Genomic DNA, 72,089 nt, shown 5'->3' with positions numbered 1-72,089 from the left:
TGCGAGCGGGGGAATCCTATACAAAGAGTTTGTATAAAACATGACCACGAAGTGTTAACATCTCGTTATATAACATCGTGCATGACAAAGACTTCACTTCACTAGGATGATCATAGGTAACATGACTTCAATCCTGAGTGAGTTGTGAACTTCTGCCATTGAGGGCAGTCCTTTGATTTGTATGGGTGCGAGTGGCCAGGTCGCCGATTCAAACCTACCATTTTGGGGATTCATTTGATTTGAGAGCTGGGAACTCAGCTACACAAGATGAAATTCGCTCCTTCCCCAAGGCAGGGGTAAGTAGATAGATAGTTTCTTTAAGAGATGATTCCAGGGCTTGAACGATGTGGCGCCACACATCTTCTCTTGGCCCAAGAGATGTTCACACATAGTTGGACTATGTTGTATTGTTCATTAAAGGAATCAGTGGTACTTAAGAAGTGAGATATAACTAATATGGCAAAACAATAAATTGGCCCAGTTGTACTTACGAGCATCTATGAAGGATCATCGTACTCATGATTGGTTATATCAAATGGACACAAAAATATATCTGTGGTAAAAAGAGTTCCGCTGTTGGTCTTTAGTGGAATCACTGACAGTTAACGGATGGTGGATCTCATGACTAAAGAGTTTAGTCAGCTATTCATGGACCGTTGGAGCTTCGAGCCACAGGTCCATTAGTTCCCCTGGGTAGCTTGGATAAAGTCGAGAATCAATGTTTAGGTTAATTTGAAATGTTCAAATTGACAAGAGGAAGTTTGATTATATATGATATAATTGGACTGGTTAATTATATATGATATAATTGGCTAAATGTATGAGATACATTATTTTAGAGGAAATTAGATATAAATATGATTTATATCAAGTAGAGAAGAAATTACTATAGTAGATATGTGATATCAAACTGTAGGGTAAAAATATAATATGATTATATTTATTAATAATTTAATTGATTAATTATATGATAATTAACCTAAAATCTCTTTCAGACGTGCGTTAGTGGGGAACAGTGTCGATTATTGTAACTGATGAATAAAAATGAAATTTGTTTCATTTTGAATCGTTTGAAAAAAATATTGGAAGCTTGCATTGGTGTGAAAACGTAAATGATCGCTTAAAGTTGAGAGCCTATACGATAGTCGCTCAGCGCTTACCTCGCGTCTAAACGATCGCACACTAAGTTCTAAATGATCGCTTAGCTTTCCTAAACGATCGTATAGTATGCCGTGTTTACAAAACGATCACCTACTGTTTTCTAAACGATCGTTCAGTAAAATCTACATGATCGTGTAGTTTCTTCTAAGTGATAAGCATTTTGCTATGCAATAGCTTCATATTCTCTCCCACTTGCTTGTCGCCTACACGATCTGTTCTTCCTCCTACCTCTACCAAATTCACCAAAGGCCACACTTTGGATTCTCACTCCGAGAATACCTGGGGCTCTTTTCTGGTGGTGTCGTCCATATTGCATTTGTGGGTTTGCAACTGTTCGTGTTGCTGTAGTCGACGCATCTATTAGGCATTGGTTGATCGGGTAGAGTTCTTCCGCTTCGTTGAATTCCAAAGCTCGAAGAGTGTCTTCAACTGGTATGTGAACTCATTCCCTTGTTATTTCTTGTTCAAAGCATGTCGTTAATTACTGTTTGTTTGCATAACTGTGCGTTTGAATGTATATGATGTATTTCGATCACTGTGAAATTGGAGCGATCTGAACACGCTCATGGAACTTTTCATTAAGAGATCCTTCAACACCATCTTCTTTAGTTGAAGGATTCAAAACTTCAACGCTTTCCACGTCTACTTTCCTCCTACCATGTTGAATATCTTCAGAAATGGCAGGAGGTCGTAAGGATTGTTTGGTTGGTTCAACTACTAGTGCTTCAGAAGTACCGATCTTCTCAATAATTGAATCCAAAGCATAAGACCCCATTAAAGATTCATCGCTACATTACTCCGTAAGCTCATCAAGATGATCGTACAAAGGTGACTACAAAGATAAATAAATAAATCATCCACTAAAGAAAAAATAAAGAGAGAGAAGATATATGAACTATTGGTATAATGATGTTAGCAGCTGTTGAAGCCTCCTTAAAAAAAATCATCACTTGATGCCTTTTTCTTCTTCAAGGATTTTTTCCAATGATGATTACTTGTGCTACTATGACTCTCTTCTTCATGAATCACAACATCTTTCTGAGGGGTAGGAGTTGATGCCTCAATTAAACGAATTTGTTTACCACCTAAATAGCTCCTTTTGTTCTTGGGTAGCTTATGTTGCGATAGAGGAGGAATGAAACTACTTACCAAACTAAGTCACATGCTTTGTTAGCCACCAAATTCTATATTGTGGTGTCACATTGTTGCATGGATCTAATGCACAAGTTGGCAAGGATACTTGGGATAATGTTATACGCCTTATGCACACCCTCTAGTGATATAACACATTTTGTGGAGTGATAACAGGTGGTTTTTCCCCTATATCATTAGGAATGTCTTGGTAAAAGTCGAATTGTCGACCAAATTGGTAAGGACTATACGAATCTATAATCTAAACATTCCCACCTCGGGAAAATAAGTAACATGATTTCATACTTGAGAAATAGGAAGACTGTAGAAATGAGGAATCATGGCCATCTGTCATGCATTCATGCTTATTCCGGTTCTGAATATTTACCTGCCACTGAATATTTGAACCTTTGTGGATTAGTTCTCGTGCCTCGTACTCATCAAAATGAATGGAGCCACCTCGCCAAAAAAGTTGGCCATTCAACAAGTGGAAGTAATTAAGGATCTAAGCACTCTAACTACATCAATTTTAGCTAAATAGCATGCATGTTCAAGAAGAAAATAGAAATAGGATTTCTAGTGTATAACCTTTGTAGATTCCTCCAAATTGCTTGAATCCTCTTTGATTTCTTCTTCAATCTTACAATTAGACCACCACTAAAGTCTTCTCTACTACCCTCAAGCCTTAGATTGAGTGGTGGAACTCAAATTGAGAGTAATTTTATATGAGCTTTTAGAGTTTGAAGAATGAAAGAAAAATCTGAAATTTCTTATTTTCTCAATCTCAGAATTCTAGTTGCATGAACCATAAATTGAGTTCAAAACTTCAATTTTTAAAACCTTATAATGCATATCAGATTGCTCAAGAAAATGCCACTTCAAATTTCATTGAATTTGAGTGGCATGAGGTGGATCGAATAGTTGAAAAAGTTGGGTTTTCCCACTTTTAATCAATTTTTCATTTTTAAATTTATAAAATTGAATTAAAATTGATTTTCAAAATTAATTTTAACTAAATAAAATTTATCAATTTCAAATTTATAAAAAAAAAATTTGAATTAAATTAATTTCATAAATTCAAATTTTTAATAAATTAAATTTGGAAAAATAATTAAACCAATTTAATTTAATTTAATATCAAATATTAAATTAATAAAACACTTCATCAAATATTTAAATCATATTTAAATATAATCAACTCTCTAAAACCGTAATGTTTAATTCTTTAATTAAACGTCAATTATATCAAATATAATAATTCAAACTCTACAATCATAAACTCCAACAATTTGAGATTAATTGGGTAAACTCTTTAAATGAATTAGTCACTATTCGTTAACTATCAAGACACACTATTATAGCTCAATAGTTGCACTCTCTTCACTGTAGATATATTTATGTCCATTTGATTTAACCATAATCAGTACGTCAATCCTTCATAGGTCGTTCGTATTTACAGCTAGATCAAGATTATCGTTTTACCCCTGCATTACATCTTGCTCCTTAAGTCTCCACTGAACCTCTATAGAACCTTTGGTTTATGGTCTAACCAATAAACTGAATCCTTCTCTGCCATAAAAGGGTGGGGCACCATTGTTCAAGACCAGGAGCCAATACTTAAAGGAACAACCTATCTCCTAGCCCTAAAACGAGTAGGAGTGAATTCCATCTTGTAAAACTATGTCCCCAACTATCTATCTAGTTTTACCCCTAAAATGGGTGGCTTATTGAGCGATGATATTGAAGACGCTCACCTATGCAGATTAAAGGATAATCCCGAATAAACAGAAGTTCATAGTTAGCTCAGAATTAAGATCTAGTTACTTTAGGTCATCGAATTGAAATAGTTATTTTTAACAGTAAACAGTTGTTATAGAAAAAAGTGACTATTTCATGGTCCTGTCTTATAAAACATCTTTTGCATAGGATGCCTTTACTCGCATGTCTTCACATAAACAATATTTGGATCACATCATTTGTATCGATATACAAAGAGGGTTGCATCCATAGTATCCCCAGGATAAGGTACTCAATCCTATCCATATACTTATGAACTTTTTTGGCTATATACTAAAACTTGATTCTCTTTTATGTCTCTTACATAAAGTGTAAGTATTCATATTATAGCCATAGGTTAGTTTATTGGATTTATAAAAGAATGCAATTCAATAACACCTTTTTTTATATAAAATTCCAATAATAACTTTATTATGAATAAAATATGTTCAATGTTTACAAACTGCAAGATTTTAGGACATTCCCAACAAACTCCTACTTGGACTAAAACTCTAGTGAGTTTTAAATATATATAACAATACAATGTTGAGTATGAGAGAATAAATATAATAAATTAGGGCACATCTATATATACCCATGTGAATTCTCCCACTTGCCCTATATTTATGAAGCTCGTAGTCTTAGTCCCACTAGGTGATCCTCAAACACTTTAACCATGAGAGCCTTAGTAAATTGATCAGCTAGGTTGTCTTCTAAGGCTATCTGCATGACGATCACATTTCCCTTGTGTACTATCTTCCTGATCAGATGGTACTTTCGTTCAATGTGTTTTCCTCGTTTATAGCTTCTTGGTTCTTTTGAGTTAGCAATTGTTCCACTGTTATCACAATACAAAGTGATTGGCAGATGCATATTTGAAACCACTTCCAAATCGGTCAAGAACTTTCTGAGCCACATTGCTTCTTTAGCTACTTCACATGCAACTACGTATTCAGCTTCCATGGTGAAGTCAGCAATATAACTCTGTTTGATGCTCCTCCATACTATATCTCCTCTGTTTAGAGTGAATATTGCTCCTGAAGTAGATTTCTTAGAATCTATGTTGGTCTGAAAATTAAAATCAATATATCCTGTCAGGATCAAATCCTTAGCTCCATACACGAGCATATAGTCTCTCCTTCTCCGAAGATACTTGAGGATGTTCTTAACGACAGTCCAATGATTATGCCTAGAGTTGGACTGGAACCTGCTTACTATTATGATTGTAGAGCATATGTCTAGTTATTACATCTAACTTCTTAAGTACCGCCGATCCCTCTAATGAATAATAAGTCATACACTACAAGAATTTTCATCTTTTCCCACGCAAAAAAAAAAAAAAAACGTCGGGAAAAGTACTAAAAACGTCAGGAAAGGTTATGCCAACGCATTTTTTTGCATCGACATAATCGTCATCATATCTATGTCAGGAGAAGTGCCTCCCGACAAAAACTATTCTCATCGGCGTAAATACCATTTTTGCCAATGCAATATATTGTGTCGGCATATGTGTTTTCCCAACGAAATACACTTTGCCTTGGCAAAAGCATATTTTTAAATAATAAAAATTTTCAGTTCAATAGACAGATTTCTGCCAACGTTTATTTGCGTCGGCATAAGTTGTTTAGAATTTTATATATAATTTGTAACAATTAAATAACCACATTTTTATTTCCTTAATACCTAATTGTGCACAAACAAAAATTAATCTTCAAACAAATCAACTGCGGACAAATATAACAAAAGTAAGCTTATATATTAAAAATAAGACTATTATTCAATACACAAAATATACAATTCTACGGACAAAAATTATGTAAACAATTAAATTTAAGCATTTCTAGCTTCTTACAAATCCCCTACACACATAAAAAAAAAAAAAAAAAAAAAAAAAAAAAAAAAAATTTATTCTTCCTAAGCCACAATACCCTAAGCCCAAATAAATGAGATACTAAACCAAAATAAGTAACCATCTCAAATCTTCTTGCAATCTCCAAGAAATGATTTTTAAGAATTTACACGAACAACCTGAAATAGGAAAAACAAATAAAAATGCACAAAAAGATCTTAACAATCACACAAAGACTTAAACAAAATGTTTAAAATAGTTATGAGGAATGATTCCCTCTCAAGCTACAAATATGTCGTCAGTGTTCATATTTAACACATGGACACCACAAACAACCATTTTACTATCTAAAAAGTGACAAAAATGGTTATAGTTAAGATGTGAACTCCTCCCCCACACTACGAGTGTATCGTAAATCCACTTAAACAAATATATAAATATCCTTTAAACCTAAACAACTATCGGATCCCTACAAATAAGCCAAGAACAAAATTCCTTTAAAGTGCACAATTAGGCTTCAAGATAACCTAAAAAAAAATTAGAACATATATATCTCCCCTCCCCCCATCCCCCAAGCTACGAACGTGTCCTAGTTCCACCTAAACGTCATTTTAACCTACATAGAGAAAGCGTCGAAGTGAACCCCTTCCCCCTAAATCCACCTAAATTTCTTTCAAGACTAAACCTGTTATTCAATAGTCTTAAAAGCATATAACTCAATTCTTGGATCCCTATAAATAATCCAAGAACAAAGTGTAAAGGCCCCTGTGTTTTTGGGCATAATTAATTGTTATCGAGTCTGTAATTCAAAGTTAGTTTGAGTTTGAGTCGTTCATGAAGAAGTTCAAAGCAAAGGTTGTTATTCTTCGAGGAAGAAGACGATCAAGAGTTGATCGGGTCGTGTAGACGATGGGGTAGGCGATCGCTAAGTATCGGATGCCTGGGTGTCATTTAACGCGCACGCACACTAGATGATCGTTTAGCTCAGCAAGCTTCATCGCTTAGCACCTGACTAAACGATTGCGGAGTAAATCGCACGGTAAATCGTTTACCTCTTCGCGTGTTAAGTGATTGTCTAGACGATCAGGCTTCGCAGCCTCGTTGTCGTCTAAGCGATCGTTTAGCATTTTTGCGCTATCGTCTAGTGTGCATTAAGCGATCATTTACCTAGGGGCATTTACTAAACAATGAAGCTTCACCCGGCGATTCAAGTCCCTAACCCCAACAATCTCCCACTTGTCCTAAAGCGAGTTGGGTGTACAAAAACTAGTACAAAACAATAAATTATGGCATAAAAGCCCAATACAAGAAAATCTCCCACTTGCCCTAGTCCAGCCGCGGGCGATCCTGTAGACCCATGCTCTGAAGGTAACCCTCAAACACTGTAGCCGTGAGAGCCTTCGTAAACGGGTCAGCAACATTGTGCTCCAAAGCGATCTTCATGACGATCACGTCTCCTCGATGCACTATCTTGCGGATCAGGTGATACTTTCGCTCTATGTGTTTGTCGCGCCTCTGACTCCGAGGCTCCTTGGAGTTTACCACAACCCCACTATTATCACAATAGAGGGTGATTGGCCTACACATATTTGGAACAACTTCCAGTTCTGTCAAGAACTTCCTGAGCCAGATTGCATCCTTAGTAGTTTTTCAAGCCGCTACGTACTCCACCTTCATAGTGGAGTCGGCGATGCACCCCTGCTTAGTATTTCGCCATACTACAGCTCATCCTTTAAGAGTAAAAACTAATCCTAACATGAACTTGTGAAAGTCCTTATCAGTCTGAAAGTCAGAATCCGTGTATCCAGTAAGGATCAAATCCTTAGATCCATACACAAGCATGTAGTCTCTCGTTCTCCGAAGATACTTAAGGATGTTCTTCATTGCGGTCCAATGACCCTGGCCCGGGTTAGACTGATACCTACTGATTATGCCCATAGCATAGCAGATCTCTAGTCTAGTACAAAGCATCACACATATCAAACTGCCAATGACAGACGTATATGGCACCCATCTCCTTTCCTCAACCTCATGAGGCGTCTTAGGACACATGTCCTTAGACAAAGTGACTCTGTACCTAAAGGATAGTAGGCTCCTCTTGAAGTCTTGCATCGAGTATTTGAGAAACATCATGTCAATGTATGATGCCTGAGACAGGTCCATAAATGTTATCGGCAATCAAGCTCTATAAATAGAAGCCTTAGAGCACAACTTCAAATAGTCCAGGTTTCTGCCTTAGGGCAGATCCTTGTGATCTAGACCAAAGCGTGAGAATATAGTCTTAAGAGTTCTTCATCTCCTTAACCATTTCGAGTGACGATCGGAGCCTCCGCCGGAGCTAGATCTCGAGAGAGACTACTCATGCGCTCATCCATGGCACCATCGGCAGCCTTGACACACATCAGATGGAAGCAAGATATTGCTTCCATCTGGCCCTCCATTTCTCTTCTATCTTTGTATTGTATTACATTGTGGCTTAAGAGATTAATACATTTTGTGATCAATGCATTTCTATATTTTCCTTCGATTCCATCTCCATCTTCATTTACTTAGCATCCTTTACTTTCATTGCATCACTAAGTAAGACTACTAGAGTATCGCATACTTAATCATGCGGCATAGACATATAAAGCATGTGGCAAACCACCGAGAGGTGTGTGTTGCGCGAGTGTTGTGAGAAAATCCTATTTACTTAGTGTGAAGCTGTAGCAACACTTGTCTATAAGTGGACGCAATGCTTGTCTATGAGTAGAATCAGTAGCGACCAACTGCCCGAGAGGGTAAGTAGTTGACCGCATTAAGCAACGTAAGCAAGTGTTCACTAGAGATAGGAATAATCTTACATCAACCATGTTTTATGTGATTACCTTGTCTTATGAGCGCTTCATTCATCATTTAGGCATACTTGGAAGAGTAGTCTAAAATCCAAATCTAGACTCGGGAGAGCAGATTGGATCACATAAGCAAGAATGGGGACTTAGGAATAAGCTCTGTTTGCTACTACACAACGTATGCACCCTTTAAGTAGGATATGGTGGTATACGGTCATCTTGCTTATGTGTGAGAGCACGTGAGTGGGAATAGAGACTTAGAAATAAGGCCCTCGACACTATCGCATTGCATGCGTCTTCGTCAAGTGTGTATAGCATGATTGCATAGCTTATGTTGGCTAGGGTTACCCTTGCGGTCAAGCTTAGTGTCGCAGTGAAGACATCCTTGCCATTTTATCTATTTTTCCATGCATTTTACTACGCGTTAACAGTTGTCGTGTCTCCATCTCTCACAGTCATACTTCCACTGCTTAATCTGTTAGTTAAGAGTAGGAGTAGTGCATAGCCCATGACCCTCAACATTCTTTTATTCTTCGCTGTAAATACATTACTTCATGACATTTAGCTAAAGTCCCTGAGTTCGACCTCGGATCACCCGAGAAACTTGCGATCTCGTTATACTTGGTGAGAGAGTAAGAAAACTTGTGATAGGAATGCATGGCCATTGCATAAGAGATTAACGCATACTTTCCATTCCAACGCATGACCACTGATGCATGAGAACAAACGCATAGCCTAAGACATGCATCGTATATGCTTCCAAATTTTTATCACCAAGCTTTTGGCGCCATTGCCGGGGACTTGGTAGCTAATGGTTTGTTGAGTTTTGTGTTTTCGTAGGCAACCTTTTTACCTTGGGAGTATTGTACCTTGTGCGACCAAGCTGCAAACAATATTTGAAGTGTAGGCGATGCGCCGAAAGCCAGTATTGACCCCACAATAAAAGGGCAATTAGTCGCATGAGCTGAAGGCAGTTATAAGCGCATGCCAGCCAACATGCGACCAATATTTGCCGGAAGTTTCAATGGTCAGGGCGAGCCCCTTAACCTAAGCAGTTGAGAACAATCTTCTACATGGAAGACTCCTTGCGGGGACGTCACTCCAATTTCTTCAGGGACGTCTTCTACTCTATCTTTACCTTGCTATTCTAGTTTAGTTTATTTTTATTGTTATTTAGGATATGTGGCTGCTTTCTTGAATGCGGTGTGTTTGCTCCTTGTAGATGCAAAAATAATTCTCCTCGGTGTGCAGTTACAATGGAAGAATCCTCTCCATCATTCAATGCTTGGCTTCGACCACATGAATTCTAAAGCATGGTCGCAAGTGTTATTCTACTCAAAGGTTCTTTTCTTGTTATCTTGTATGCATTATCATTTTTAAATTCTCTTTTACCCACTTGCCTACCTTTGCTATGAATCTATGATGGTGCGTATAATTCACTACATCCTCTAACTAAAAATCGTAAGGCTTGCCTCACTTTTAATAACTTCTTCAAAAATTTGACAGTCCAAGTTTTATTATGTGTAAACCTCTGCTTAAACATTTGTTACCGCATTCCTGTTGAGTTTATCTTTAGCTTTTCGGCGAGAGCGCTGCCAATCTTTAAGTTTAGGGGTGGCAGCGGTCCTGGAGAAATGCGTTCACTACATTGCGATGCTTTCCTTCAAAAAAATGTTCGGGAATAATAACTCCACTGTCAGCGCAATGAGAAAACTCATGCTGATAAGAGTTAAGTTGTGAAAGGCACTTACCCGTAGTTGGATACTTCGCATGACACACTTGTAGGTAAGCCAAAACAAAAGTGTGGCCAAGATCAACGCATAAGAGCAACTCCTCTGTCTAGTGCAAAATTAAGCCAAAACAAGAGTTGAGTTGAATATGGCACGTAACCAAAGTTGGTTGTCCACATGAAACACGTGGGGGAAAGCCAAAACAAAGAGCGTAACCAGGTTCAACGCCGCATTCTAATAATAAATAGCAAGGCTTTGAATTGTCTCAACGGACGCATTGTTAAAAGCTAAACGCAAAGTTGTAGGGAATGAGCAAAAAGTTTTTTAGCAGAGGCTTGCCGTATTTAAGCTTAAAAAAGATCTCTTTGAAGAAGTAGCCGAAGTTGGGGAGAGCGTTGCTATCAAGGTTAGAGGGATGAGTAAATTATAGGCTGGTCATCGCAAAGGAAAGCCAGAGGGTGAATTATGAATTTCCTAAGTATAAAGCATGCTTGAGGACAAGCATGATTCTAAGTTTGGGGTTGTGATGACAGGCAGAATTGTACGTCATTATAAGTCTTTTATTTAGAATTATGAGGGTTGTTAAGTTGAATATGCGGCGACTATACTAAGAATTCATGAGAAAACAAGCTTGCATCGATCGGTATTAATAATCTCGGCTAACCCACTTTTATGTGTTATTATGCGTTCAATTGTTTATTTTTGTAGCAAACGCAGGAATCGATCGCATGCACGGAAGCCAGGATATCACAAAGACAATCGCATGCGGTGATCGCATACGTCAGTCGTATGGTTGTTGCAGCTATCGAGTGAATGTGGTCATTACAGGGAGATTGCAACTATAGAGTAATGAACATAATAGAAGGGCGATCGCAAGGTTGGTGGAATGCAGGCATGAACGCATACATTGAGATTATCAACAAGATGATGTTGACATTTCACCTACCACGCCGCGAGTGTCAGAGATTCAGAAAAGGACTATCACGCCATGAGTGTAAGATTCAGAGCAAGTCCATAAATGTTGTCGGCGATCAAGCTCTAGAGTATCGCATACTTAATCATGCGGCATAGACATATGAAGCATGTAGCAAACCACCAAGAGGTGTGAGTTGTGCAAGTGTTGTGAGAAAATCCTATTTGCTTAGTGTGAAGCTGTAACACCCTGCACATTTTTTTAGTAATAATGTAATTTCAGTAACTTTATTATTTGGAATTTCAGTAATTGTTATTAGTTGGAGGGAATTTTTGGAATTTTGGACTTCAAGTGTAAGTGCGGGAATTTAATTGTTGGCGTGAAATTATTCAATTTTAAATTTAATTTGAAAATTAATGGCAGGAATTAATTTTCTTTTGAAACGGAAAGGAATTAAATGTAATGAAATTTAATAGTATAAAATGGAAAGGAATTAAATTTAATTATATTTATTTCCTTTTTTGTTTTATTATTATTTTTGTTGTTTTTTTTTTAATAAAAAGCCAAACCCCACCTCCCATCTGTTCGTTTTCTCCTTCCAATGAACAACGACAATGCCCACAATCTCTAACCAATGTTCTCTGACGTTGCAGCATACAACTTCAACGTCCACAATGCTTGCGACTTAGATTTGAGTTACCCACTTCTTAATGGCTCCAAATTTCGAACAACAACCAACAAGAATTAAAATTGTTTTGCATGTTTCTTTGATTCAAGGTTCCATTGGGCAAGGAAGAGGTTGAGCTTCTTGTTTCTAAAGTTTGTGATTAGAAGTAAAGTAGGGACGCACTAGTGAGTGACAAGCGAAATCTGTGATTGAGCCACTGGGACCAGTTTTATGCTTCCACTCAGGATGTTTAGATTTCTTTAATGTCTTTTCCACTTCCAGTCTTCATGTTTGAAACTTACTAATTAGTATTTGTTTCCAAACTTTTACAGTTTTCTAGACTCATTAAATTTCTAATTGTGATTTATGGGTACCCTGTTGTTTGACTTTTATTTAGTTTTAATGAAAATATTTTATTTGACTTTATTTATTTATTATTTATTTCACCATAAAAGAGTGTCGTGTTAAGTTTCATGCATGCATGTATTTCAGTAACGGCCTAACTTAAGTCCTAGGGGATCGGGTCGTTACAGTTGGTATCAGAGCCCATGTTTTGGGTTCTGTAGACTGACTTACTATGTAAGTCTAGATTGTCCCTATGGCCCATGAATGGATTCCTCGCCATCGCCAGGTACGTCTTATCGATTACAAGTTTTATGATAGTTGTGCATTAAAATATTTGTTTAGCTTAAATACACCAGTTATGTTCTAATGCTAGGTCAGTGACTTGTTAAAAGTTATTATAAGAGGATTATCAAGTATGACACTATAAAAGGAGAAAAAAAAATAAAATAGAATAAATTATGAGGTCACTTGGCACTAGTTTATCTCATGGAAATCATGTTAGAAACGAACAAATATCTATACCTCAGTTCAAATATCTTAAAGGCTGATGAAACTATGTAGAGTTATGACAATTCATGAATAAAGGTATTTAATGTTCAAGCCAAGGATTAAAATTGTCTAGATAAGAATTCATTAAGGACTAGTGTTATGTTTTTTGTTGAGTAGTGCAATTGGTGTTGGTACAAATAAATTTCTTCACATGCCACATACTCAAGTATAAGGTTAAAAGTTGTTTTATGGATAAGAAGGAGAAAAAGAAGAGACTATGGATTTATTAAAGGTTCTGAAATATTAAAACCAAACATTTTGAGAGGAATTTTGGAAAGGATTAATAAGATAATCACTTTGTTAATACTTCGACTTGATGGATTAGGTAAGGTATGTGTAGTGATATGAAGGATTCTTTTGGAATATCTAGCTAAGTTGATGTCATTAAAGGAAGCCAAAATCGTTGGACATGAGTTTAGACTTAAAGGGGATAAAGCAAAGTGTTATTTGTTTGGGTTGAAGGATTATTTTAGAGTACCTAGATTAATTAAATCCATAGCCTTATTGTGATGAGGAGATCAAAGTTGGGCAAATTTGAACAAACAAAAGTCTTTCGGAGTTTAAAAGCATCAAAATTAGCAAAGGAGAATTCTACAAGATGGAAATTTTTAGTAAGAGAGATAAGACTTATGGAGGAGTTAAGTAAATATACTTTAGTAAAGAGATTATGTTCCACTTGGAAAGTGGAAAAAAAAAGTATCCAAGAAAGTTTACTTTTTTTGGAAATAGAAAGGAATTTAATGTGTTTAAAACTCCCAGTTAAGTATGGTTTGGAGGTATGATATGAAGGGTTACAGGGAATTTGTTTCTGTGTAAAAGAAAAATATCTCATTATCATGAGGAACTTTAGGAGAATATGAGTTGGATGGAAAGATAGCTTACATAGGTGATCGGTATGGAACTTTTTTTTAGCACAAGAATTTGTTACCAAATAAAAGTTTGAGAATGGATAAGCTAAAATGGAGTTACTAGTAATAGTAGATGTTCAAGAACAATTGGCATGGTATGTTGATGTAACACCCCCAGAGTTTTGTTTCAAGAATGAACTTTCGAGGATGAAAGTTCTTTGAGGAGTGAAGAATGTAACACCCCACACATTTTTTTAGTAATAATATAATTTCAATAACTTTATTATTTGGAATTTCAGTAATTGTTATTAGTTGGATGGCATTTTTGGAATTTTGGACTTCAAGTGTAAATGCGGGAATTTAATTGTTGGTGTGAAATTATTCAATTTGAAATTCAATTTGAAAATTAATGGCAGGAATTAATTTTCTTTTGAAACGGAAAGGAATTTAATAGTAAAACGGAAAGGAATTAAATGTAATGGAATTTAATAGTATAAAACGGAAAGGAATTAAATTAAATTATATTTATTTCCTTTTTTGTTTTATTATTATTGTTGTTTTTTTTTTTTTTTTATAAAAAGCCAAACCCCACCTCCTGTCTGTTCGTTTTCTCCTTCCAATGAACAACGGCAATGCCCACAATCTTCAACCAATGTTCGCTGACGCTACAGCATACAACTTCAACGGTCACAACGCTTGCGACTTAGATTTGAGTTACACACTTCTTAATGGCTCCAAATTTCGAACAACAACCGACAAGGATTAAAGTTGTTTTGCATGTTTCTTTGATTCAAGGTTCCATTGGGCAAGGAAGAGGTTGAGCTTCTTATTTCTAGAGTTTGTGATTAGAAGTAAGAGTAAGGACGCACTAGCGAGTGACAAGCGGAATCCGTGATCGAGCCACTGGGACCAGTTTTATGCTTCCGCTCAAGATGTTTAGATTTCTTTAATGTCTTTTCCACTTCCAGTCTTCATGTTTGAAACTTACTGATTAGTATTCATTTCCAAACTTTTACAGTATTTTAGACTCATTAAATTTCTAATTATGATTTATGGGTACCCTATTGTTTGACTTTTATTTAGTTTTAATGAAAATATTTTATTTGACTTTATTTATTTAGCATTTATTTCACCATAAAATAGTGTCGTGTTAAGTTCCATGCATGAATGTGTTTCAGTAACGGCCTAACTTAAGTCCTAGGGGGTCGGTCGTTACAGAAGCTGTAGCAACGCTTGTCTATAAGCAGACGCAATGCTTGTCTATAAGTAGAATTAGCAGCGACCAACTGCCCGGGAGGGTAAGTAGTTGATCGCATTAAGCAACGTAAGCGAGTGTTCACTAGAGATAGGAATAATCTTACATCAACCATCTTTTATGTGATTATCTTGTCTTATGAGCGCTTCATTCATCATTCAGGCATACTTGGGAGAGTAGTCTAAAATCCAAATCTAGACTCGGGAGAGCAGATTGGATCGCATAAGTAAGAATAGGGACTTAGGAATAAGCTCCGTTTCCTACTACATAGCGTATGCACCCTTTAAGTAGGATATGGTGGTATGCAGACATCTTGCTTATGTGTGAGAACACATGATTAGGAATAGAGACTTAGAAATAAGGCCTCTCGACACTATCGCATATAGATCACACGCGTCTTCGTCAAGTGTGTATAGCATGATCGCATAGCTTGCGTTGGCTGGGGTTACCCTTGCGGTCAAGCTTAGTGTCACAGTGAAGACATCCTCGCCATTTTATCTATTTTTTCATGCATTTTACTATGCGTTAACAGTTGTCATGTCTCCATCTCTCACAATCATACTTCCACTACTTAATTTGTTAGTTAAGAGTAGAAGTAGTGCATAGCCCATGACCCTCAACATTCTTTTATTCTTCACCATAAACACATTTCTTCATGACATTTAGCTACAAGTCCCTGAGTTCGACCTCGAATCACCCGAGAAACTTGCAATCTCGTTATACTTGGTGAGAGAGTAAGAAAACTTGTGATAGGAACGCATGGTCATTGCATACGAGATTAACGCATACTTTCCATTCCAACGCATGACCACCGATGTATGAGAACAAACGCATAGCCTAAGACATGCATCATATATGCTTCCAAATTTTTATCACTATATACCCAGAACAAACTGAGCCTTTTCCAAATCTTTCATTTGGAACTGGGTCGCTAGTCAGTTCTTAACTATAGTTAGTAGACCTACATCATTCCCTATGAGTAGTATATTGTCTACATACAACACTAAGAATACTACTGAAGCGTTGACGATCTTCTTGTAGACACAAGGATTATCAACGTTTTGGTCAAAGCCATACAACTTGATTGCAGTATCAAACCGCATGTTTCAAGATCTAGACGCCTGTTTTAGCCCATAAATGGGCCGATTCAGTTTGCAAACTTTTTTCACTTGACCTTAGGCAATGAATCCCTCAGGTTGCACCATGTAAATAGTCTCCTCAAGATTGTCATTTAGAAAGGTCGTCTTGACGTCCATTTGCTAGATCTCATAATTAATAAGCTGCAATGGACAGAAGGATGCGAATCGACTTTAACATGGCAACAGGTGAGAAAGTCTCCTCATAATCGACTCCCTCTACATGGGTCTAACCCTTTGCCACAAGTCGAGCCTTAAAGGTTTGCACCTTCCCATCAGCACCCGGTTTGCGCTTGTAGATCCATTTACAACCTATAGGTCTTACCCCATTAGGCTGATCTACAAGATCCTATACTGAATTGAAGTACATCGACTCCATTTCGAGATCCATGGCCTTGACCCATTCATCCCGGTCTACGTCCTCCATTGCCTTCTGATAAAACAACAGATCCTCAATGTCACCATCTACTACCATAGCAAGGATTTCTGTGAGACCCATATAGCGAACGGGCGGGTTCGCAATCCTCCCACTGCGTCAAAGTTCCCTCAACTCTTGAGGTGGAATCGACCTACTAGATAAACTTTCAACTCTTGTTGGTGAAGCAGACTCTTCAACAACTCTTGTTGAAGTTTCAGTAGTTTCATTGGAAAGCTTACGCAACACGACTTGGATTGTGCTCCCTCATATGATCCTTCTCTAGGAAAGTAGCGTTCGTGGAAACAAATACCCTATTTTTCAACGGATCATAAAAATAACCCCATCGTGTACCTTTGGAGTAGCCTATAAAGAAGCATAATCTCAACCGTGGTTCCAACTTCTTGGGATTTGCCTCAAGCACATGTGCAGAGCAACCCTAAATGTGGAAGTGACGTAAACTAGCTTTATGCCCATTTCAGGACTTCAAAGTGTTCTCGCAACACTCTGGGAAGGAATACAGTCAAGTATGTATGCCGCAGTCTCCACTGCGAAACCCTAAAACGAGTTTGGTAAGGAAGCGTAACTCATCATCGAATAAACCATGTCCAACAAGGTTCTATTTCTCCTCTCTGCTACACCATTTTGCTGAGGTGTACCCGGCGCTGAGAGTTGGAAAATGATTCCATGTTCTATCAAATAGTTCTAGAATTACGAGTCCAAAAACTCTCCACCTCGATCTAATCGAAATGTATTAATTCGTCTATCCAATGCGTTTTCAACTTCAGCCTTGAACTCTTTGAACTTTTCAAATGATTCAGACTTCCGTTGTATGAGATAAACATACCCATACCTAGAGGATAAAATACTCATAGCCTCCTTGGGCTCGCACATTCATAGGACCACAAAGGTCAGAATGTACTAACTCAAGAGGCTCTTTGGCTCGATAACCTTTTCCAGTAAAAAGTCTTTTAGTCATCTTACCTTCAAGGCAAGATTCGCACACTGGTAAAAAAATTTCTTCTAACTCACTTAGAAGGCCATTCTTCACCAATCTCTCAATCTTATTAAGATTGATGTGCCCTAATCGAAGATGCCAAAGTTGGGCATTTTCTTTTGGAGAAATTCGTTGAAATTTAGATTGAGTTACGGAAGTTTTAAATAACTCAGTGTTATGGAGGGAACTTATGGCTAATGGTTTTAGCACATACAAGTTACTTTCCAGATAAGCTGTACAAATATTAACATCATCTTTATGAATAAACATTTTATCTACATTAAAAGGAAGCGTATATTTACATTGCAACAGGCACTTTACAGAAATAAGGTTACTCTTAAGTTCAGGAACAACATATACATCATTTAAAACTAGAAACCTATTCTGTAAAGATAACTGGATCCCTCTCACTGCCACAGCTGAGACGACGTGCCTGGTGCTTACTCGCATCGTCATCTCACCAGCCTCCAGCTGTCGCCAAGATCTAATCCCCTGAAGAGAAGAACAAATGTGATTAGTGGCGTCTTAATCAATTATCCAGGTAGAATCATCATTCTCCACTAAACATGTTTCAAGTACAAGTAAATCATATTTACCTTTATCTGCCTTGGCCATAGTCTTGGCGGCCTTCCTTTCCTTCATCCAGCAAGGACAAATCCTCTTCCAGTGTCCTTCCTGATTGCAGTGGAAACATTTTCCCTTTTCAACCGGCGGTGGATGCCTTTTTGGGGCGACAGGTGGCGGGTTAGCAAGCGCCTTCCCTTTTTCCTTACCACCCTTCTTCTTTTTCTCCTTTGCAGAGTTAGAAATAGAAGGTGCAGACTTCGTTCCTGAGAGAGCGTCCTTGAGGATGAAGAAACATTTGCCTCAGCCCTCTTCCTTTCCTTATTTTTCAGTAAAGATTGATATGTCTGTAACTCGTTGGGGAGAGTTGTAAGAGTGTATTTCACTTTGTTAAGAATCACATAGCTAACAAAGTGCAGGAAGCTCTCCGGCAAAGAATGCAGGATTATCCTAACCTGACTGCCTTCATCGATAGTAGACTCATTCAACTCAGCCACATTGAAGTAGACCATCATGTTAAGCACATGTTCACGAACAGAGTTGCCTTCCTCCATCTAAGAGTTGAATATATACTCAAGAACCTTGTGCTTGAGCTGTTCAGACGGTTGTCCAAACATCCCCCGCAGGGACTCCATGATCTCACGCGTTGAGACCATGGGCTCATGCTTCTTGGCCAAGACGTCATTAAGACTTGCCAAGATATAGGCTCGGGCCTTCTCATTTGTCAGTGTCCATCACTCGTATGCCTCTCGAACATTTCGAGCAGCATTAGGAGCTAGAATAGAAGGACAGGCCTCCGTAAGAGAAAACATGAGATCCTCGATGATTAGAATAAACGTGATCATGTGTTTCCATGTTGAAAAATTGTTGCCAGTAAGTTTCTCGGCGCTAAGCAAAGTTATTGTGGTTGTAGCCATTTTCAAAAACTTGTTGCTGAAAAACAAACAAACTTTTATAAGATTTTGCTAAACCACATTTTAACCAATTAATTTTAGCAAAACAGTTTCCAAATACCCTAAGTGTTAGACTTCTATTTTGCAATGATGCCCCCAGCAAGGTAGGACAAACGTCACCGGTGGAGTGATCAGATGCCTCTTCTTTGGGATTAGACATTCTCCACCATTAAGAAGAACCAACTCTTGGAACTGAACCTAATAGCCACCATTTATTTGGTCCAGAACTGTTAACCTTTAGCAATTTCGCGTAAGTGTGACCCCTCACTTTCGGTGCCAGAGTCCCGCCCTATTGAGCCCACCGTAGGGAAGAAACAGATTATGACAAGAGACTAAGTAACCTTATCCTCTTTCAGGAGATCAAATAAAGAAACACGCAAAACTGCCATCCTATAGGGGGACATTCCTAGGATGCCTCGAGGCGATGCACAGAAACTTTTTTCAATCCAACGAGGGAGACCGTGGGATATACTATCGCACTTCCCATTCCCACTTACTATGAACACTCTCTCCATCCACCTTGATATTGACCTACCCAAACACCATCCTTTATGGGTACACTCCCAGGGTACCACGAGGCCGAAGGTAAATCTCACGATGTGGACTATATAGGAGAAATGTGAAAGGTTTAAATGAAGCATCATATGCCTCAAGTACCTCCCACTGAATGTTCTACCGAGGGGTTCATTAACCTGGACAATCCGGCTACTGATTTTAATCTAAGTCAACTTTTTAAGTTCACTCATAAACAACTTTTGTCTATGAAATATGAACAAGTTCAAGTAGTCATATTTAAACACTTTAATGGACTGTCCTTAACTTGCATGCATTCATCAAATCTATCTAATTCACCTTTCACGGTAGATTTCCAGGTAGGGGTGTTACGTTTCCATCAACTTAAATACCCCAGCCTAGCCAGAACCCGCCTTAGACAAAAGGTCCCTTTTAGATAGATTTGCTACACTTTAACCTTTTATTAGTCAATTTAATCCTATTAAACTGATTAAAAGATTAAAGCCTATGGGTTGCTAATGATATTAGAACCATGATCTTAGGTCTATGTCATTCAAGTTTTAAATATTTTAAAACCATGAATTAAACCTAAGTGAGCATGCATGTCTTTTTTATTGCTTTTAGTTCTAATTTCTCTTTAACCTTTAAAAAGAAACAACTAAAATTACATTGCACATAACTAGGTGTTTATAATGCTTATAAATTAATTTATATGTCATGCTTCATGCAATGTCCGGTCATTACTATATATAACTTTTATATACGTGTAATAACAAGCAAACATGCTTTCCATACACCCTTATACTATAATAATTATAATATAAAGATGATGCATGTCAATGCTTTTATGCATGCATAAATATAACTCTTTTATATTATATGATGCATGAGTATACTCTTACGTAATTAAATCATGCTTCTCTAAATTATAACATTATGCATGAGTAATGCATAACCTGAGGTGGGATTTTTCTATATGTGTATACCATATGACATATAAATAAACATACATCTCATGTATTGTACCAAAGATTAATGGACCTGGATGAACCTTTACAAAACCGGAATGAAAAAATTCTATCTATTACATTTTTCATCGAGCAAACCGGTTCACAGGCGAATCGGGTCTTGAACCGCCGAGTGAAGCTCCATCGTTTAATAAACACCTCTAGGTAAATGATCACTTAGTGCACACTAGATGATAGCGCGAAAATGCTAAATGATCGCTTAAAGACAACAAGGTTGCAAATCCTGACCGTCTAGACGATCGCTTAACATGCAAAGAGGTAAACGATTTACCGTGCGATTTACTCCGCGATCATTTAGTCAAGTACTAAGCGATGAAGCTTGTTGAGCTAAACAATCGTTAGTACGTGTGCATGTTAAACGACACTCGAGCATCCAATACTCAGTGATCGCTTACCCCATCGTCTACATGACCCGATCAACTCTTGATCGTCTTCTTCCTCGAAGAATAGCAACCCTTGCTCTGAACTTCTTCACGAATGACTCAAAACTCAAACTAAATTTGAATTACAGACTCGATAACAATTAATTATGCCCAAAAACGCAGGGGCCTTTACAATTAACCAAAAATGTAAAAGAATTATTCAAACCGAGGTTTCATCCCAGAAAACTCCATTAATCCACACATCCACAAAGAATTTAACAATTAAACAAAGAGTAGATATGTTGCACCCATAGTGAATGTATATGCAATTCTTTGCATCAATGAAATTAGAATATCAGAAACCTGACTCTGATACCAATTGAAGGAACTCTTAAACAAGAATATCCATGAGCGGAAGCGGCTCTTTTCGATTTCATTGTGATAGAATTACCACACATACATTCTAACATACAGATATGCATTGTAACATTAATTACTGGCATGTTTTAATAAATAAAATACAAAAGACCGAGAGACTTACCAGTTGAAGACAATCTTTAATCGAATTCGGTCCAACGGAAGCGAACTCCTCACGCTTCTTATCGTCCAGCAATTAGTCGCCTAGCAGCACCACGGTCGTCTACACGATCAAAAACACATGAACAAAATGCAACCGGAGACGATACCACCACTCGAAGCCCTCGGTATTCTCAGAGTGAGAATCCAAAGGGTGAACTTTGATGGAATTGGTAGAGGAGAGGAGGAAAAGCGATCATGTAGAACGAACAAGCAAGGGGGAGAAAAGGAAAACGATCATATAGTCAGATGCTTGTCGTCTAGATCGGGGTACACGATAGTGTAGATTTAGCTAAGCGATTGTCTATCAAATGGTAAGCGATCATTTAGTTCCCCTCGGCGCGCTAAACAATCATATAGAAAACGTAAGTGATCGTTTAGAAATCGCGGGCGATCATTTAGTACGGGGGTGTGCGATCCTTTAGGAAGACGGGCACTATCGTATAGGCTCTCAACGCTATACGATCGTATACTTTCACACCGTGAGCAATTTTTTGGATCTCTTTCATGTCACTTGCAAAATGAAAACAATTTTCATTTTATTCTTCAGTTACTAGAACTGAATTCAAACTTTCCACTTTCGCACGAATCCTAAGAAATACTCAACCAATTATCATATAACCACAATTAATTAATTAATTGATATAATCATATTATATTCTTAACCTATAGTTTGATATCATATATCTACAATAGTATTTTCTCCTTTACTTGATATAAATCATATTTATATCCAATTTCCTCCAAAATAATGTATCTCATACATTTAGTCAATTATATCATATATAATTAACCAGTTCAATTATATCATATATAATCGAACTCCCTCTTGTCAATTTGAACATTTCAAACTGACCCAAATACTGATTCTCAACTTTATCCAAGCTATCAAGGGGACCTTATGGACCTATGGCTCGAAGCTCCAACAGTACGTGAATAGCTGACTAAACTCTTTAGCCATGAGATCCACCATCTGTTAACTATCAGGCATTCCACTAAAGACCGACAGTTGAACTCTTCTTACCATAGATATATTTCTGTTTCCATCGGATATAATCAATCATGAGTACGATAACCCTTCACAAATGCTCGTAAGTACAGTTGGGCCAATGTACCGTTTTTTCCCTATAGTTACATCTCACTCCTTAAGTACCACTGATTCCTATAATGAACAGTACAACATAGTCCAACTATGTGTGAACACCTCTCAACCCAAGAGAAGGTGTGTGGCGCCACATCGTTCAAGCCCTGGAATCAATTCTTAAGTGAGCTATCTATCTACTTACCCCTGCTTCGAGGAAGGAATGAATTCCATCTTATGTAGCTGAGTTCCCAGCTCCCAAATCAGACGAATCCCCAAAGTGGTAGGTTTTATTTGACGGCCTAGCCACTCGCACCCATGCAAATCAAAGAACCGCCCTCAATGGCAGGAGTTCCTAACTCACTCAGAATTGAGGTCATGTTACCTATGGTCATCCTAGTGAAGTGAAGTCTCTGTCATGAACGGTGTTATATAATGAGACGTTAACACTTCGTGGTCAGGTCTTATACAAACTCTTTGTATAGGACACTCTCGCTCGTATGTCCCCTACACGAATGATCAGGATCAAACCATCTGTGACAAGTTACAACACTTGCAACTATTCCACAAAGTGAGTCGCATTCGTAGCGTTACCAGGATAAGGTTTCCCTCCTATATCCATATACTACAAACCATTTTGGTTATCCCTTAAGACATGATCCACTTGTATGTCACCACATACATGCTTAAGTTACATAAAGATAATCAGGGATTTGAGTTTATTGGTTTGTGGTAAAGCAAATAAAACATACAACTGAGCAAAAATAAGAAGTGAAGTAAAATATCATATATTATACATCACAAGCGTTCGTACAAACTGTTTACAAACTATAGGACACGAGACTTTAGAGCATTAACCCCAACTCAAAGTTCCTTTAAAGTGCATGTTTAGGCTTCAAGATAATCTAAAAAACAATTAGAACATATACGTACCCCCCTTCCCCCGCTACGAACGTGTCCTAGTTCCATCTAAACGCCATTTGAACCTACAAAGTAGCAATAATTACATAGAAAACGTCAAACTGAATCCCTCCCCCCTAAATCCAAAATTTCTTTCAAGACTACAACCGTCATTTGATAGTCCTAAAAGCATATAACTCAACTCTTGGATCCCTACAAATCATGATGATAAGGATAAGAAGTGAAATATTAGGGTTGTTTAGACCTTTTTGAGGTCATCCCTATGTAAACTAAACCATGATATGATAAAGGTCCTTTCTAGGGTCATCTTATATGTCCCAGTGTGGTGATTGAGGCATATCGGGGGAAAAAAAAAAAAAAAAGCTATTTATCCTTCAATTAGGATGTTGGTTGCCAACCGCTTAAGCCGATAAAAAATATGAGGCAAGTTAGCAAAATATAATAATAATAATAATAAAATGTTAAATTCAATTTTTTGCTTAAAAAGTTATTGTAAAAAAATTATTAATAAAGAAAAGTATAAAACAAAACATCAAAATTAAAAATTAAAAAAACGGGGTTAAATAAAAAAAGAGTAAAAAAGAATAAAAATTATTGAAAGAAAAATATATAAAAAAATACGTTGTAAAAAACAGAAGAAGAAAGTAAAATAATAATACTAACAAAAAAAAAACAAGAAAAAAAATGAAAAAAAAAAATCATAATTTTTTTTTTAAAAAAAAAAATGTCTTATAATTTTTTTTTAAAAAAATGGATAGAAAATAAAAACGAAAAGAAAAAAAGAAAGATTGACAAAAATGACGTATTTGGAGTTTGATTTTGTATTTTTTACCTATTTTTGGAAAAACAAGTTTTTTTTGACTCCTTGATGCTGAAAATGATGTAAGCATGGAAAATATTGACTGTACAATTACTCTTATACCGCTTACTAAATTCGCACTCTCAATTACAACAACCAGTCTACCAAATTAATTCACAAAAAATTCTCCACCTCAAAAATTTATTCACAAAAAATTATTATATCCAAAAATAATTGACAAAAAAAATTTCACATTCCAACACTAAAAATTCTCCACTAAATTTAATTTGTTTACAATCCCACAAAAAGTTCTCTTCACCAAATTATTTCTAGAATGATATTTATATAAAAAAAAAAAAACAAAAATAGTTAGACGATCGTATAGCAATGTGAAGAAATAGTTAAGCGGTCGTTTAGTTCCGGACGTTACACAATGTGAAGAAAAGTTAGACAACCATTTAGCTTTTTTTTATTGCATTATATTAATACATTTTTTTAATATAAAATGTAGGAAAATTCCTCGTGTTTGGATTTGTTTCAGTGGCATTTGGAATGAAAGGGAAAAGAATTACGATGGAGGAGAGTTGCAAGGGTTTGACATTAAGTTGGGCACGACCTATAATGAATTCCTGACCGAAGTTTATAGAATAAGTGGTATAATGTCAGATTAGTATAATCTTATTATAAGATGTATACTTTAATTGAGATCCAAAGCCCCTGCATTTGTAATTCGGAATGATGAGGATCTACACACATTCTTTACATGGGAAGAGGTCTCAGTAATACCTCTTTACGTATCTACGCTTCCAAAGTGTTCAACAAATCAAGGATTTCATCCAAATAATTCATATGTCTGACGAACTGAAGAAAACCCTTCAACATCTAGGCCAGTACTGTGGAAGATGGAGTCGGATAGTCAATTTTCTCCCACATATTTTAACCCATCACTTACTTCGTCACCTAGTAATTTGGCAACTCATAACTTAGAGGATGATGTAGACCAAGGTCAATATTTCAATGATTGGTCTTGGAGGGAGAAGGAAAATGAAGAGGAACCCAAGATTAACACCCACCAAACCCCTCATGCAGAAGAACGAACAATCGAAGACTACGGAGGCTCGTCACATGCAACGGATCGTGACTTGTTACATCCTTCTAGTAGCACAATCACCATGTCAGGTCATTTTTATTCTTCTGAAGATTTGTTATAGTGTTTGTTGTAGCTAAACGATCGTGTAGAGCAATTGTTTAGCTCCTACGCTACGATCGCTTAGCTCTACATCTAAACGATCGCTCAGTTCTATCGCGTAGCACTTCATCACATCGCTTAGCATACGTCGTATAGTGTCATCGTTTAGAAAATCTAACGTATCGTTTAGTTCCTATGCCACGATCGCTTACCTCTACATCTAAACGATCGCTCAGTTCTATTGCGTAACACTTCATCGCATCGCTTAGCGCGCGTCGTAGCTAAACGATCGTATAGTGCCATTGTTTAGAAAATCCAACGTATCGTTTAGTTCCCACCGATCATAGCTAAGCGATCGTTTAGTACTAGGCGATGGTACTAAGCGATCGTTTAGTCCCAATACTTCCACGCGTGCCCCCTCTCTACCCGGTGCCCTCCCCCTACTCGGTCCAAACCTACTCCTACCTGGTTTTGCCCCTTCGTCCTTTCCTCCCTTTCCCGTCCATACCCGGTCGAAATACACATACGGCCCGGCCGGTCTACCACCAAGCACAATCCCTCTTCCCCAAACAACCTCAAACTTGTCCGCCCGGTCACATACCCGGTCACAATGGTATGAAGTCCGGCCGAGTAAGACCAATTTCTGGAAACAAATTGTAGGCTCAAACTTATTCAGAAAAAATTCATACCTTAGTTGAAAAATCTCAATGATCTTTAATGAAAAGGAGAATGACAAGGAAACGTAGAATATGAAAAGTGAAATGGGGTGAGATTGAGGACTTTTGAAATGGGGAAGAGTGAAAATGGAAAAGAAAAATGATGGTTTGGAGGGTTTGAGTGAGTTTTGAAATGTGAAGGATATTAAGGTAATTTTCATTCATTTTCAAAATTGTGAGGCCAAAAAAACATATTTTTTAACAATTGTCTAAAAATCAAAATCAAAACTTGAAAAAGGTTATTTTTTCCAGAAAAAACTTAAGCCCGTCACCCCCCACCCCCACCAAATCTCTCCCTCACATTCTCCATTCTCTATCCCTCTCTCACTCGATGTCTTGGATGATGGAGTACACCAACGTGGCGGCATATTCCCATCGGACGACAACATAGTAGCAGCGTTCGGGGAAAAGAAAAGATGTGGGCAGAACCGGTTATAGTAGCAGTGGTTTTTAAATTTAACAAAAAAAATTTATTTAAACTATTATGAAGCCCAAATCTTCCTCATATATGTGTTATGGGGGCATACTCCAACCCTTAGATAATGGAGAGTTTAATTCTGATCCAAACTATATATTAAATATAATTTAAATTCTATTTAAAATTAAATCTTTTTCCAAAATAAAATTAGCCATGTTCCGAATTTCATGACAAATCCAAGTTATAATAAAATAAAATATATTTTATTTTAAATTCAAGTCAAGATTTGAGTTTCAACAAAATTGAAAATTTAATTGATGCCTCGAATCAAAATACAGGTACATTTCAAGCATCTACCAAAACACAAAATCAAGGTTAAAAGACGAAGTTAAAATTCCACTTCAAATTCGCATCAAATCTAGAAAAAAAATAGCAGAATTTGGGAAACTACTCAATTAAATTTGCAATTAAGATGGTGCATAAATTTTTTAGTTTTTAACATAAAAGTTTACTCCAAAATCAAAAAGTCAATATTTTGGCTAAAGTTCATCTTTTGTTTACTTGACATTAAGTGTGTCAAGCAAATCAAACTGAGCCAAATTCATATTTTGGTCAACAAAATGGAAACTATTGCTCCAATCTTGCAATATTTCCAAAATTCATCCACCACATCATATTCATAAATTTCAAAAATGGGATATTTGTAAAATGAGAAATTTTGACCAATCACAAATTACCACATCATTGCTCAAAATTAATGACGAAATTATAAATTATCAATTTTTGGGTTAACTAAAAGTCAACACGTGTCCCGAAATGAAATTGAAGAAAGAAAGTCGATGTCATTTGTTTTCGTCTTAGTCATTAGATCAAATTAATTAATTTGGTCCCACTAAATATTAGGGGAATTGGAGTGTATGGCATAATTTGAGATTTCATTCTGAAAAATGGCAAAACCGCCAAGGAATAAGAATAATGGCAACTATGTGACATGCACATGGCCACAAATTTCTAAATTCTTGATTTGTCTTTCATTTAAAGGGGTGATTGGAAGTTCAAAAGATTAGAGGCTCCATAGATTAAAGTTTTGAAGAATTGAATATCGAAGCTCCTAAACTTTCAAGTTTTGAAGATCGAAGCTCCTAAGTTCTCAAGCTCTAAAGTCTACATTTCCCAAATTCTCAAGCTCCAAAATTTGAAGCTTCAAAGTTCTCAAGCTTCAAAGTCTTGCTCTCAAGTTCTCATGAAGACTTCGAAACTAAAGTTGTAAGAAGATTTGGAAGAATTAAACTTACTATAACGTTCGAGAGAAAGAATCAAAGGAACATATATTAGAGATTGTACCTTCATATACTACAAATCAATTCAAATACAAAGTTCAAATTCGAAAGATTAAATTTTTGCGAAAATGTCGTCGAACAAGATACACTATAACATAAAGTTAATTTTGCATAAAATTAAAAATCATACTTTATAGTATGTGGGATATAAATATTTGAATAAGATTCAAATATTAATTATTTGAATAAGATTCCTATTAAAACTATAGGTTATAATAATATGAATGAGATTCATATCAAAAGTATAGGTTATAATTAATATGAATGAAACTCATATTAACATGAATATGATTCAAATCAAATTAAATATATAATATTTAATTTATTTATTTAATTATATATTAAATTTTGATTTAATATATAAATTATTTAAATTTCAAATATTGTGAGTTGGTGGAGGGGAGTTTTAACTCCATCCCCAACCAACTCATTCTCACATAAAGGAAAAGGAGAAATTTGTTTTTTTGATTATTATTTTCTAATGCATAGATCACAAACAAACAAAAGAGAAGAGTGTTTATTTGATCTTCTTCCCCAAATCTCTCACATAAATCTTTCCCTACCAAATTAAGGAGCCCACACTTCCTTGATTTTTGTCCTGAGAATAGTTAGAAAACCAAGTAGTGATGTCTCCTGTTCGTGACTTGTTTTGCTCGTGAGAGACATTTTCCAGTTTGAGGGAGATCTTGCATTCATGCTATTCCGTTTCAAGGAGAAGAATTACGAAAAGAAAAGTCTTCGTGGATTAGTTTTTCTCATTCTTTTCTCTCTAGAAGCATGTTGTAATTTATAAATGTTTATTGTGTTCTTCGATAATTTTTTTTGTTTTTCCGAGTTTTTCAGATTGAATTACATTGACACATGCATTTATACGCTTCCGTTGAAATTCCATTCCTTCAATGACATCTATTACTATTTCTATAGAGGCTTGTTTACTCAATGTCCAATAATTCCTACTTTAAAAAGGTTGGAGAAAGTAAAGATTAGAACAGCAAGAGGAGCAGCTAAAGTGTTGGGGACAATTTTCTACATTGGTGGTTCTCTTGTTTTCACCTTTTGGAAAGGACCATATTAACCAAACCCATCTTCAAGGAACCACCCATAGACATATACGATAATCAAGACACTGGAAATAGCAATGGCGAGGACTGGAACAAGGGCTCAGATTTTATTCTCATAAGTGATATTGCTTGTAGTGTATGGCTAATTTTACAGGTAATAATGAAGTAATTCCATTATTATTATTTATGTAATTTGGAAGGAAATGTGTTGATCAAAACTCAATGGACTTTGCAGGCATTTGTCCCTAGAACATACCCAGCACAACTGACTATGACTGTTCTGATTTGCTCGTCTGCAACTGCACAATCTGGCTTTTCTTGCCTTGTTTTTTGCAAGAAGTCCAGATAAATGAAAGCTGCAATGGGATGCAAGGCTTTTAACCATCGTATACAGTGTGAGTTTAGTCCTCCCTAATGATGATTTGTTATGACTTTCAAGTCCCCGGCCCCCCTTTAAAACACTATATCCTCGTATTATCATATCGTAATCGTACAACCATCCGGCTGATGAACAAGAATGGAATCACTTATGGATTCATTGAGAATGATTTTGATCTAGTCCAATGGCTTATTAGAAGTAAAAAGTCGGCCCCTCTAGGAATGGAGGTAAACCTAAGCTAAGCTTGCTATAAATAAAACATGTTTCCAGCCTCTCAATAACTATGTCAACATTATTTAAGAATGGGATAAGTCCAACAACATTATGTTGAAGAAATTGCCACAAAAAGAAGAGAGACAAACACTTTAAGAAATTGTCTAACCCTCTAGCTTTTCTCTTTCTTTCTTCCATTCTTTTCCTTTCTAGTTCTTCCTTTGCTAGACTTCTAAATAGGGATATAATTTCTATTTATAGGTGTGTGAGATTGTTGGAGCTCAAGTAAGATGATTTTTCTAAGCTCTTCTAGGATCATAACTATTCTAGATATTTCTTAAAGTATCTAAAAAAGGACATCTAGAAAAATGTAAAAAGTTGTTTTTAAGAATTGGTTTTGTTTTTAGATTTTGGCTAAGAATTCCATTCTTGTACTTAAGAAAGATACAAACCATGGTAGGAAAATGAGATAATATGTGCTTAATTTTCAAAAATAGAAGACAAAAAAATCAAATATTTACCAAACGGGGCTAAGTGACTTGAAAAATGTTTAAATACTACTTTTGGTCCTAGTACTTTCGATTTTAGTTCATGTCATTCTGCATAAAAAAAAATGTTCATTTTGATCCCTAAACTTTCAATTTTGGTTCATTTCAGTCCTAATACTTTCAAAATTGGCCAATTTTGATTCCTTTAAAATGAAATGATCAATATTGTCACTTCTTAAAAGCTTAGAGACCAAATTTTATATTTTGAAAAAAAGTAGGGACCAAGTAAAAAAAGTACAAAACCAAAGTTGTATTAAAAATTTAATTAGATAAATATTTTTTAAAAGAAAAATGGTGTTTTAAAAGCAATTACAACTTGGTCATTCCAAACATGGCTCTACTTGGGAAAGAAATTCATGGGAAAGAAATTCATGGGAAAGAAATTCCTAGTATAAACCAGAGGTAGATAATATAAAACTCTCGCTATCAAATTCCTTCTTAATTCTATCTCCCCTATTCGGCCACAGGGCATTGTGATTTCGGGCGTGGGGTATATCCAACAAACCTGGTGCATCAGCCACAATGGACCAGCTTTTACTTCAATGTTTAGACCCCTAATGCTCATATTCGTAGCCATATTCTCTGCATTTGTTTTCTCAGAGTGGCTTCATGTAGGAAGGTAACACATTCCCTCCCAACTATGTTTGTATTGAATTGAACACTTGTTGCTAAGCTGCTAACTCTCTGTTTCCTAAAACTGTTTTGTTTTTCAAGCCTAGTAGGAGATTTCTTCATCATATTGGGTCTCAATTTATTGCTGTGGGGAAAGAAGGCAGATCATAGGGTTTCAGCTAAACCGCAGGAGAACAAAAATGTCTTTATTGAAATGCAAAATACATCTAGAAATGAGCATTTGGGGCAAGAAGAGAGTTGTTCAGTCATGAGGCCTACTGTGAAGGAGTTAAATAGTCACCTATGAAGTCCATGGACCAAACAAGGAATGGAGTTAACAACTTTCCCTTAAATCCTACTCCTTGGGCTAAGTATACCCTAAATGATAACCAAGTACAAGGAGTCTGTTACAGAAACAAGAAGGTGAATCTTTGTTTGATATACAAACGAAAGAAATAGAAATAAGATGCTGGTGCTGGTGTTCTCACTGTCATATATGACTACTCAATCACCTTTTTCTCTCCCTCTCGAGATCATTTTAGAGAGCCTTCGATATCAATAACAAATCGGTACTTCACATCATTCTTCGTTACCCTTCCGATAGCTTCATTAGAGTACTGAATTGGAATCACTTCTATGTTTGGATAGATTCCATGAGCAGCACAGAAATCGATCATTTCTTGGGTCACTTTAGTGCCACCAGTCACGCTACCAGAAATGGTTCTCATACCTGCCAGAAAATCGGTCAATTCATTTAGAGTTTGTTTGGAATGACTTTCTAAAGAAAATGTTTTTCAACACTTGTCATTCCAAACCAAATGTTGAAGTAAAAGACAACACTAACTATTCTAAAATGTTTTTGAAGTATCTACTATACGATATAAATATGTAAATTAGATTTTTTTTAAAAATTATGTTGTAGTATGTAAAATAAATATCTCAAAAGAAAAGATCTAAAAGTATATCGGCTTTCTGTTGGTTCAAAGAATTCGAGAATTCCTTTAGATAAGGATGACCCAATAAATATCTTGAAGATCCGTAGAAATCAGGTAGAACCTACTCCAAGGATCCAATGCCTATAAATAGGAAATGTGGCCCCATATGTGAGCAAGCAAACAAAGAAAGAAAGAAAAGTAAAGCTAAAGAGTTAGTGAAGAAAAGTGAGTGAGTGTTAGAGAGTAAAAGAGCTTTATACATTCTGAATAAAAGTTCCTTTCTTGAAAAGAAGATTATCTCTCTTCCTTTTGTGCTAATTTCTTCAACACACCTTTAAGTCTCCAGTTAAGTAAGAAGATGAACACATTGTATTTAATAAAAGTCAGTTGCTTAAAACATACCCAAATTAAGGCTTGCAGGACTAAACTTGACTTGAGAAGGAAACCCTACCAGAACCATAACCCCACCAATCTTCAATGTAGACATGTATGGATCAAATGGATGATCACCAGATGCAGCATCAATAATAAAGTCGAGAGACTTAGACAAGGCCTGTTAAAGAGTGATATGTGAATTAATTAGAATTAAGTTGACAGATAAGAGGATGATTCTGATACATGTAAGACAATATGATGAACAAGAGAAAAACTAATTATATATAACCTCCATTTGCTCATTGTCAGATGAGAGAACAAATTTGTCTGCTCCAAGAACGCTCAAGGCTTCTTCTTTCTTGGATATGCTAGTGCTAAAAACTGTCACATTCAGTCCAAAAGCCTTCCCAAACTTCACAGCTAAGTGGCCGAGACCACCAAGCCCAATCACTCCAAGAGATTTACCAGGTTGATTCATATTATGTCGAATCATGGGAGAATAAACAGTAATTCCAGCACAAAGCAAAGGAGCAGCTGAAGCTAATGGATAATTGTCAGGTATTTTGTAGCAGTATCTGTAAAACAATGACCAGAAAATAAATGTGATTCTGCATAAACTTGCCGAAGGATCAAATGATAAGAAGCTATTTTTGGAAGTATAAGATAGCATGTGTACATTCAGCTTCAAATAATGAAGGTTAGACTTGAATACAACTAATAGGCAATGGAATGAATTGATATCAAATAATAAAAGAGAATAGGTTAGAAGTTAAAACTAGCCTCTCATGAACAACTATGTAGTTGGAGTATCCTCCCTTTGTAATTGTACCGTCAAAATCAGTTGAATTAAAAGTAAGAGTTGATCCACTCGTGCAACTAACTTCTTGACAATCGTCACAGTACTCGCATTGTCTGCAAGAATTTACATAAGTTCCTACCCCAACATGATCTCCAACTTTAAATCGTTGAACATTTAAGCCAACAGATTTCACAATTCCTGCAATCTCATGTCTGTTGAACAATTAGTGCAAGCACTTTAAAAATTTCAAAAAGAGGACTTGTAATTTCATAAGAAAGATTATCGTACCCAGGCACCAAAGGATATTTTGAATCTCCTAATTTATTTCTTGTCCATATTACATCTGCATAACAAATTCCGCAGTGTGTTATTGTAATTGAAACATCATCATCTCCAGGAACCCTAACAAGGTTGAAAGTATGGTTAAGGATGAAATCAAGATATATCCGAAATATCAATAAGAACTATTCATCGGGTTCTTTTAAATTCATGAAATCATAGCTGTAAGTGATTCAAATCATTGTTTAAAAAGAAAAAAAAAGAATAAAAGAAAAGGAGCTGGATTTTGTCGTGGGTTTACACGTCTTACTACAAATTTGTGTGCGATGGCTGTCATGGGGCCAATACAGTCCACCAACAAAGCAGTTGCTCACAAGCGCAATGGAAACACAAAGGAAGCACCAGTTAACATAATCTTCTGGTGCTCAATAAGTTGATTGAAATTTACAAAACGGAAGGGGACCTTCTAACCATCCAGAGTGGATTATAGAGAACGTTTTCACCTAGATATGAGATTTGTCAGACTATAATCCTCAAGAGAATTTGAACATTTGCACCACCTAAATGCAATAAAGAGCACCAAGTTTAAGTAGTATTATTTCCCTTTGTCATTGAAAAGGCGGTTGTTTTGTTCCTTTCAAAGATTCCAGCAGATACTTTGAACACAGAGAACCAATAACCTTCATTTGGACCTTGAAAGGATGTCCTGTTAGTAAGTAGGAAAGGAAGTTGTGAATGATGATGATGGGCATCACTGCATGCCAACCGAAGGCTTCCAAAATGGACAACCAAAAGCGTCTAGCAAAGGGACATGGAATGAAGAGGTGGCTTTGAGATTCAGAGACTTCCATACACATGGTACAGCAGTTAGGAGATAAGAGCTTGATGAGGCAGCTTCCTTATGAGCCTATGTATCATAGTTATTCACCGCATTTTGCAGCTAAGACATCTTAATGGATAACATTGAAACTCCACTGATGAACAAAGGAAACAATGAACTGAAATGACCAGCAGGCAACAACTTAATTGAAATGCTTAATCCAATGTAATGTGGCAGGGCTGAGGCACACAAAGTAGGCTAGGGATTGAACAACGTGGGTGTAGTGTGTGGGCCAGCTAGCAGCATGAAAGGCATTGAATTGTTCCAGATATAAGATTCAAACCTATGACCAATCGATTAACAACTGATCACTTTACTATTGAGTTATTGGATAACAATGGTGTAGATTCATCTCTCTCGATCAAATAAGGTGAAAGGGAAGTGTGAGAAAGGGAATTGAGGCATTGGTACATTGCCACAATGGCGATCCAAACGTCGAGATTTTTTCTCTCTGACAGGAGGTTTATTTCTTTTTGAAATTAGGCATTGTCGCATTCAACTACAAATGAGCAAGAGAAAGCACCCAATGAGTAGCCTAGCGCATCAATGCATGCAATAAACATGGCTTGGATACATGGGGTAAATATAGGAGATAGGATATTCCATGAAAAGGTTAATCCATAGGTATGATGACCTTCCCGACCCAATTGAAATCTCTGTTATGTAGACGTATGAGAGAAATTGAAATAATACCTTAAATTTATATCTAATATTAGAGAGAGAGACTCGTTCAATTATTATTACGAGACAATCGTGTGATGGCCTCATTAAATAATAAAATAAGTGACATTTTGCGACCAAAAGTCTCACATTGGCTCCATGATATATAAGTGAGAATACCTATCTTTAATGGTATGAAATCTTTTGGGTAAAATCAGAAACAAATTCATGAGAATTGTGCCTAAAATGGACATATCATATCATTATGGAGATATATTGGAGATTTTGTTGTTGTTGAGATCCCACTTCACAATATTCTTAAAATATATGTGTTAATTCTTTTATTTCTAATTAATTTTCAAATGAAATTTCATATTTATCCAACACGTTATCGTAGTCGATAAAATCTATATAGGTACTCGGTCAAGAAAAAAACAGAAAGAAAATATCTAATTCAAAAATGAATCCAAAGAAATATCATCAGATGGGACATGTTGAGGATCCCACGTCAAAATGACATCGATAGAGATCACACCATAATCATCCGGGGAAACATTAAGTACCAGTTAGAACTATATAGTTTAACATAATATCAAGAACACTGATGAAGAGCAAACAACTAATTCACATTTTATTCGACGGTGCAAAATCTCAGCAAAGCACAACAACAGGCTTAGCAAAAGGAAGAACACGATCAATAAAAGAAACAAAACTAGAAGGAGTTTCAGTTACTACCTCATTGCAATAAAAGATTAGGAAATGACATACCTACGAGTGAATTTGTAAGGAGATAGAAACCCAGAGGAATCTCTCGCGGCCCAACCGAGACAGTCTTCAGCGGAATTCTGAGAGCTCATCGTTCTCCAAAAACGAAGGAAGTGAAGGATGAATTTGATTTCCACAGAAACGCAATGGCCTGAGAAATGAAAGAAACGGGAAACAGTATTGAAGATGAAAGGAAAGGAAAATGACGATGGAGCGTGGAGCTCATTACCTTCATGAACAATAATATCTCCATTCTGTGGGGTCCTTTTAGGATACGTTAGTTTTTGCAGCGATCTCACTTTTCACGCAGCCATATCCGGACACGTGGTCCAACGACAAAACGCCATGTGTCGAGCTCTTTTTTCGCCCTTTTAGGTTTATGCCTTTTCTGCTCAAATTAAAAGTACATTTTTATTATAATAGTTTGTCGGTACCTTCTAGTCGAAATCGATTTGTGATTTAAATAAATATTTAATTCTTTTTTCATCACCCTCTAAACTGTACAAAGACGAAAGGTTAGATAATATATAACTAAATTTACCTTCATTCATTAATTCAATATATAATTAAATTTCCCTTATAATTTATCTTAATTCTTATGTAATTTTACTCACCATTATCGTTAAGATAGACATCTAATTATGCCATTTGGTAGATCATATCATCTTTTTTATTTATTAAATATATATGGTTGACTTATTCTCATAGGAATAATATCGCAATTTTGTCAAAATTTGAGAAAGTTTTTTAATATATTAGGGCATAGGCATATAAGAATATATATATTCCTTTTTAAAAATATAAAAAGCAAGAAAGTGAAAGGAAAAAAAAAACTAGAAGACAATAAATAAATATATAGTCGATTAATTTGAAGTTCTTGAAGGATAATTAATTGATCTTCTCGAAACTGAAGTCGGTGAAAAAATTAGCTAGGGTAATTGAGGATGCTTTAATTTTTATTTTTCAGAAGAAAAAGACCAATTTTATAGTCATATTGACCAATTTCTTTGTCAATGTATGTCGTTGGCAAAGAGATGAACCCTTGAATATCAATGATATGATGAAATGATGGCATGAGAGAATTCATCTGCAAAATTTTTTAGGATGATGGTTCTATGAATAGCCAGTCCCAAAAGACATCAAACGATTGAAGCATCTTCTTCTGTTTCTAAACGTGGTAAAAAGAAGTCACTTATTGATTTGATTGGAGAAAATTTGGAGATGCTAACAAATTCTATTAATAAAGTAGCTGTTCTACTTGATAGAAAAGGTATGACCCTCCTTATATTTTAAGCTATATTTAAATATAGAAAAATATGCTAAAAAGTCTAAGATATATGCGTGTACGTGTATGTTTTTTCTATATATAATATATAGGGAATGATGTTGCTAGAGAGTCTATGGGTGAGAGCATAATCAACGTATTTACAATGTTTTTAAGGAACTATTAAATTTGGAAATTTCACCTAGCTTCTAGCTTCTTTTTATCATTCCATAATCACAAAAGCTTTTTTTTTTTTTTTTTTTGGATGTCCAAAATCCATGTGCAAACTAAGAACGGTTTAATCAAAAAATGGACAATTAAGAGGAATTTGGTTTGATCTAGTCTCTTTTTTTTTTCCTTTACCTTTTGGGTATATATTTAATTTTAGAGATTTGTCAGTTGTTTTTTTATTTAATATTTGACCATGGTTATGACATTTATAATTTTTATTTAATAAGTTAATTTATTTTTATTAAATAATATGCTTTTCAAATTATATGTGATTAACATTATTATTTGATACTAAAGTAATTTATAATTATTAATATAAGTTCCAACAACATTACAAAGGCAAGAACAAAAGCAAGAACGTAAAATGTCATGCTTTTTTTATTTCACATGGATATCCAAACAAAAAAATTTAATTTAAATGATTTTAAATCAATTTGATTCCAAAAGCACATAATAATTTGAATTCATTTTCTACATTAAAAATCCTAGAATTGGAAATCATTTCTATCCAGATCTTTTATGCTATACGAAGCATTATTATTATTATTATTATTATTATTATTATTATTATTATTATTATTATTATTATTATTATTATTATTATTATTATTATTTTGTTATTTTAAAATTAGATTTATAGAAACTTGGACTTCCGAGGCATATTTAACTGATATGCTGACAACATTGAACCATAAATCTCACATAATTTAACACTCCAACAAAAATAAATAAATAAAAAGCACCGACTTGCAATCCTCAATCTCGGTCCTCTTGAGCTTTTTATGCTTCTGCACCAAAGTAAACTTGTACCCAGAAGACCAAAACTCCATCTAGAAGAGTTGGAAACAAAATCCTTGGATTTTTAGCTTGTTCTTGAAGTCATAAAAATGCTATCCAATTTACACATGTTGCATACCCTTGAAATAACTGTTAAACATTTCAAAGTAGCCGAATGCTCTTAAATTGAAACTAGACACAGTCAGCTATGATATTTAGTTGCTAAAGTAATCTATAGGATCTTAAAGCCTATGTAGGTGGCCACCATGACTTATACATGGCCCTTATTAGGCCAATCCATAGTTGTTTAGTCTAGCCATCCATTCAACGAGGCATCAGGATCCATGCTTTATCGAACATGAAATTAAATACATGTTTTATCAGTCAATATATGGAAACAAGTCAATGTGAAATATTTGAAAAACCTTGCATATGACCAAAATGAGTTGAAATGGGGGCAAAAAAAGAGCCGGAGGGGGACTCACAAATTCATCGTATGTCATGAGCCCGCATCAGTACAAACAAACCAGAGGATAGCCAGCCCACTGCATCCTAAAAAAACAGACGTTAGCAAAGGTCTATTTTGATGCCTTTCTTCTCTTTACTGGTGACTTTGCTCTCTTCTTTCTCTGGACTCCCGATTCTGAAGAACTCTTCAACTGTTCTGCCCGAGGATCATCGGGAGTACAAAGCAGAAATTTCTTGTTGGAACCAACTTGATTGCAGAAAAGGTTGAGCATCTTCCTTCCCCTCATCCATTTCAGCAGTAGCTTCATGTGTGTTTTGCTGTTCAATCCATTCACGCCAGATTCCTGATATGAAAAGCAGTATTAGATAGAAAGGGCAAAATTCGAGCCAGCATATTGGTTTTCATGACTGATGAATGGCAAATTTCTATCGAAATACAATTTCCTTTAACAGGAACTTACCAAGTCCCAGACATGATGGATTAAGTCGTCCTTGGCTTTCTATAAGATATATTCAAATGATCCAATTTCAAAAATGGCACATTAAATTGGAGCTCTTAATACACAACAACTATGTTCACAACTTATAAAAAGTTAAAATACCATTTTGGTCCCTATATTTTGGAGTTTGTTCAATTTTTGTCCATGTACTTTCAAATGTCCTTTTAGTCCATGTACTTTCAACCAGATTCCTCAATCCTCGATACTATCAATGATAGAGATTTCGGTCAAAAGCTGGTTCCTTTTAGTGGTAATCCAGCCAAAGACATCTTTGTTTCTAGACTTCAAAACTTCCTTCAACCCTTGAGTTTAATTATGAAACTGTGACTTGGCCAGCCTCCAAGGTTCTGTTCTTCCACCAATATTCAAACAGAGGAAGAAATTATGGATGTTCGGAGCCACATGTTCTCAAAATGGAAAAGGGTGGGACCCCATTTGGAGCTTCCCATGGAAAAAAGAAAGAGGAAATGATCCGATGTTGGTCTATCAATACGCTCAACCCCAGACCCAGTGTTGTAGAACTTCTCAGGGATCCCTTCAGAAATAAAAAATCTGTTGATAAGGGTCATAAAAGAAGGAGCTGTCTAACCATGTGAAAAGCCCATCTTGAAGGGGAAGCTTGTTAAGGCCCGATGTGCTAATAAAGGAATGGAAGAGTGTAATGCTTTGGGTGACTTTCCCATTAAATTTCTCATGAGACCATCGAGAAATATTAAAATCTCCTCCCAACAGGCAATTTTCGGAGCAAAAAAAGGAATGATCAAATAACTCTTGCCAAACTCCCCTGCTCTACCTATTTTCCAGTGCCCTCCCAACTGTTTCTTACCCCCGATTCAGATCTCATGGAAGTGAAAAGCTGCAAAATAGGAGAACACTTTTTCTATATGTGGAAAGTGTTCAATGGAATATACATAGAAGATGTGGAAAAAAGACAAAAGATTCTATTCTCTTCTCCAATGTTACAATGGCTAAATGAAAGCCTAAAGCAGATGCTGAATGGACCAACGTTTGAATTCTTCCTTCTAAAGGAAAGAGTCGATCAAAATGTCATCCGTCTCTCCAAATTTCCTGACAACAGAGGATGGTTCGTGGAATGCGCGGTTTGGCCGTGGACAGGAGGAAGAAAAAAACATTCACATCCCTTATGGTGATGGAACAACCGGATGGCAAGACTTCAGTACTATGGTAAGTGGCTTCTTAAACCCCTTGCCCTCGTTAGAACCTTCCCAGCTTGCATCCCCTGTTTCAGAAGATAGTAAACAAAGCCCTCAACATAGATGGATTAAAAGAAGATCCACGAAAAAAGGAAATAGTTATAGAAGAAAAAGTTTAGCGGGTGTAGAAAAAAAAAGATAATACATCCCGCAGCCTACCTCAGAATCAAAGATGAAGCATCTCAAGCAAGCCTTTTGGGTTCAGAAAAGCCACGAGGTATTTAAAGAAGATTTTAACCAGCTATGGATCATCTCCAAGCTCTTTGCTTTTAATGAGTGGAAGGAAATAGAAGAAAGTTTGAAGCAAGTCTTCCATATACCAATTATCATCAATCCTCTGTTTGAAGACAAAGCTTTAGTCAAGCTAAACCAAGGGAAGTTAGAAGATCTGATTGAAGCACCTAGACAATGGCAATCAATAGGACCTTATCATCTTCTATTTGAAAGATGGAACAAAGAAAAACACGGCAGACCTACAGTAGTGAAAGGATTTGGGGGTTGGATCTCAATAAACAACCTACCTTTGGGCTATTGGTGCAGAGCCACATTTAAAGCTATTGGAGCATATTTCGGAGGTCTTGAAAGTATAGCAAGTGATACTCTTAATCTCATCAATTGTGCGGAAGCAAGAATTAAAGTAAGAAGGAATAGCTATGGATTCATGCCAGCAACCATAGAAATTAAAGATGAAAAGCGTGGAAACATCTTTCTAAATTTGGGTGATATACATTAAAGATGAAAAGCGTGGAAACATCTTTCTAAATTTTGGTGATATACAGTGTGATGAGCTTGTCAAAAATCTCAAGGGTGATCTTCTTCTTAACCAATTCTCCAATCCAATTGATATATGTCGAATCCATCAAACCATGAAAGACGAAGGGGCAGAAATTGAAGATCTTAGATCAGATTGGTCCTTTCTCCTTTCCTCAGACTAAGCCAAAATTTGCAAGAAATCTGTATGCAGCCTTATTAAGGTATCCCGATCAAAATCAACAGAATTTGAAGCACCATCCTCATTCAATCTGCAAGAAAATAGCAGAAGAATTTGAAGAGTGACAACAAGACCCTCAGGAAGTTTTGTTTAACTCAGAAATCCGCGAAGGAAATTACCAAGAAGAATGCCAAGAGTCACCTCGGCAAAGGGTTAAAAAGACGATTCATCTCCCTTTTCAGAAGAACTCGAGTGTGTCAGCAGAAGTAGAAGAGTTTCCTCTCTTTCTACAGCAAAAGAAACATTTAAATCAGCCGGTTGGTGAACTTGTAGATGAAGAATCTGAACAGCCACATTTATTGAGGAAAAAGAAAGAACCAATGGATTGCCTAACATTTCCCTCCCTCGTTCAGCAGAAAAGTTAAAAAAAAAAAAAACGGCTCTCCCTCAATTATTATGAGCCGTCACACTCTCTCTCTTCCATTTGAAAAATCAGACTCCATCAATTCAGTTACAGCAGGGGAAAATTCATTAAAGATCAACAACATTGAGGCTGATTCTGCAGCCAGCCCCTCTTCAGTCAGCCCTTCACAAATCACACCCCTTCAGCAACAAAGAGAAGTTAATGACATTGAGGCTCCTGCAATCTCTGAAAAAGGCTCACACCTTTTCAAACCGTTCCCCAATCATTTTGTGCGAGGGCATAAACCAGTTACCAATTCGTGGTCCTCCATCTCTAATTCTGATTTAATTGAGGACTATTGCATAAGACTTCAACTCCCAGAAATCAAATCAAAAAGGTCAGTTTTTTGTTCTACTAATTGGCCTCCCTTAAATCATCCATCTTTCAAAGTTTCAGACCCAAATATCTCTCTTTTGCAAGGATCTCCATTCCATGGAATCTCTCATGACTTCGAAAATGCATCAATAACAAGTGTAAGCAGTTGCATAACAAGTGTAAGCAGTGAAGAACTTGAAAAAGACATTCAGGAAGTTGAACAAACTTCAGCAGAAGACTTATTTGGCAGTGGGGATGCTTTAAAGCTTCTTTTCCAAACAGAGGAAGATCAGGGGGTTGAAAGGAAGAGTCCCCAACATCATTTATCAAAGACAGCATACCTCAGGAGCTCAATTCATTAATTGAAGAGTGTGTGAACTTACTCTAGGTTAATCATCTGTCCGGAATTCAATAACCTTAAAAGCAATGATGAAGATCATTTCATGGAACATCAGAGGCTTGGTGACAGAAATAAAAGATTGGCAATCAAAAGACTCCTGAAAAAAATAAACCTTGACATAGTTCTTCTCCAAGAAACAAAAAGAGACAACTTCGATCTACCTTTTATTAAAAGCTTATGGAGCTCTAAAGAAGTTGGCTAGGCTTTTGTGGAAGCTTCGGGTAGGGTAGGAGGTATTCTATCTATGTGGGATGAAGGCAAAATTTCAGTTTCAGAGATTTCAAAAGCATCATACTCTTTGACCTTAAAATGTCAAACAATTTGTAGAAAAAGCTGTTGGATAACAAACGTGTACGGTCCCAATTGCTACAGAGAAAGGGACAGCCTATGATCTGAATTATCTTCCATATTAGACTCTTGTGACGGGCCATGGTGCCTTGGAGGGGACTTTAATTGCATCCGAGGAAGACAAGAAAGATTCCCAATAGGAAGATCTTCAAGAGAAATAAGAAACTTCAATAAGTTTATTCGAGAGTCAAATTTAATTGAAATTCGTATGTCCAATGGAAAATTCTCTTCGTCAAGAGAAGGAGTATTGTCATCAAGATCCCCCATCGACAGATTCTTTGTTTCTCAAAATTGGGATGAGTTCTTTGAAGATTCAAGAGTGTCAAGACAAGCTCGAACCATTTCTGATCACTTTCCTCTTCTTTTTGAAGCTGGTGCTTTTGAGTGAGGTCCCTCTTCTTTTAGATTCTGTAACAGTTGGCTAAAAAATAAGGAATGCTGTCAGATAATTGAAAACTCTTTGTTGATAAAAGGGTAGCAGGATTGGGCTGGTTTTGCCTTGTATTCCAGACTAAGAAGGGTAAAACGGAGTGTTAAAAGATGGCTGGCAGAGCATGAAAAAGTCCAGAAAATCAGAGAAGAATCTCTGCTGAAAGAAATCAATGAAAAAGACCTCCAAGCCGACAGCCTTGAGAACTTTTCAGCAGAAGAAGATGTGAGAATGTCTTTAAAGGGTGACCTATTATCTCTTTACCAAGCAGAAGAAAGAGACCTAATTCAAAAAAGTAAACTGAATTGGCTACTTATGGAGATACTACCATGAGGATGGGCCTTTTTGGAAACAGATTGTTGAAGCAAAATATGGGGAGACTCCTCTCAAGTCTTGGCCCAACACCACCTTTCCAAATTATGTTAGGGGACTATGGAGAGACATTTTGTAGCATATGAATCTTATTAACGATAAAGTCAAAATTAAAGTGGGTCATGGAAAAAATACCTCATTTTGGAGTGACAGATGATTCAGAACCTCCCCCCCTCAAAAAGCTTTCCCAGACTATTCTACCTATCCACACAAAAAAGGTCTTCCATTCATGATCTGTGGGACTCTAGACAGGAATGGTCTCTTTATTATAGGAGAAATTTAAAGGATGATGAGTTTGATGAGTGGCTTGATCTTATCGATTGCCTACACAACATCCATCTATCAACTAACAAAGATAAATGGATCTGGGAACCAGATGCCAAAGGTTCTTTCTCCACAAAGTCCCTTTCCCACATTTTGGGAGTTGATATGGATTCCTCGGAACATCCCTTCCATGCTGCTATAAGGAAGGATTTATACCCAAAAAAGATAAAGTTCTTCCTTTGGGAAGTTAGTCACCTAGGAAGTATGGACACATCACTTTGGGCAAAGTGTCAATGTCGGACACAGATACATCTGGACAAGCTCCCGACATGTGTCAGATGCGAAAATCCGTGTCCCCTTCTATTTATTATTTTTTTAATGTTGGATACGTGAGGACACACCATCGACATGCATAGACAAAAAAAAAAAAAATTTAAAAAAAAACTTGGATGGTGATAGAGAGAGGTGGTTGGCATGCAACTTGGGGGAAGGGCGAGCAGAATCAAGGAGGGTGAGGAGGATGGGGGCTATGTGTGGTTAGAAAGAATAGTGCAAAAAGGAAAAAGAGATATTACTTAGGGTTAGGGTTTTTGCTTGGGCTTTGGGCTTGGGTTTTGGGCCTTATTACATCCCATTCATGTGATGTGGCCATAGGTTCCCAACCCCCGCCCCCCCGGGTAATTTTTTCTCTTTTAAATGACCTTTCCTTTCCTTTATTAATTTTATAAAAAAAAAAATGTTATTTTTTAATAACTAACAAAAAAAACTAGTATTAATTATTTATAGTACTTAATAAAAGATAGTATTTTAAATACTTGATAAAAATATTATTTTTAATAATATATATATAATTATTAAAAAAAATTAAAATAGTGTATCCCCAACGTGTTGTGTCCTACATTTTTAGAAATTGGCATGTCACCGTGTCGTGTCGTGTCACGTGCCTTATGTCTATGTCTGTGATTCCTAGTTAGTCACAATGCCATAAACACTAGTGATAGATTGCAAAATCGTCTCCCCTACATGGCCATCTCACACACCCCTCCCCCCCCCGGCCTCTTGGCAAGGTGACGGTGTATGAAGAGATGATTGGATGAGTCAGGACCAAACTTACATATTAAGCCCTCCCTAAAGATACTAGAGGTACCCTCACTTACACTTTCATTAGTCTTCCTTTCACAAAACAAAAGAAAATTATGTGGATGCACATGATGTGTACTTGGAAGGAGAGAAACAAGTGAATCTTCACAGATAAGGGAAACTCTTTTGATAGCTTTTTTGATCTTGTTATCTTTTATGCTATGTCTCGGTGTAGATGCTCATCTTTCTTTAATCCATACACCTTGTCCTCTCTTTTGATCAATTGGAGAATTCTTATGTAACTCCATTGGCTTGGGCTCTAGCCCTTTTTGTAAATTTCATACATCAATGAAATATATTTCCTATCCAAAAAAAAAAACAAAAGGATGACCCACCACCAAAGAAATCAAGATGTCAAAAATGGTACCAGGCCAAGTAAAAGACCATCCAAAAGCCTGAAAAAAAATGTCCCGAAAACTGGCAACAAATGGACAATGGAAAAACAAATGGCTTGGAGATTCAGCATGGCAACAACACGTGACACCAAGAAGGAGAAAGAAACATATAAGGCATGAGCATTGTAGACGGTCAACAGTATTGATGGCACCAAACTAAGCTCCCAAAAAAATTAATATTTTTAGGATAACTAGCTTTCCAAATCACAAAATAAAAGTCAAGACAATGATGGATCCACGGTGCCCACAAATTGGCCATGAGAGATTTAACAGTAAAACCCAAAGTAGGATCAAGCAACTACAACCAAGAATCAAGAGAGGAACGCATGCTGACAGATGCCAGATGGTGAGATAATGAGGCCCATTCAGAAATCTCTAGCTCAGTTATCTTTGTATCGTTAGATAAGTCGATTTGTTTTAGGGAAGACAGGTGTGGGGTTTTTCCTGGTGAAGGAGAGAGGGAGAGGGCTAGAGATACAATTGTCTTCTAAGTCAAAAGTGTGAAGGAGATCTAGAGAATTTTGTGACGAGGACAAGAAAGGTATTGTAGGCTTGTTTGTTTGGAGAAGTTGATAGTGTTGTGGGGTAGAGTAAAAGGGACATTGGCGAGTCTTCGCTTTGAGGTAAAAGAACGTCAATGTGCTTTGGGTTAATTGAGGGAGTGATAAGATGGCTTATTTTTTTATGTTTTGGTGTGCTTCTGTCCATTGTTCAGGGGTAATAAAAGGGGGCAAAAGGGCAGGGAAGTTGGAAGGTTGAAAAGCATATACAGAGGGAAAGGAAGGACAAAGGGGAACAAAGTTTTAAGTGACAGGATGGAGGCAGGGAAAGAAAAAAGGCACCTATCAGCTGCCGGGCTGTGGTCAGGAGGTATGAAGGGTATGATCCCAAGATCCCGTCAGATGGATTGTCTCCAGCATTGAGGAAGTTATTGGAAAATAGTTAGCATCTACCTAGTTGAGAAGACCAAGGAGGTTTATGGAAAAGTACCAACAGGAGTGATACCATCCAAGAAAGTAAAGGAAGGTGGAGTGAGTAGAGGGGTGCCAATAGAACAACGAGGAAACCTAAGACCATATTAATGACATATGAGAGATGGAGAATGCTGGAGATACCTATTTTACATAAACCCAATCAAGGAAGGTTGGTCACAACAGGCTACTCATTCTAACGTCACTGCTCCTCCTGAGCATCTCTAAGAACCAACATAAAACGCCATTCAATATAAAATTACATGTTGTGGTAAGTGTTCAAAGGTATAACGCTTGTTTGGTTGCAGAAGAGTTTCATCAAAATTGCTCAAAAACCTTTACTTTTTCTGACTAATGATTAGTATTTCTTTGAAAAACGATTGCCAAATAAGCTAGATATCAGTAATTCATTTCTTAATGGTGTTCTCAATAAAGTAATTTCTATGTTCCAGCCGAATGACTGTGAAACCAGTCTTCAATGCCTTAAGTGAACTAACATTCATAAATGGCAGTCGCTTTTCCTAAAAAGCATATCCACATTCAGATTAGGCTAGTCGCTTGAATGAAAAAAAATAAAAATAAAAAATACATGTGGTCTCTTGATCAAGTTTTGAGACTAAATATCAGGCTTAAGAGCCAATGTCGCTGCTGAGCTAACCTAAACTAGATCAATCAACTCTCGTTTGAATGTCTTGACTATGAGAAATCCAAACAACTTAGCATGGCGATATTAATTGTATAGTATTAGCTGGTTTCCCTCTCTCTCCAGACAAAGTCGGAGGCACGGTGTAAATATCAATTCAGTTACAATAACACCATCCAAAATCGAAATGAAAGAAAGTAAACGACGACACGTAACAGAAACTGAAAGTTTGGGGAAAACCTACCTGAGCTTTAATCCAAGCATTGGAAACGGTGAGAGGGCCGTGCTGCTTGACAACACCATAGAGATCTTGAGCAACCAAAGACGCTTCCTGAGGGGTCAACTTGGGATTGATCTTCCTAAGATTCTCTGCTCGCTTCCTCGAGAAATACCTCGCAAATGTACTGAACACAAGGCCAGCAGAACCTCCACCTCCATCTGCATTTCCAATTCTTTGAATACTGCGAAGCCACATATCTGATTTACCGCGATATTTCGGCACAATGCTCTGCCACTGTTCGTCTTTGACTACTACTGCGCACCGTCGCACAGGTTTGCCGCTGCCGCCAAGACTATGAGATACGGAGAGAGTCGACTACGAGCGAGAAGAATTACCCACACAGGGTTTTTCGTTGTCTTCAGTTGTGCTGTGACGGAAAATCGGTTCATAGCCGACCTGAACGAACCGGTTCGGTTGGTTTGAATTGATCATCGTGATAGTAAAACGCATAAAACGGTTTTTTTTAAAAAAAAAAAAATTACAAGTTTGTTTTTTATCGTTTTTTTTTTAAAAAAAAAAAAAAAAAAAAAAAAAAGACCTTCATGTTGGTCTACATTTATCCCTTGGATTTCTTAAACTTTAGGCGTTTTGATAGTTATTTCGATTTTTTTTTTTTTAAATTAAGTTTAGTCATTATTTTTATCTTCCAATTTTTTCCTTTGTCATCTATTTTTTACCAACGATTTAAAAAATCAAGTCAAATTTTGATAACAAAAAAAATATAGTTTTCAAAAAATTGTTTTTGGAATTTGGAATTTGGTTAAGAATTCAACCATTGTACATAACAAAGATGTAAATTATGGTAAGAAATGTGGATGATATAAACTTAATTTTCAAAAATAAATATAAAAAACAAAATGGCTACCAAATGAAACCTTAATGTTTTTGTCTTGTGGTCTTTAAAATTTCAATCTGGCATCAAATACGTCATTGACTTATTCGATGTTCAAATTTATAAACTTATTAAACATTAAACTAAAAGTTTAGAGGATGTTTGAGCCCTCAACTTCAAGTTTGTGAGTTATTATAGCTCACTCCATATTTGGGTTCAAATTATAATAATTGGTATTTCCAATTATTATAACCTATAATTAATTATGGTATTACTATTTCAAGGGATAAGTTCTTAAATAATAGAGTTTTTGAAAAAGAAAAGACATGATTATGGTAGTTCAAAAATTATTTTAAAAAATAAACTTAATATAAAAAGAAATTTCATATAAGTTAGAAACACAAACCATTGACAAAAAAATTTGAAACTCCCGTACATGGTACACAAATTTCAATTATCCAAATTAGCATCCACGTGTTACTAGTAAAGAAAAAATGTGTACCCCTAAATCGTGTACCCAATATACAAGTTTTTTTAGTTAATAGAAAATTTGTTTTGAACTATTTTGTGGATTTTTTTTTTTCAAAAAAAGTCAAATTTGTGGAAAATTTATGAATTTATTAGGTTGACTTTTTCTTTCTAATTGACCAAATTCATTTAAGGTAATTAATATTTTTTTAAAAAACCACAATTGTGGAAAATTTTTTAATATAGACTTTAAGATTTAATTGAAAATATCATTTTTTCCAAATTATTCCTCATTCTTTTTTAGTACTATTCCTCTCTTTTATTATTATTTTTTTCTTTCTAATTGACCATTTAAGGTAATTAACTTAGATAATTATTATGGGTTAAATCCATCTTTAGTTAAAATTTTGATTCAATTTTTAATAAAAATTTACTAGACCATTGTTATGATATTTTTATTTAACATTAGAAAATATAATATTTTTAATAAATTAAATAGGAAATAAAAATGTGAAATAAAAATCTATTTTTGAATTATCAATCCAAAAAAATCTTTTAAAATCAAGTGGGAATATGTGCACAAATCGTGAACTATTTACATGATTTTCTTGGTGCACACATGGCACCCATGTGCCCTTAGTTAGCATCTAATTAGCAAATTTATTGTCTTTACCCTATTACTGAATTCATGTATCTTGTCCACGATTTAGCAACACTATTTTTTGGAATAATTTTCTTTTAGCTCTATTTTTATAATTAATTATTTAAATCGCATTATTTACAAAAAAAAAAATCATATTTCAAATCTCTCATTGTTATACACCTCAAATACACCAATTCAGTGTCTCAAATACCTCATTAGAGTCCCGTCAGATATAAATTTTAATTTTATATAAAATATACCAATTGAATATGTGATGGACCTATTAGACATAAAATTTAAAGCTTATAAACCTACTAGACATTTTTAAAGTTTAAGGACCTCTCAAACATAAAATGTAAATGTCAGAATCTATTAGACACCTGAGAGATGGATTATTCAAAAAAAATACTCAAAATATGTAGTAAAATAAAGACATATAATTGAAAAAATATATATTTTGAATATAAGGCAACAAAACTTTTTGTTATTTAAAATAATTTTTTTTAAAATGTAATATTATTAAATTTTTATTTTAAAAAAATACTTTTTCCAAAAGTGTTTAAATAATAAGATATTCCTAACAAACCTTTAGACCATGCATGGGGAATAAACCAATCAATCATATCACATCAATAATTGATGTCAAAGTAAGCTTAGCGTAGTTGACAGACACTTTTTTCTTAAAGGTTAAATATTCTAACATTCATGTCCACTCGTTGTACTAAAAAAACACATATCAACAATTAATAACAATTTTTTACTATTAACTTTTGCAAAATGAATCTTATACACGAAGAATGGTAACAAAACTAGGTAAAACCCAAAATCAAAGGAAACTCACAATCCACAAAAAAAAAAAAAAAAAAAAAAAAAAAAATCAATTATATGAAAAATTATTTCATCACAAAAAATTCTTTCCTTGATCTCAACTACAAAAACTATCAAAGATTTCGTACTATTCATACTTTTTTTCTCATTCTCAATAAGAGAATACAAGAAACGGATCCATTTAATTGGAATTAGTATACCCAAACTTAAAAGTGTTTCTAATTTGGACAATCTGAAAACAAAGTAATAGGCTTCTTTTATAGCGCATGTCTCAGAACCCATCAATTACTTACTTGAACATTTCCAATGTAGGACTGTTAGCATAATTACTTTAAAGGGTTGTCAAGTGAAATAGCAAATTTTAAAGTTTTATTTGGAAAAATGGTAAAAATATTTTTAAATTATAAAAATAGCAAAACGAATTTATATAATAGAAAATACTAATTAATAAAAGACAAAACTACCCTCAAATAATAAAATTAAGTACAAGCGATAAGGCAAAGATACATTGCTTCAAAAACAACTTGCATACCACAAATACACTCTACCTAAACATTCTATAATTACAAATACACAATATCTAAACATTCTAAAAGCAAAAATTAAAAATCACAAAATATGATCCTTACCGCTTCCAGATGCCTATAAAACGCATACTTGAGAGAGAAGATGATGATCATGTGGTGGGGGTCATTAGAAACTTATGCATATCCACCAAGATGGACTTTCTTCAAGGTGAGAATGAACAAAGTTGATTGTATCAGTGAAGTTGTTGTTGCCAAGTGAATATTTGAAGGAATTGCAACTTTAGGGCAATGTAACTATTGAAAATATGGTTGCATTTGACAATAAACCAGTTGTAGAGAGTTTCAACGTCTTCATTCCATGTGAACATTTTGCTCATAAGATCTTAAAAGACAACTATTGGAAATGTCCTAAACTCGCAGTTTATAGATGTTGTTAACATATTCTATTTATTAATAAAAAATATTGTTGAGTTTTTTATTTAATAAATTACTATTGATATTGCATCCTTCTATGAAAATCCAATAAACAAATCCATGGCTATAATATGAATACTTTAACTTTATATGGCGACATAAAAATGGATCAAGTTTTAGTATGTAGCCAAAACGGTCTATAAGTATAGAGACGAGATTAGGTACCTCATCCTGGTGACACTATTGGATGTGGCCATTTTGTATACTAATACAAATGATGTGATCCAAAAATCATTCATGTAGAGACATGTGAGTGAAGGCATCGTGTGCAATGAGTTTGCATAAGACCGGACATCGAAATAGTCATTTTTCTTTATAACAACCGTTTACTATTAAAACTGGCTATCTCGAACTCAAATGACCTAGGGTAATTGATTTTAATCTTGAGCTAACTATAAACTCCTATTTATTCGGGATTATTCTTTAATTTGCATAGATGAGAGTAGTCCAATAACACTCCTCAATAAGCCTCCCATCTTGGGGATAAGACCGGATAGATAGCTGGGGACATAGCTTTGTAATATGGAATTCACTCCTACCCGATTTAGACTTAGTAGATGGGTTGTTCTCTTAAGCACTGATGCCATGTCTTGAACAACGGGGCCTACCATCTCATGGTAGAAAGGGTTATGATTTATACGTTGGACTATAAATCGATTGTTCAATGGAGGATCAGTGGGAGCTTAAGGAGCAAGATGTATTTACAGAGATAAAACGGTAACCTTTGACCCAGCTATAAATGCAAATGGCCTGTGAAGGATTGACTTATTGATTATGGTTAAATGAACAGAAATATATATACAGTGAGGAGAGTGTAACTATCAAGCTATAATGGAATGTCTTGGTAGTTATCAAATAATAATTAATTCGGTTTAAAGAGTTTAACCAATTAATTACAAGTCGTTGGAGCTCATGATCTGTAGGTCCATAAGGTCCCTCTACTAGCTCGTAATTTGGATTAATAAATTGAGTAATCTTGATAAGATTTGAAATTAGGGTTTAGAATTTTAAATGTTCAAATTCAATTAGAGTTTCTATTTATTGTATTCAATACAATTGAAATGTTTAATTTTATCGAAACTAAACGAAATTGGAGAAACGATTAATGTTTAAAATATGATTTAAATATTAATTGTATAATATTAACTTCATTAGGATAGAATTGTTTTTTTTATTAATCTAATATTAGATATTAAATTAACAAAATTAATTAAAAGGTTTAATTAATTAGTTTTAATTAAAAATTAATTAATTGAATAATAATAATAATAATATAATATTCTTTATATCCAGCTCAATTTAGTGTTTCCACCACACAATCTTTGCAAGAGAATAGTAGAGAAGATCTTCGTGGTGGTCTACTTGTAGATTAAAGCTCTTTCACGTAGAATTCAGCTGGTATTGAAGAGGTTTTTCAAAGATACGGTGTTCAGCAAACCCTCTCTGTAATAGTTACTTTGAAACATGTTTTAAACTCAAATTAAGTATAATTAAAATGCTTATTGATTCTAATTTTCTCCACTGCACATTAATATACTCTATCACTTTAAACGCTATCAACCCAGAACGTCATTATTGAAAACGATGTTCAAAGTAGAAACAAAAGCAGGAAACATGTGTGCAAGCAAAAAATGTCGGTGACCTGACAAGGGTGGTCATCAAAAGCTAACCAAAACGATGGAATTCAAGAAAGGGTTGCTGAACCAACGATCGCAAACATGAGATTGATAAGGAGAAAAAGAGATTTTGGGGGCGGCTAAGTGAAGAAGATGAAGAAAAAAAGATTTAGGGCTTTTCGTAATCTTATTTTATTAATGATGGTGATGATGATAATGATGATAAAATTAATAATAATTATAAACTGAACAATATACATATAATATGCACATGTTTCAAATATTTAAAGTTTAATTCCCATTTATATGCTTCTTTTTAAGTATAACAAACCATTTTTACGTATTTCTATATGAAAAAATTGAAAACATCGAAAATGTGGGAAAAAAAGGATCAAATTAATTTGATAACAATATGCATAAAATAATGAAAAAGAAATATTTGGATACAGTTAAATTTGTAACAAACATTTAAACAAATTGAAAGATAGTTAAATAAAATCAAATTTGATAATAAAAAAGATAAATTCAAATATAAACGGGAGAGAAAAGTCAAGAAGTTTTTGTTTATGGTGATTAATTCAATAAGTAGTTACATAAAATCTAATTTGATAATAAAATATAAATTCAAATATAATTCGACGGAGAAAATTCATGAAGAGAGCTCGTTTATTTACAATTACAATGTATTCATAATTCCATTTTTATTTAAGCTTCAACACTATATTTATAACTCCATCAATCACAAAACCTACAAAAGGAGTATAACTCGTTGTAGAGGCATAGCAAAAACAGTAAGATTGCAAAAGTGAATACTTATTTGTTTGTCCAAAAGACAAAAGGTGTAATAATATAATAAGATGATATTAAATAAAAGGTGATTAAAAAAATACAAAAAAAATGATAAAATTTAAATGAAATATATAGTTTGTTAGATGATAATATGTATAAAATAATAAGTAAAATCCCAATCATAATAAAAAAAATTAATCTGAAATTAAAATAATAAAAAATAATAAAATAATGTAAATTTAAAGATATATTATAAATTAAAATAAAAATGGTGATAAACAAATTAAATATTGATTAATTATGAATATTTTTGAAAAATGGTTAAATCAAATTAAAACAGATATGAAACCGCTGATTCAAATTTTAAAATGTGAGAAAAATTCGGTGCCTTTATCTCTTGAACACGTTAGGTTGAAGTCTCATAACCAACGATTCCATCTATACTGTATTTCTATTGAGAATTGATATATGGTCTCATAATAGACGATTCCATTTACACTATATTTCTATTGAGAATTTATATATGGTATAGCAATTACACAATACTTGAAAAAACTATTAACCGATCATACCAAGGGCAACTTGAGAATTAAAAAAATATATGTCATGTGCACGGCAGACATTTGTCAAAAATCTTAGTATTTCCATTTTTTGACAAAAATCAAAAAACACCCCCCGATTTTGCTATTTCCTCCAATTTTCCTACTTTAAATCTATATAGAATAGAGTAGCCGTAGGATCATTCATGCCAAATTGCCAAGAATAAATAATATACCACATTCTATTGAGAAATTGATGATAGCTTTAAGATGATTATTATCTTCCTCAATTAAATCTTCAAATGCCCTTAGTGGATTTATCTCTAGATGAGATTCAATAAATTTATGGCATTAAACAGTTTGTGAGTGAATCTTTATCTGAGTATTAGGAACGTTATAAATGATTATGTGCTAGTTTCCCCCATCACCAGATTTTTGACAAATTACTGATTCAATACTTCTATAGTGGTTTGCTTACCAATGACAGGAACTCAATTGACTCAGCAGCTGGAGGCGCTCTTGTTGACAAGACACCCAAAGAGGCCCAAGAATTGATATCACACATTGTTGAGAATAACCATAATTTTGGCACCAGGGCCACTGAATCTGATTTAATTGGTAATTTTGAGGTTAAAGAATTAAAAGCTCAACTTTCTAACTTAACTTCTCTTGTGACGCAGTTGGCCCAAGGAGGAGTTGCTCAAGTCAAGGCTTGTAAAGCCTGCGGAATACCAGGACATGCCTTTGAAGCATGTCCTCAAACACAAGTCAACGTAGTTGGGAGTTACCAGAGGAAGTATGACCCACATGGCTCGGTACACAATCTAGGATGGCATGATCACCCTAATCTAAAATGAAGAGGTCGAGGCCAAGGACAATGGCATGACAATTCTAATCATTCCAATCAATCGTCGTCATCTTCCTCAGGTATGTCTTTAGAAGACATTGTTAAAACTTTGGCTGATAATTCCCTTAAATTTCAACAGAAAATTCAGCAGCTGCAGAAAGACTCCTTCAGCTATCAAAGGACACAAAGGCCTATCAGCAAGAAACCAGAGCGAGCATGGATAATCTTAGAGATTCAAGTCACACAGTTAGTTGTTGTTGTGAGTTGAATAGAAAACAAGGGTTCAAGGAAGTTACCTACACAACCGGACCATGCCAACGTTAGTGCCATCACATTGAGGAGCGGTAAGAATCTTCCATTAGACAACCTATCTCCACTTGGTAAGCCCAACGAAGAAGCTAAGAACAATGAGAGTAAATTTGAAGCATAACCATCTACTCCCAAGGTAAGTACTCTTATTTTACTTTATGTTGAATCTTATATTCCTAAAGCTCCATTTTCTGGCAGGCTAGTAAGATCAAAACAAGAACAGAGAGACGAGGAGTTGATCAAGATGTTAAAAAATGTTCAGATAAATATTCCTCTCTTGAATGTAATCCAACAAATCCACAGGTATGCTAAATTCCTAAAGAAGTTGTGCACCAAAAAGAGGACAGGTAAAGATAGAGAAAAGGTAGCGGTAAGTAAAAATGTATCGGCTCTCCTGAAACATAATATTCCTAAAAAATGCTGAGACCCAGGTATGTTCACTTTTTCCTACATAATCGATAATAGATTCATCCATCATACCATGTTAGAACTAGGAGTCTCTTTTAATGTCATGCTCTATCATGTTTATGAGGATTTAAAATTGAATAATTTGCAAAAAAAAACTATTGCATGCATCCAACTAGTTGATAGATTTTATATCCAACCCTTAGGGATTGTTGAAGATGTACTGTTGCAAGTTATGACTTGATTTTCCCAGTCGATTTCTATATACTAAAAATGGATGAAATTTTTACGCCTTCATCTTCTACAATTCTGTTAGGTAGACCCTTCATGCAAACTGCTAAGAAAAAAATTGATGTAGATAAGGGTGTCTTTTTGTAGAATTTTATGGGGAAGTTGTTTCTTTTAATATATATGATGTCATGAAATTCCCTAAGGAATATTTGTCCTTGTGCTTGATTAAGGAGCATGATGTTATTGATGAGATTGTGTTGCATGATGATGATGATAATTCTAACATGTTGGTTGCTCCCTGCATTGATCTCGATTTGCATGATTCACATGATTTATCTCTTTCTGTTGTTAATGTTAACAAATTAGAAGAACCTCTTTCTGACTTCGATATTCTTGATTTGCTACAAGGGATTGAGCTTAAGGCTCTCCCTAACCATTTGAAATATGTGTACCTGGGAGAAGGGAACACCCTTCCAGGCATAATCTCTAGAGAGTTGACACCTTCCCAAGAGGAATCCCTAGTTGAAACTCTGAAAACTTACAAGAAGGCCATTGGGTGGACTCTAGATGATCTTAAGGGAGTAGTCCTTCTGATCTGCTTGAATAACTAATAAGGCGTAAAAGAAATGAATTTCAATATTCGTTCTAACTTTCGCTCGCAAAGGAACAAGATCTGAACTTGACGTCCCAAGGAGTCTTTGCATGCATAGGATCACTCTAAAGGAAGGAACCAAGCCCAAAGTCCAGCCCCTCAAAAAGCTCAACCCCAAGTTGAAAGATGTCGTTCTCAAAGAAATTATCAAGCTCATTGAAGCTAGAATCATTTACCCAGCTCCTGATAACAAATGGGTAAGTCCTATACATGTTGTCCCCAAAAAGACCAGCATGAAAATTGTGGAGAACAATAAGGGTGAAATGGTGCCAATGCGTGTACAAAATGGTTGGAGAATGTGCATCAATTTTCGAAAGCTCAACGAGGTAACCAAGAAAGATCACTTCCCTAACCTTCCTAGATCAAATGGTGGAACGGCTCGTCGAAAAACCATTTTTCTATTTTCTTGATGGCTTCTCTAGATTCTACCAAATCCCCATTGATCAAGAAAACTAGGAAAAAACCACCTTCACCTACACTATACGTATGCCTTCAGAAGGATGCCATTTGGGCTTTGCAATGTCCCAGGTACGTTCCAAAATTGTATGATGAGTATATTTTCTGACTTTATAGAAAAGTACATAGAAGTGTTTATGGATGATTTTATGGTTTATGGAGAGTCATTTAAGGATTGTTTGCATAATCTTAGCTTAGTATTGAGACGATACATTGAAGCTAACCTTGTTTTGAATTATGAAAAATGTCATTTTATGGCTTCTCATGGGATTGTTTAAGGACATCTAGTTTTTGAAAAAGGAATCGAGGCAGACAAAGCTAAGATAGATGTTATTGCTGAGCTTCTCTATCCTACCTGTGTTAGAGAGATTCGTTTTTTTCTTGGTAGCGTAGGTTTCTACAGGCGTTTTATCAAGGACTTTTCGAAGTTAGCACTGCCATTATCAATATTGCTTCATAAGGATGTTCCATTTGATTTTGACAAGAAGTGTCAAGAGGCCTTTGACACTGTGAAGGAGAAGCTGACCACGACCCCGATTTTGCAACCTCCGAGATGGGATGTACCGTTCGAAATCATGTGCGATGTTAGCAATTTAACAGTGGGATCGGTACTAGGACAAAGGGTTGATAAGAAGAGTCATGTCAAATGTTTTGCATCAAGGACCCTGAATACTAAGGATTTACTACACCACGATCGAGAAAGAATTTTTTGCTATTGTTTTTGCTTTAGATAAATTTCGTTATTATATTCTTGGTTTTCCTATTACTATCTTTACTAATCAACCTGCTCTCAGGTACCTGATCACTAAGAAGCAGTCAAAGCCCCGACTTGTACGTTGGATGCTCATCCTTCAGGAATTCAATTTGACTGTTAAGGACAGGAAGGGAGCGGAAAACTTAGTGGTTGACCATTTGAGCAGGATTGTACAAGAAGAGGACCCTGTGCCTGTATGAAATGATTTTTTAGATGAGTTCTTAATCCAAATTGCCACACCCACTCCATGGTATGTTGACATGGTAAATTTTCTGGGTACTAGTAAGTTCCCTTACGACATGCCTAGTTCTAGGAAGGCCAAATTAAGAAGTGATTCGAAGTATTTTGTTTGGGATCCACCATACCTTTGGAAGATTTTTTCTGACCAAATCATTAGAAGGTGTGTTCCAGATGAGGAGTTTGAGTCTGTGCTTATACTTTGTCATGAGATGGCCTGTGGTGGGCATTTTAGTCCTAGGAGAACTGCTAGGAAAGTTTTAGATAGTGGGTTGATTTGGAATTCTCTGTTCGCCAATTGTTTTGCATTTTATAAGTCTTATGAGAGGTGTCAGAGATCAGGATCCTTGTCTAGGAGAAATGAGATGTCATTAAATTCTATCTCGGTGTGTGAAATTTTTTTATGTGTGGAGTATAGATTTCATGGGCCCCTTTCCTTCTTCATATGGCTTCCTATATATTCTTTTAGCAGTTGATTATGTTTTGAAGTGGGTTGAGGCAATCCCCACTAGGACTAACAATGTTGTTGTGGTTTTAGGTTTCTTAAGAGCTAACATATTTTCTAGATTTAACATACTTCGAGCTATAATTAGTGATTGGGGTACTCATTTTTGCAATCGAACCATCGAGGCACTCATGAAGAAGTATGAAGTTCATTATTAGGTTGTCACTCTGTACTACCCTCAAACAAATAGACAAATTGAAATCTCTAATTGTGCAGTCAAAAGTATCCTGGAAAAGACTGTCAATCCATCCAGAAAAGATTGGAGCATGCACCTTGACAATGCTCTTTGGGCCTACTAGACTGCATTTAAAACTCCTATTGGAACAACACCCTTTAAGCTTGTCTATGGCAAGGCGTGCCATCTACCAGTCAAAATTGAGCATAGAGCATATTGGGTTGTTAAGCAACGTAATATGAACTTAGCCCAAGTTGGTGATGAGACATTATTGGAACTATATGAATTGATGGAACTACGCTTGGAAGCCTATGAGAACTCAAGAATGTACAAGGAAAAGTCAAAATTAATACATGATAAGGGTCTCTTGAGGAAGGAATTTTGAGTTGGACAGAAAGTGTTGCTCTATAATCCAAGGCTATCACTTATGCTCGGTAAACTAAAATCTAAATGGCTTGGTCACTTTGAGGTTATTAACTTGTTTCCTTATGGTGCAGTAGAGATTAGGAGTCTAGAGACGGGGAAGGAGTTCAAAGTGAACGGACACTGCCTTAAAATTTTCGATGAAGAAGAGGTCAACATGGTTTGCTCAAGACTTATGTGGACTCCACCTTCTATCACTTGAGCCCATATCACTAAGCGTCAAACAAAAGATGTTAAACGTTGCGCTACATGGAAGCAATCAAGAGTTTGAATTTCTTTTGCTTTATTCTCTTCTCTTTTCTTTGATATATTTTGGTTTGTTTGTTTTGTTTTCCTTTCTAATTAAAGAGAGGTTGACTTCATTTACTTTTCTTCTTAGGAGAATCACAATTCTGGCTCTTGAAGGAATGATTTCAAACGTTCATGCTTGTGCCCAAAAATCCAAAGGAGTTTTTCTGTTCCCTCTTGCCCCTTTTTCTTTTTGTCCTTCATGTAAGTTAAAACAGGAATATGTTGGGGTTGATGCCCTAAATTCTCGTATCCTCTAGTTTGTAAACAATTTGTACGAATGCTTGTGATGTATAATATATGATATTTACTTCACTTCTTGATTTTGCTCATTTGGATGTTTTATTTGCTTTACCACAAACCGATAAACTAAAATCCCTAGTTGTCTTTATGTAACTTAAGCATGTATGTGGTGACATACAAGTGGATCATGTCTTAAGTGATAACCAAAATGGTCTATAGTATATGGATATAGGAGAGAAACCTTATTATGATAACGCTACGGATACGACCCGCTTTATGGAATAGTTACAAGTGTTGTGACTTGTTACAGATGGTCTGATCCTGATCATTCGTGTAGGGGACATGCGAGCGGGGGCGTCCTATACAAAGAGTTTGTATAAGACCTGACCACGAAGTGTTAACGTCTCGTTATATAACACTGTTTATGACAAAGACTTCCTTTTACTAGGATGACCATAGGTAACATGACCTCAATCCTGAGTGAGTTGGAAACTCCTGCCATTGAGGGTGGTCCTTTGATTTACATGGGTGCGAGTGGCCAAGCCACCGACTCAAACCTACCACTTTGGGGATTCATCTAATTTAGGAGCTGAGAACTCAGCTACACAAGATGGGATTCACTCCTTCCCTGAGGCAGGGGTAAGTAGATAGATAGCTCTCTTAAGGGTTTATCCCAGGGCTTGAACGATGTGGTGCCACACACCTTCTCATGGCCTGAGAGGTGTTCACACATATTTGGACTATGTTGTATTGTTATTAGAGGGATTAGTGGTACATAAGAAGTGAGATGTAACTATAGGGGCAAAATGGTAAATTGACCCAGTTGTACATACGAGCATATGTGAAGGGTTATCGTACTCATGATTGGTTATATCTGATGGACACAGAAATATATCTATGGTAAGAAGAGTTCGGCTATCGGTCTTTAGTGGAATGTCGTGCAGTTAACGTATGGTGGATCTCGTGGCTAAAAAGTTTAGTCAGCTATTCACGTACCGTTGGAGCTTCAAGCCATAGGTCCATAAGGTCCCCTTGGTAGCTTGGATACAAGTTGAGAATAAGTTTTTGGGTCAATTTGAAATATTCAAATTGACAAGAGGGAGTTTGATTATATATGATATAATTGAACTAGTTAATTATATATGATATGATTGACTAAATATATGAGATACATTAATTTAGAGGAAATTGGATATAAATATGATTTATAACAAGTAGAGGAGAAAACACTATGGTTGATATATGATATCAAACTATAGGTTTGAATGTAATAGGATTATATTTATTAATTTATTAATTGGACGGTTATGAGATAATTGCCTACCGTTTTCTCCGAATTGGTGCGATAGTGGGAAGTTAAATTCAGTTCTAGTAACTGAAGAATAAAATGAAAATTGTTTTCATTTTTCAAAAGACACGCATAATTGCTCATGGTGTGATAAGATTTGATCGCCATAGTGTTTGAAAACATATATGATAGGCTACCGTTCACTAAATAATCGCACACCCGTGCCCGCGCTTTCCTAAACGATCGCTTACCATTTACTAAATGATTGTTGAGCGCATGATCGCCTAGCTTTTACTACAAAATCATGTACCACACACTAAACGATCAAGCACCCGACTATACGATAGTCGTTTTATCATCCCACTTGCTTGATCTTTGTACACGACTTCCTTTCCTCCTCACATCTTCCAATTCTGAACAAAGCTTACCCTTTGGATTCTCACTCTGAGTGGTGGTGTTGTCCCCATTTCTTGTTGTCGTGCGAAGCTGTTCGTGTAGACAACCGAGGTGTTGCTAGACTAGCGAGAGCGTGAGGAGTTCGTTCATGGAGAGAGTGAGATTTCAAGTGGAGAAAAGTCCACAACTGGTATGTTCTCTCGATCTCTTATTTTTATCTTTTAAGCATGCCAGTAATTTAGTGTTATCAATGCATATTTGTATGTTTGAATGTATATGTGAAAATTCTGTCACAGTGAATTGGAAAGATCTGCTTCTACTCATAGGTACTCTTGTATAAGAATTCCTTCAGAATATACATTGAGGACAATGCATAGCTTTTAAGTTGGGGGTGGGCGAAGCATGCTTCGGGTGATTTGATATTTTGAGTGAAAATTTGAAAATTTCTGTCATGATGAATGCTTGAATGTTTTTGTTTGCTCTGTTTGCCATTTTCTTTCAGTGACAATTTGATGACACACTCAATGGTTTGCTTGTTCTTAAAAAGGAGTAATTTTCACAATTTTGAACTTTTTATAATTTTTTTTTCATGAGAACCATATAAAATGAACCTAGGTTGAAAATTTTTCTATTTTAAGTCCTTGATTATCCATCTCGGATTTTTGTTGTCACCTCAAACGACCCCATATTGGCTAGAGAGCAACTTTTAGTGCCTGAGAGTAAAACTAGATAGTGAGAAAATAGCAGGCTTATGTATGAGAAAAAAAAAGGGATAGAATTATACTAGTTGTTTTTCTCTTGTGAAAAAAAAGGAAAAAAAAAAAAGGGAAAAATGCATATAAAATTGAGGCATAACCGATGTGCCTACAAAAAAAAAAAAAATAGTGAGTGTGTGTGCATGGATAGAGGTGAAAAGAGCTATCTCCCCTGTGTCCAGTTAGGGTCCACGAGAAAAGAGTGATAGGTTCCTGGCGGTTGAGTGTGAAAGCTAGCCCTCTAGATAAAACCGATTCCTTCTATGTTTTGTGTGCGTGAGTTTTGGGCTCTCCTAGATAGTGTTGCTCTTTGATATGCAATAACAGTATGTCTCAAGCTGATGGTAAAACCAGAATAGAGGGAAGATGAAATGAGAGTAGGATAAATTTTTTTTGGGTACTTTTCAATTTACGAAAAAGTTTCGTGTCTTAGTGTTTCATTCATACATGGCTTTGATTGAAAAATTAACTTTTTATAACAAGTCTCAATTGAGTGATTATTTGATTTTGATATTTGATGCAACCTTTAAGACTGTTGAGAGTAAAGAAAGGATTTGATGAATAGAGTGAATGATAGTTTTATCAATTTCCATGACTGAGTGTTACAATCTTGCTTAGGATGATCAAGTCTTAAGTTTGAGGTGTTTGTAAGCTCTCAAAAAGAGCTATTATTTCTAGCTTAATTATAACTCGTTATCGGATTTTATGTTTTTATTTCCCTATTTTGTAGGTACTGAGCAATCATGAGGTAGAATTGGAAATTCAGGGCTGAACGAGGTTAATTTGAAGTAATTAAGAGTTGATTTAAGCATCTGGGCTTCAAAGGAGTTGAGATTGCCAAATCGCCATCGAGTATGGTTAGCCATTATCATAGAGTACCCTTGAGTGAAGGGTTGTCGAGTACCATAGAGTCAAATTCTACCAAGTAAACAAGCATTGAACACCGAGAAAACAAGCAGTGAGTAACGAGTTTTTGGTAGAGCACTTAGCGTACCAACACTCTTCACAAGCCTTAGTCCAACGCTTATTCAACGTTAGAAGGCAGTAGTATCAAGAACACTGCCCTAAGTGATTGACACTCTGGAATTGAATCATCACTAGCATTGCAATGCATCTTAACGCTGTAAGGTAGAATACTCAACGTTGCAACGCCCCTTCCAAGCGTTGCAATGTTACAACGATTGACTGAAATTTTTTTAACACGCGACGCAAGCAAGCTTAGACGCATCATTGCAATGCTTGCCCAATGCTCTTCAATGCGTGCCACAACGTTGCAACACTATTTCCTAGCTTCGCGACGCTACACGTGTTGGGAATGTCCTATAACTCACAGTTCGTGTTAAACATTCTATTTATCAATAAAATATTATTGAGTAATTTATTCAGTAAAGTTATTGATTTTGCATTCTATTATGAAAATCCAATAAACATATCCATGGCTATAGTGTGAATACTTTAACTTTATGTGGTGACATAAATAGGATCAAGATAATAGTATATAGCCTAAATGGTCTAATAAGTATATGGATGAATTGGATCTCCCATCCAGATAATACTATTGCATGTGGCCCATTTTTGTAGGTAATACAAATGATGTTATCCATAGATCATTCATGTAAAGATATGTGAGTGGGGGCATCCTATGCAATGAGTTTGCATATAGACTGGACCACAAAAGTTGTCACTTTTCTTTATATTGACCGTTTATTGTTAAAACTGACTATTTCATTATTTAGTAACCTAGGTTAACTCGATCTCAATCCTGAGCTAGCTATGAACTTCTGTTTATTGGGGATTATCCTTTGATCTGCATGGGTGAGAGTAGTTCAATAGCTATGCTCAATAAGCCTTCCATTTTGGGGATAAGACCAGACGAATAGCTGGGGACATAGCTCTACAAGATGGAATTCACTCCTGCCCAATTTAGAGTTAGCAGATAGGTTGTTCTCTTAAGTACTGATTCCAGATCTTGAACAATCAGGGCCCCACCTTCTCTTGATAGATAACGGGCTTGATTCATAAGTATTATGAATCAAATTTGGGGCCTTTTATATTAATATTTTTGTTTTCAAAAACTTATTAGAGAAATATTGTTATTTTGAAACTTATTAGAGAAATATTGTTGTTTTGGGAGTTCGAGGCTAGAGGTCGAATGTTGAGAACTCGACTAATGTGTAGGTCGAACGTTAAGAACTTGACGAACAAAGAAAAACTTGAAAACAATACATAGGTCGAAACTTTAACCCTCGACAAGGGAAATCTCGCGAATCTCGCTTAGGTTGTCGAAGGTTGAAGTTTCGACACACATTCACCCTCGAGATTGCAGGTTTATTACTTTTCTTTTTCCCTCATAGAGGAAATAAAGTAATGAGATGGTATACTATATGTATCTGTGTACTCGAGCTGCTTCTAACAACCTATACATTTTGTTATCATTTCGAATTAGACGAAGGCTTGTGGGATTGACGTGAGGGGGTGGGGATGGCTATATTTCTGGGAGCGAAATCCAGGCGAATATAAAGCGCATGGGTACAAGTTATGCCTTGGAATGAAAGATAATCCCGAATTAGCTTTGTCTACGAACAAAATTTTGTATATTAGGTTGTCGAAGGTTACACACATGTTGAAACTTCAAAGCGATTAAGGAGATAAGTGGGATGAAGCAGATTAAGGAGAGAGCGAGATTCCAAGCGAGATAGTAGAAGAGAGCGAGATGTTGAACGAGATTTTAGAGAGAGCAAGATTCAAAGCGAGATTTTAGGAGAGAGCGAGATTCAAAGCCAGAATGTTGGAGAGAGCGAGATTTAGTTTATATTGACTAATCTGACTAACATTGAACTTGGTAAAATGAAATGGTTGAATAATTGAAAAATGAAATTATTCAAGAATACACATTGAATGCTAAGATTACGCATTGAGTTTCTGGTAGTAGATCCATAATAAAAAAAGTGTTTGTGATTGTTCCAGAAGAAATGAAAGCTAGTAATCATTAATGGAAAAATAACAATAACAACAGAGAGAGTGAGATCTTAGGAGAGAGCGACAGTAAGAGAGCAAGATCTTAGGAGAGAGCGAGAGTCTTCACTTTATTTGAACTTTCCATAGAAATATATATAAAAAGAGAGAAAAAAGAGCTAATAATCATACTATAATTGAATAATCATTAGACTATAATTGAATATATTAGATTATTATACTATAATTGAATAATCATTAGACAATAAATTGAATATATTAGATTATTAAACTATAATTGAATAATCATTAGACAACAAATTGAATATATTAGATTATTAAACTATAATTGAATAATTATTAGATAACAAATTGAATATATTAGATTATTATACTATAATTGAATAATTATCATATAACAAATTGAATATATTAGATTATTATACTATAATTGAATAATCATTAGACAATAAATTGAATATATTGAATATATTAGATTATTATACTATAAATTGAATATATTAGATTATTATAATGTAAAACTTTATTGATTACCAAAAAAAAATGAATATACAGTAGATTATTATAAAAAAAATTGAATATACAATAAATTATAATAAAAAAAATTATTTATTATTCAATCCCTAACTATCTGGAGCTTGTCTTAGTAATGAAGGACACTTCCTTCGATTATGTCCTAACTAGTTACAAAATCCACATCGTTGTCGAGTGGCTGGTTCTGTCCAATCCATCTCGTTGTGATCACGTGAACTTTTCGGTCTACCAAGTCTTCTCAACAACGATGGATCAGGATGTAAGATGGGCATATTAGGGTGCGTGATCCAGTAATCTTCATGCGATACAAGTTAAAATTGAGGAGAGTAACATTCAGCATACGTTGACAATTTGTAGTAGTCCTCAATAAAATCTTCGTAGTTCATGTTAAAATGTGAGCAAACGGCTATAAAATGCAAGCATGGAATGCCGAATGCTTGCCACTTGTTACATGAACAGTACCGCTCGGTATGATGGCTTGTTCGAGATCACTAAGTATGAAACACCTGAGAGAAAGTATAACACACGAAGAGGTGTGTTTAATTTCAGATCGACATGCTAGTATAATTGCAGCAATGAACAACCAGCAAATGGTTGGACGGGACCAAAATGTAAGTATAAATTTAATTCATTGAAAAATTATCTTTATCGTGTCGGGTGTCAGTTTTAAATTCAAATGTTCAACAAAGCACTTAAAGATATCAAAGAAATAAATCGGAGCTGTCTAAGTTTTTTTGACAACAATAGTTTAGAGCAATGGACTCAAGCACATGATGGAGGATTCAGATATGGCTGGATGATGACAAATCTATCAGAGTGCATAAATGAAATCCTCAAAGGAGCTCGAATGTTGCCTATAAATGCTTTTACTCAGATAACATTCTTCAAATGCATGAACTATTTCGAGAAAAGAAGAGCATAAATAAGGGATGCATTGAAGCGTCAAAATAAACCTAGGACCTTTGATCCTGATGTTTTGTACGACCAATCCATTCATCGATCATATGTTGTATGGCAAGATCGTATACTGGAGAAATATCTTACAGACATTGAGAGACAGGATTTATTTAGTTGGACTGACATCTAATCACAGCCTTGGTCAAGAGATGGAGGCCCGAGACGTATACATTCCATATGTCTGTTGGAGAGTGCACTATCACTCTACAAGACATAGAAGTGTTATTGGGGTTATCTGTTGACGATGAGCCGGACACCGGAGTGATGTACGATGACTGGTTAGAAGTTTGTCAACTGTACCTCGGTGCGACCCCACCTGCCGACAAGATTAAAGGATCTAGGTTAAGTTTAATATGGTTAGAAACACAATTTCGTGAGCTCACAGATGATGCAGATGAGAAAACCGTCATAAGATATGCGCGAGCATATATATTACAAATGATGGGTGGAAGTCTGTTTTCAGATAAATCAAGTCATTTTGTTCACTTAATGTTCCTGTCATTGTTAGCTAACCTCCATGATGCGGGGCGGTATTCGTGGGGTGGAGCATGCTTGGCATGGTTGTATAGACAACTATGCAAAGCAACAAGACCTGAGATTCGAGAGATAGCTGGGCCTCTCATACTTTTGCAACTATGGGCTTGGGAGCGATTTCCAACAATGGCTTTACAGCTACATCATGTTAATGACGCTCAGTTAGTTGGACGAGCCTACGGTTCTCGGTATGTTGTTTTAATTCAATTTAATTTTTATATCACTTATCTAGTTAATTTAAATTCTAAATTATCAATTTAAAAATTTAGGTGGAGAGACAAATTTTGTGTGACTAGGACAGTCACACATGTAATCAACCAGTATAAATACATGTTTGATCTGCTTTAACCTGAACAGGTATATTACACTAAACCTAATTGATTATTTTATTCACATTTTTATTGTATTTGTCTTTAATATTCTCTAATATAATATTTTGTGTTTCAGGTTATTTGGGAGCCGTACAAAATTATTGTGCATACTTTGCCTAATTTTTGTACGAATGGTCAAAACATATGGCGGACGATGAGTCCTCTCATATGTTTTCACATTAGTGAGTGGCATCTTCCTGACAGGGTGATGAGACAATTCGGTTTTCAGCAGGATGTCCCATCGCCTTGTAATATTGAACCCATACTGCATGATATTGATCTAAGGACTGGAGATTGGTCCGAAAAACTTGCATATTTGGTAGTGCGATGACACTATCGTGCAAGGTTAATTGCAATGGGGGTTTCCCTTGAACAATTTGACACAGATGTCACTCTAGAATATATTCATTGGTATAATAATATCACAAGGCGCTACGTCACTCGTCCGGGAGCAGCTGTAGGTCATCTGGTAAATGAATGAATATTATCTAATTTTTTTTAATTTAAATTTATTTTAAATATTGTCTAATTGTTTTATAATTCATAGAGATCGAACAACAGTAGACTTCGTGAGATTGCGAATGATCCAAACTAGGTTCTTGCTATATGTAGTGCAACCAAAGCTATATGGAGGAAATTCATTATATGTATGATATACCTATTGTTCCTCCACCAGCTCCTAGACGTAGAGGACCTGTTCTGGAAGAGGATGAGTTTGATGAGATTGCACATAATGTGGAAGAGTTGCCCCCTATGACGCAGATGCAGAGTCAAACTAATTATGTTAGTCCGATGATAATAGTGCCAACATTTGGTTCAGAACATTATGATTCAGAGGCTGGTCCTTTGTCTTCATACGTGCATGGACATGGTCGAGGTCGTGGAGAGCATAATGAATATTTATATTATGAAGCGCCTGCAGAGGTACCAAAGCAACATCAAGAAGAACCCGAGCAACCTCAAATTAGAAGTCGATGACGACAACCAGCTCGAAATTGACGACGTCCGCCTTGTAGGACACATTGATTTTTGTAATTATTTTTATATAAATGAGATATTTAATTTACATTTTTTATTTTTATGAGTTATTATTATTTTTAGTTTATTCTTTTTAGAGTTTAAATAAAATAATAAAATATTTTTAGAAATTGTTTTTATAAAATGAAAAATTAAAAAAAAAAGGATTAGAAAGAAGAAGGTGGAATGTGTAATAATTAAACAAGAAAAAAAGGGAAATTTGTACGGTATTCTCGCTCTTTATCAAAATCTCGCTATTTCGCTCCCACTCTCGCTCACGCTAAAATCTCGCTCTCTCTCTCTCTCATAATCTCGCTCTCGAATTTGATTGGGAAGTTCAATGGCAAAAAGAAGGAGATTCATTAGCTCGTTATTTAGTCAGACTTACTGAGATGATAGAATCCGTAAAAATTATTCAACAAGCTTTGGAAGGAATTCCAGGGGGACCTTATGAAAATTTAGAAATACGATCTTTTGATAGAGGAAGGTCTCCGGAATGATAATTAAACAGACTCAATAATAATGTTAGGAAGGGTAAGGTCGAGGGTTCAAAGTTCGATTTACAAGTGAAAGGAAGGTCGAGGGTTCAAAATTCGACCTATGTAGGTCGAATTTTCAACCCTCGACTTATTTTAAAAAAAAAAACAACAACAATATTTTTACAAATAGTTTGAAAACAACAATAGTTTCCTAAATAGTTTCTAAAAGGACAATATCCTTTTAATTTTCCCATCAAAATTATTCATTAGAGGGTCAGTAGGAACTTAAGGGACATAAATATCTACAGTGAGGGGAGTTCAACTATGGGCTTTAGTGGAGTGACCCATTAGTTAACGGATGGGGATTAATTTGGTATACTGAGTTCAACCAATTAATCTTGGATCGTTGGAGCCCATGATCTGTAGGTCCACGAGGTCCCCCTACTAACTCATAAATGGATTAGCTTTAGAGTAGCATGATAAGTTAATTTAAACGTTCAAATTAAAATTAAACGAAATAGAAGAATTTATATTTAAATATATGAAGGTGGATTTGTTCAAAAATTAATTTAATATTTGATATTAAATTAATTAGAATTAATTGAATTATTTAAATGATTATATAAATAATTATTTATTAATTTTATTATAAAATTAATTTTACAAAACTAATAATATTTTCAATTTTAAAATCAAATTGATTTTTGAAATCATTTGGTTTCTTGAGAAATTGAAAAATTTTACAAAAAAATAGAAAAATGAGTTTTTCCATTATCATCTTCAACTAGCTCACACAAAACCTATTTTACATTTGCTTCAATAATTCTAAGCATGAGCTGCATCTCATGCAGCATTCTTCTTTGCATGATAGCCTGCAATAAATAAAGAAGTTGGAGTGGAATTGAGGCATGCATTCAAAAGATTTTTACAGAAAAATTCGGGCTGAAGAAATTGTTCTTCAAATCAGTTGTAGCAGTGAGCTTCTCTCCAAGTTTCCTGTCGTTCAAGCTGTTCTTGAGTCCTACAACTCATTTTAAAGCTCCAAGAGTATAGTGGGGAAGATCTTGAGGTGGTTCACAGCAAATTTCGGAGAAGATTGTAGCTGAGAATCAAGAACTTGAAGAGTTCTACAAAGGTATGACTTCAAACCCGCTTATGTTAGATGAGCATGCTTTAGCTTCTGCCAAATTAATGAATTAGAGTGCTTATTAATCCTTGTTGCTTCCGCTATATGCTAATATACTCTTACATTTGGTATCAGAGCATCATATAAGCATTCAATTCGGTTTAATTTTGGTGTGGTGGGTGTTTTTCATGAGTTATATGAAACTTGTGCACTAATATGGTTTTTTGAGTTTTGGCATTTTATTTCTCTTTAATTTCTTGATTAAAATTATAATTGGCTCTTGATTCATGAGCTTATATGGATTCTCAAGAGTCTATAATTTATTTGGTGTCATTAGAGTTGAAATTAAGATTTAGTTGAAGAAACAAGTGAAGAAGGTCGAGCTGCAGATTCCAGTTTTTTCAGCTTCTACTCAAATATCGTCGTTGAAGTTTAAATGCTAGACGATCGTCTAGCTATGGGCGCTAAACAATGTGAAGAAAAGCTAGACAATCGTGTAACTATGGACGTTGGATTTTGTAGTGTTGTGCGCTAGATGATCGTGTAGTAGTACGTGCTAAACAATGCGTTAAAGTGCTATACGATGGCACTACACGATCGTGTAGCTTTATGCATGCGCTAAACGATCATGAAGAGGCGCTATACGATGGTGGTAGGCGATCGTGTAGCTTTATGCATGCGCTAAACGATCATGAAGAGGCGCTATACGATGGTGGTAGGCGATCGTGTAGCTCTACCTAACACTAGACGATGGCAATACACGGTAGTTGGAAGACACTACACGATCATGTAGCTCTGCCTGACACAAGATGATCGTGCTAAACGATAGACACCAGTGTTACACGATAAGCCTTACCGAGATTTTAAGCATAGACTGAGAGCGATCGGTTCGACCGATTTTCTCGAGGTCCAGTCTATTCAGCCTTAAAAGGTTTTTGGCTAGTCCGGTTCAGACTTTTCTAGTTCAGTTCAAGTTATTTGGGTTCGGTTTGGAGCGGTTCTAGCGGTTCAAAAGTGGTTTTGAAGTTGTTTTGTAATAATTAGGCATTTGTTTGCTTGTTTATACCAAAACTAAAACCATATCAGTTTGTATTTAAATTGTTTATGCATGTGATGTACGTCATAATTATATAATTCATGTATATGCATACAGTATGCTATGTAGATTTAAAATCCCACCATAGGAAGCATGTTACATGCATTGAAAGTATGTTATAAAATGTTATCATATATAGTATGCATGTTAGGGTTTCTTTTATTTAATATAATTATTATATTAGATATTGAATGCCTTTGTTGTATGTTGTGGATGTTTAGCATATCTAAAATTTTGCAAGCTGTTATAACATTGGGTTAGACATTTAAAATCCATAACGAAGAACAGTTGCATGCTTACTTAGGTTAACAACTAGTTTTAATCGTTAAAATAGATTGTTACCTTAAAAATTTGGTTACAAACTCAAATTGGTTCATAAACCTATCTAAGGCTGGGGGTACTTAAGTTGATGGTTTACAAAACACCTCCTACCTGGGGATTATGACTGAAAGATTGAGCATTGTTAACTGATATTATGAGCTTGCGTGAGTGTTGTGAGGTTTAAAAATGGTTTAAACACTTAGACATCGTAGGCTTACATCCAAATATAATTGTTATACTTGGATAAAAATCATATAGACTTAGGTTATTTAAATTTAGTCGTTTTATATCTAAGTAAATACCCAAACACATCGAACACTTCAGTGGGAGATTAACAATATATTCGATATATAGTTATTAGCTCTCACGTCCTTAAGAGTTCACAATGTGAGATCCATGTTCGGCTTCGTGTCACTTTTATCGTGACTGCTCCATTCAGAAAGTGTTTGCATGGGTCAATAGCAAGGTGAATGAGGGAAGTAGTTCATAGTAAGTGGGTGAAGAAAATGTGTCAACATTGTCCTACGATCTCCTTCATTAGTTTGAACCGTGAGATTCCTATGTTGCGCCTGCTGTCGTTTTTAGGCGGCATTAGCTAGTCGTTAACCACGACGATCCCCTCAGAGGGTTCTAACATAGGATTCGGAACAACCCAGGCTTCACTAAAATGATTAGGGTCTCATAGTTTCGTCTTGGGCATTGTCTTCTATTTCGGGGGCATATTCACACCATTCTATAAGATCTAAAAATGGTGGGTCACACTTACAAGAATTACTAATTGTTAGTAAAGACTTGACCGAAAACGATAACCAAAAGAACTGTAGGAGTAAAAAGTTATTCTGATTTAGTATTTAGTCAAGAATTGTCTTGCTTTAATGAAGAAATTCTTGACTGCCCCTTGGTAGCAATAGTTCTAAATCACTAAAGTATCGTTGCAAATAGATAAAGATTTATTGGATACTTTATTATTTTTCTAAAAATGGATTTAGATGCATAAATATTTAATAGAATTTGTTTAAATTG

At 35.5% G+C, this 72,089-nt stretch overlaps 2 protein-coding genes and 1 long non-coding RNA gene across 4 annotated transcripts; all 3 read right to left on the bottom strand.

Moving 5' to 3' along the window:
* Positions 1-31,049: 31,049 nt before the first annotated feature.
* LOC120068591 (cinnamyl-alcohol dehydrogenase) lies at positions 31,050-35,925 on the bottom strand. The gene is made up of 7 exons (XM_090308221.1): positions 35,799-35,925; positions 35,573-35,720; positions 33,274-33,387; positions 32,967-33,197; positions 32,476-32,761; positions 32,214-32,364; positions 31,050-31,606 (listed from the first exon to the last, which is right to left on the bottom strand). Exons 2-7 carry the CDS (start codon positions 35,659-35,661, stop codon positions 31,410-31,412), a joined length of 1,068 nt encoding a protein of 355 aa, XP_090164347.1. The 5' UTR covers positions 35,662-35,720; positions 35,799-35,925; the 3' UTR covers positions 31,050-31,409.
* Positions 35,926-38,189: 2,264 nt separating this feature from the next.
* LOC120068455 (tumor necrosis factor receptor family protein) lies at positions 38,190-47,363 on the bottom strand. Its single transcript, XM_039020234.2, has 2 exons — positions 46,940-47,363; positions 38,190-38,653 (listed from the first exon to the last, which is right to left on the bottom strand). Exons 1-2 carry the CDS (start codon positions 47,168-47,170, stop codon positions 38,420-38,422), a joined length of 465 nt encoding a protein of 154 aa, XP_038876162.1. The 5' UTR covers positions 47,171-47,363; the 3' UTR covers positions 38,190-38,419.
* Positions 39,503-41,262, bottom strand: LOC150031689 (uncharacterized). Of its 2 annotated transcripts, XR_016525548.1 has the most exons (3): positions 41,134-41,262; positions 40,183-41,045; positions 39,503-40,049 (listed from the first exon to the last, which is right to left on the bottom strand). It is a non-coding gene; the product is annotated as an uncharacterized LOC150031689 (long non-coding RNA). The 2 variants fall into 2 exon arrangements; XR_016525547.1 differs by having other exon boundaries at positions 40,183-41,237.
* Positions 47,364-72,089: the final 24,726 nt, after the last annotated feature.

The sequence above is a fragment of the Benincasa hispida genome, chromosome 12 (assembly GCF_027475165.1).
Source record: "Benincasa hispida cultivar pf3 chromosome 12, pf3_genome.v1.1, whole genome shotgun sequence".
Lineage (NCBI taxonomy): Eukaryota > Viridiplantae > Streptophyta > Magnoliopsida > Cucurbitales > Cucurbitaceae > Benincasa > Benincasa hispida.
Note: the sequence above shows the minus strand (reverse complement) of the source record. Positions and strands in the feature narration are given on the sequence as shown.

What these genes read in the sequence shown, in the direction of transcription:
- LOC120068591 (XM_090308221.1), bottom strand. Translation starts at nt 35,661, where the DNA reads ATGAGCTCTCAGAATTCCGCTGAAGACTGTCTCGGTTGGGCCGCGAGA. An exon ending in TACATAGTTGTTCATGAGAG is followed by an intron (nt 32,762 to 32,966) that starts GCTAGTTTTAAC and finishes ATTGTTTTACAG; the next exon opens with ATACTGCTACAAAATACCTG. An exon ending in TCCTGCAAGCCTTAATTTGG is followed by an intron (nt 31,607 to 32,213) that starts GTATGTTTTAAG and finishes ATTTTCTGGCAG; the next exon opens with GTATGAGAACCATTTCTGGT.
- LOC120068455 (XM_039020234.2), bottom strand. Translation starts at nt 47,170, where the DNA reads ATGTGGCTTCGCAGTATTCAAAGAATTGGAAATGCAGATGGAGGTGGA. An exon ending in ATGCTTGGATTAAAGCTCAG is followed by an intron (nt 38,654 to 46,939) that starts GTAGGTTTTCCC and finishes TTTTCATATCAG; the next exon opens with GAATCTGGCGTGAATGGATT.